The sequence below is a fragment of the Akebia trifoliata genome, chromosome 3 (genome assembly GCF_017979445.1).
Source record: "Akebia trifoliata isolate Shusen 1 chromosome 3, ASM1797944v1, whole genome shotgun sequence".
NCBI lineage: Eukaryota > Viridiplantae > Streptophyta > Magnoliopsida > Ranunculales > Lardizabalaceae > Akebia > Akebia trifoliata.
Window position 1 is genome coordinate 28,723,855 of NC_141377.1, and position 72,089 is coordinate 28,795,943.

Genomic DNA, 72,089 nt, shown 5'->3' on the forward strand with positions numbered 1-72,089 from the left:
GTATTTCGAACTGACAAAATCTTAGAAACCATGCTACGCTAGGAAAATATGACACCAGAAACATAGAAATCATCATTTTGCAAACAAAAAGAAGCTTCACGATAAAAATCACTAAAAATGACCAAATTACCAAAATAACCCTAGAGCCTACGTTACGCTTAGGAAAACTCATTCAAACACATAAAATAACAAATCAAAATCAAATAAATCATTTCGCCAATTTTCACAGAATTCGACAGAATTACAAAGTTCATGATCATTTTATACAAAAAAACTTCATAAATGACAAAAACCAACATTCTCATTGAATTCCTTATGAAAAACTAATTCCAAAACATCCTGAAACATTGAAAAATGACTTAAAACGTAAAAAATCCTTTCCGAGGGTAAAACGATAATTTTACAATTTTAATAATTAAAAATTTTAAAATTAATAAATAAACCATTAAATAATGTAAAGTGAAACATTAATAAAATTAATTTAAAATTTTGAATCAAAAAATCGATCAAATCAGGCTTTCAGGCAAAATTGTTGATGGTTGCCAAGATATTTATTCAAGGACCCCTCCCTCTAAGGGCCCAAAGAATTAAAGATATAATAAAAGGGGGTTTTCCAAAAATTAAAGTCAACCAAGTAAGACTAAAGTCAATCTTAAAGTCAATCAAGTAAGGCTAAAGTCAAGATATTAAAAGTCAACCAAAAAAGACTAAAGTCAAAGTATTAAAGTCAATTTCATAAGACTAAAGTCAAAACCCAAATCTAAACTAATCAAGTCAATCTCATAAGACTAAAGTCAAAACCCTAAATCAAAATCCTAATCTAAACTAATCAAGTCAATCTCATAAGACTAAAGTCAAAACCCTAAATTAAAACCCTAAAGACTAAGTCAATCTCATAAGACTAAAATCAAAACCCTAATTAAAATCCTAAAAAAAATCCTAATCAAACCCTAATTCTTTTAAAAAAAATTATACAAATTGGAGCCTCCACACCCTATTTTCGTATCCAAGAAAAAATCCTAAAAGAAGTAGGTCAAAAAGATTTCTTAGCCTCCCATAAACCCTAATTTTGAAGTCCCAACTCCTTACCTAACATACATACTTCGATTTTAGCTTAAAAAATACCTAGAAATCCATAAAAAATTCAAAGAACCCAGATCTAAGAAAGAGATACCTTGCCTTGGAGATCAGAAATCAGATCTGAAGACAGAACGAAACAAGGAATATCGTACAAGGAACTATTTTATCAGATCTGAGGGAATAGAACCGTTGCGTTCGAAGGTAAAATTCTTTTTTTTATCTAGGTCTTTTTGTTAGCAATGTAGTTTTATTTGGGATAAGTAGAGACCGGCATTGATCGGGCGGGGTTGGTGCCTAACACCTTCCAACCCCGTAACATGATCCTCAGACCCATATATATTTTAGTAGATTAGTTGATTTATCCGTTCTGAGTCATTGATCGGTTCCTAGACCGTAATAACTAGGTGGCGACTCTCAAACCTCAAGGGTCAAAAGTGGATCCGCGCTGTAACACCCCGGATTTTCAACTCATATCTCGAGAAAATTAAATAGTGAGATTTGGAAGATAATATCGAAGGAGAGACTTAGAGTAAAATACTCGGATCTTGTTATGATTAATTTCGAGGAAAATCAACTTCGCCATTAGATTCAAAAGGATTGAAATATATACATTAGCCTGTAAGCAAGTCCGAATTCGAATTCGGGTAGAGAAGTTATAGAATCCTCGAATTTCGTGTTAAGTGGGACCCAAAATGGTGGAATTTTGTTAGAGCGAGAATCGAAAAGATTTGATGACACCATTAGATCCGAATCAAAAAATTATTCAAAATGGTATATTCGTTTGTCGTTTTCCGAGTCCGAATAGTTAAGTTACGATCGAAACTAGAAATGATGGGAAAATTACAAGTATACCCTCAGCTTTATTATAAAAGAAATCTTATTTCTTTTATTTCATTTCATTTCTCTTCTTCTCCAAGGAAACCAAACGACAGCCACTTCTCCACCCTAGGGTTTCGACCCATTTCCGTCAAGTTTGTGCGCGAACGAAGCCGAGTCGAACCTCGACGAAGAAGGCAAAGTTGTCGGCCACGACGAGGGCTACAACTTCACCACCTTTGGTTGTTCACCAGCCGGGTAGTTCGAGTAAACCTCAACACATTCCATCCGAGGGCTTCATCGAGTTAGGAGCTAGGTCTATACTTCATTGTAGAAGCGAAGGAGAACGTCATTGTCGGATACCTTGCAAACCCTCGCTCGTTTCGCATCCAAGTCAGCCCAACCTCGACTCTTGAGCCATCCAACCTTGAGTTGTAGTGCTAGCTTGTATCCTTGGCGTCCACAACCAAGTAAGGGACTTCCAATTCTTATTGGTAGCTTTAGATTTCCGAAATGTGCATTTAGGGTTTTGAAACAAAACTTATTGTTTGCATTTAAATCGTAAAATTGGTGTTTGATTTCAAATTCATGGTAGAAGTAGGTGTTTTGTTTATGCTTTATCGAATTTTGATAACAAAATCGTGGGTGTGGTCGAATGGTTCGAAGAATGGAAGAAGAAATCGAAAAAGGGATCGAAAAACCCAAAAATCGCGAGTGAGGTTCAGGCTGTAGGTGGGAAGGGTCGGTGCCATCGGCACCTACCGAAGGCATTCTGTCGGTCCCACCGACGGAATGGAGCTTCTGCCACCGACGAAGCTAAACAGCGCGAGAAATTTTACACTGTCGGCAGGACCGTCGGTCCCACCGACATCTGCCGATGTGTATTCTGTCGGTTCCACCGACAGCATCCTGATTCTGCCGCCGACAAAACCGACAGACACAGTTCTCTTCAGAACAGTGTTCTGACTCTTGGTTTGACTTCCTCACACCTTATACACTATTCTCACCCTTTATTTCATTAAAAACATTTAAGTAAATGGACATTTACTTTAAGTTCTTTAATGAAATTAAGGTTTTACCCCCCATTTCGGAACAATGGGAATGGTTTTAAGATCCAAATCTAAAAGGATCAAAATCCGAATTTTGGTTTAAAGAACAAAACGTAATTTTCGACGTTTTCGGCAAGTTTTCAAAATGAAATAACTTTCGCGTTTCTTTGAATTAGATTACAAAAATAATATGGTGTCGAATCTCATGATCGAGACTTTCATTTCGAAAAACCCGTTTTTAATTTCGAGAACTTTGAAAATTTGAGTTTCTGACACTTAGCCAAATTTTCACCAGCTTTCATTATTTTTAACAGCTTTTGCCCCGTGCATCATCGGGACCTTGTTTTTTAATAAACTTCGGTGGTTTTCAATGGAAAGACCAAAAGAATGACTTTGAAAGATTGAAAATGAATGGTTGATTTGAAAGGATGAAAAATGAGAATGTTGAGAGAATGGGAAAAGGGAATGAACGGTAAAATGTCAGAATCACACCCGAGGGGTGATGTCTGCATTTTACATTGTATGTTGTGTGTAGGTTGGTGAAAGGATATCCAGGTTATTAATGAAAGGGTTGCATGTTTATTTTCGATTATGTTAGCGCTTGCGCTGAGTACTGTTATTTATTTTAGGCCGATTGGCCACGGTTGCATGGTAGGAACTGGATATCCGTTCTCAACCCTGTTCTGTTAATTTCTCTTTTGTTTTAAATGAAAAATCATATATGTACGTAGCTATTTTGTGAGCTGTTAAAGGGTTTGTGAATGCCTGAAGGGATAGTGTGTCACATCATCCGGAGGGGTGCACTATCCTGGGATGTACGGTAGGGACACCACCAAACTCATAGGTGGTATGGGACGCGTATGAGAGTGGAGTCACAACTGGAATCCGGGTCCATTCCTTTCTTATCTTTACCAGTGAACGTGTATTGTAAAGGTGGTCGTATACGAGTGGAGTGTCATTTGGGAATCACATGCACGCCTGATAGGCATAGACGAAGATGATTAGTCAGTGATCACTAACAATCTAGTAGTAGTCAAACGTTCTGACACATCGAAAAGAGACCCATTGCTTACGGTCACGTCAAACGGCCAGCCTGAGCCGGATAAATGGTTCCGCAAGCGTGGTAGACACGACCAGCCACAAAATCAGGAACTACGATGTTATTGGGGAATATCATGTCCTGACTGGGAGCGATCCAGTCGTGAATCCCAACTCTTTAATTCCAATACTCCACCATTTGTATTATGTATCTGTTGTTATATTTCGAATTACAAACTGAGAAGCATGTCTATTATTTTAATGTTGTCAACATTATTTGCATAAAATGGAAAATGTATAATGAGTATGGATAATTGATGTTATGTGTAATTTTTAAACTGTTTAGTTGCTCATCCCTGGCTATATGTACCAGTTGATCGTATTTTATCTTGTAAAACCTTGCATGTATTAGAAATATTCAGTATGCTTTATTCGATCATGCTTAGGAAGGGTTATTGGTAGGAATTGGCTGTGGACTTGCTGGGTAACTTTCGTTACTCACCCTTTCCTTCCTATTTTTTTTAGTTTCAGCACTTGCAGTTATCGAGACAGGCGCAGAGTCAGAAATTGAGGAGCATTTGGTCGGTCAGATCGACGACCAGAGTCTTTTGCCTGGTGAGCACTAGGGCCACATCCCTTAGCGTTGTAAGTTTCACCCAGGATGTATTTAGTTTTTGGATTGAGAGTTTAGGCCTATGTTAGAGTGAGAGTATTTTGTAAGCCTGTATATGATTAAATCTTCCGCACTCTGATCTACTTACATGTTAGATGTAATTAGTCTTCCGCTGTTCATTCCCTGTATTTACAGCTTTTTATATAGGTTTTGTTATAAATTGGTTTATCAGGTTTGAGTTCCGTGAAACGTTAACATAAACAGAGGAGACCATGCCGAAATTTCGAGGTGCCACCTAGTACCTTGAGGTTTGGCATTGGGATTTGTGTTAGCGTTTGGCGGGGCGTCACAGATGGTATCAGAGCACAATATTAGATCCGTATGGGATACAGATCCATTATGTTTTGGAGAATAGACTGATACCACAGGCATTAAAGATAATCGTAGAGTGTTACTAGGAGTCCGATATCCGAGCTTATCAGTGGTTCCGTATTGGGAATTACAAGCTCTTTCGTGTCTAGAAGTCAGTAGAGCTTAGTAAGTCTAAGATAAGATTCTAGGTTCATTCTACAGTAATGAAAAAGGTGTTCATTACTAGATTTCGTATTATAATAATGGTTAATGCTTTCGTAAGAATGATGTTGACATGGATCTAAGGAGTACCTTGCTTCTGATAAATAGTAGACTACTGAACTCGCAGGTTAGGAAAGATGCAAGGAAGTAGAGTTACAACTGGACCCATGACGCGGAGTCAAAGCGGTGGGGAAGACCTACCTGGGTCGAGTAAACTCACCAAGATAGAACAGTTAATAGAAGCAGTCTCGGAATTATCCCAAAGTCAAGCACGCATGGAAAAGAGACAATCAGAGATGTTTGAGGCTCAAATGATTATAGTGGGGCAACTGACAAAGAGGTTAGAGAAGATAGAAGAAAAACTCGACCACTATTTTAAGGATGAATCCCAAAAGAACCATAGAGTAGATATCCCAGCACAGGGAGGATTACGAGAAGAAATAATGATAATACAATCATCGCCTCCAAGCCTATTTGAAGAAGGGCAGCTAGGATCCAACAAGAGGCAAACAATCACGAAACTAGTAGGGTCACGGGGAAAACGACCATACATAAGTAGCGAGACTATAGAAATACCCGTGCAAGAGATGGAAGAGTTCTGTAAGAAACAACATCATATGATGTTAAATCGATCGAAAGAAAAAGTGGTAGCGTGTTATGAATGTGGTAAGTTGGGACACACAGGGGTGAAATGTTCAGGTCCACGTCGACCGATCAGAGATGCGTGGCTCAGAAAGATGTTAGATGGGCCAATTCAAGGAACAATAAGGTCACTGGATTCTAACAAGGTCGATGGCATGCTTATAGCATCACAAGCGAATCGAACTAGCGGTCGAAAACGAGGGGGGATGGAATTACAAATATCCCAGGGACAGACCAGTCAACCCCCGACATCTCTTCCTTCCAGACCAGACCTGGCCAAGAGACCGATGTATTCAAAGCCAACTGCCTCTGGATCAGTTTACCCACAGTATAGAGCTACTCAACCACCGAGTTCTGGGGTACCCTCATCACCGAGTCATAGAATGGTTGGAACTCCAACGAGACTAGTAGGGCCAAGAGAACCAACGAAGCAAGTCCAGAGAATACAGACTCCAGTTTACCGATTGCCCACTCCACAGAAATCTATAAAGACAAAGTCATTAACATGTTATGGGTGTGGTCAAGTGGGACATATTAGGAGAGAGTGCCATCTATCACAGTCGCAGGCAGGGATTGTGACCCAAGAGGAACCAACTGTCTCCGACAATGTCTTAGAAGGTACGATTTTTAATTATGATGTTAGAAATTGGAGTTCTATTCAATATTGATTCCTTTAGATTATATATTGTTGCTAAAGTTTTGCACACTTATTGGAGCCAGTAATTTATTGAGACGGATCGAGTAATAAAACTAGTTACAACACTATCAGAAAAGTTGTGAAAAACTATGGGACAAAGAATGTTGAGGAGATAGGCACAGTTAGGTAAGGTAGGAAGGGTATTATGAGTAGAGATGTGTTGTGGCATAAGTGTATTCAAAACGCGATAATAATATGGTGTTGAGTATGGGTGAGTTAAGGCTAAAAGTAATTGTTAAAAGGTGAGGTTAGAGTGATACCTCGGGGAGGAAAAATTAGGTTCTTTGAAGATTAAGTAGGAACCTACAAAAGAAAAATTATTAGGTATGGAATCGAAAATTGAAAATTTTGTGGATGACAAAAATGAACGAGTATTTTGAAGTAAAACTTGATGGGTGAAATATGCGCTTCATTAGGAGAAGTAAGAAATAAATTTCTGAATGGGGAAGCATGTTGAATTTGAAGATTGTATAAGTGAATAGTATTGTTAAAACGATTTGGAATGACGATAGGAAAGAGTTAAGTAGAAAATGTAGTCCTGACATCAAGGTGGATCAATATAAGGTGCGAGAAAGAATAATGTTGTGATAAGGTTGCATTAATGGTGACTTAATGGAATTGTGAGAAAATAGATGAAGAAGGTAAGACAACGATACCGCCTATGAATTGAAATTCACGAGAGATAGTTGTGAGATTTGTAAAGGCTAATCATGGTACTATCAGTATTAGGGGATAAGTGGAAATATGTATGATTTAGAAAAAAATATAAAGTTACACGAATAAGAATTAATTGATATTTAAACAGTAACTGGGCAATACTGTGATTTTGGGAGTAGGGAAATAAAGCATGTGACTTGCGGCTTATGGTACCGTTTGAAGTAGTCGAATAGATCTTAAGTAGGTTCACTGCGTGTTCTACGTGCTATGCCGAAGAAGTGTTTTTCATACCCTTCACGCGTGACTTAATTGTGAAACAATTTGTTTGATGTAAGAATTACCCTCATGATTAAGGTTTTTAAATCACGAAGATTATGACAAAGGCCTTGAGGAAATATCACGATAAGCAAAACTTGGAATATGGATTCGAATGTAGAAATATTGGTGTATTGGGAATAAAGATTTGATGTGATTTGCGAAGTAGTGTTAGTATAGTGGTGTTTGTAGTAAGACAACATATTAAAGAGTGATTTTCATTGTAGGTGCAAGTGCGCATCCTAGGCGATATAGTTGGTAAGGAAAACAATGATAAAAGATAGAGGAGGTATGAAGAAATTATCGATAGAAATTGGTGGGGAATTGATATGACGTGAGTTGATTGTATTTGAGGATTATACAAATAATAAATTAGTTGGGGCATGAGAATGATTTGGAGTGATTAATGGATGCATGTATTGCGTTGATGAAAACTATGTGACATGCAGTTAGGAGTTATGAAAGAAATGGGCTTGAAAACTTGAATGAATGATAATCGCATACAGGTGTTGTTGGTTATACATATTGTGTTAGTAGGGTGGCGAAAAAGTCCGATAAGATATGATTCAAATTTCGAGGACGAAATTTTTATTAAGGGGGGGAGAATGTAACACCCTGGATTTTCAACTCATATCTCGAGGAAATTAAATAGTGAGATTTGGAAGATAATATCGAAGGAGAGACTTAGAGTAAAATACTCGGATCTTGTTATGATTAATTTCGAGGAAAATCAACTTCGCCATTAGATTCAAAAGGATTGAAATATATACATTAGCCTGTAAGCAAGTCCGAATTCGAATTCGGGTAGAGAAGTTATAGAATCCTCGAATTTCGTGTTAAGTGGGACCCAAAATGGTGGAATTTCGTTAGAGCGAGAATCGAAAAGATTTGATGACACCATTAGATCCGAATCAAAAAATTATTCGAAATGGTATATTCGTTTGTCGTTTTCCGAGTCCGAATAGTTAAGTTACGATCGAAACTAGAAATGATGGGGAAATTACAAGTATACCCTCAGCTTTATTATAAAAGAAATCTTATTTCTTTTATTTCATTTCATTTCTCTTCTTCTCCAAGGAAACCAACGAAGCCGAGTCGAACCTCGACGAAGAAGGCAAAGTTGTCGGCCACGACGAGGGCTACAACTTCACCACCTTTGGTTGTTCATTCTTGTTCGTTTTCTCCATCCTCCATCAAAACCAGCCGGGTAGCTCGAGTAAACCTCAACACATTCCATCCGAGGGCTTCATCGAGTTAGGAGCTAGGTCTATACTTCATTGTAGAAGCGAAGGAGAACGTCATTGTCGGATACCTTGCAAACCCTCGCTCGTTTCTCATCCAAGTCAGTCCAACCTCGACTCTTGAGCCATCCAACCTTGAGTTGTAGTGCTAGCTTGTATCTTTGGCGTCCACAACCAAGTAAGGGACTTCCAATTCTTATTGGTAGCTTTAGATTTTCGAAATGTGCCTTTAGGGTTTTGAAACAAAACTTATTGTTTGCATTTAAATCGTAGAAATTGGTGTTTGATTTCAAATTCATGGTAGAAGTAGGTGTTTTTTTATGCTTTATCGAATTTTGATAACAAAATCGTGGGGGGGTCGAATGGTTCGAAGAATGGAAGAAGAAATCGAAAAAGGGATCGAAAAACCCAAAAATCGCGAGTGAGGTTCAGGCTGTAGGTGGGAAGGGTCGGTGCCACCGGCACCTACCGAAGGCATTCTGTCGGTCCCACCGACGGAATGGAGCTTCTGCCACCGACGAAGCTAAACAGCGCGAGAAATTTTACACTGTTGGCAGGACCGTCGGTCCCACCGACATCTGTCGATGTGTATTCTGTCGGTTCCACCGACAGCATCCTGATTCTGCCGCCGACAGCTACCGACAGACACAGTTCTCTTCAGAACAGTGTTCTGACTCTTGGTTTGACTTCCTCACACCTTATACACTATTTCTCACCCTTTATTTCATTAAAAACATTTAAGTAAATGGACATTTACTTTAAGTTCTTTAATGAAATTAAGGTTTTACCCCCCATTTCGGAACAATGGGAATGGTTTTAAGATCCAAATCTAAAAGGATCAAAATCCGAATTTTGGTTTAAAGAACAAAACGTAATTTTCGACGTTTTCGGCAAGTTTTCAAAATGAAATAACTTTCGCGTTTCTTTGAATTAGATTACAAAAAAAATATGGTGTCGAATCTCATGATCGAGACTTTCATTTCGAAAAACCCGTTTTTAATTTCGAGAACTTTGAAAATTTGAGTTTCTGACACTTAGCCAAATTTTCACCAGCTTTCATTATTTTTAACAGCTTTTGCCCCGTGCATCATCGGGACCTTGTTTTTTTAATAAACTTCGGTGGTTTTCAATGGAAAGACCAAAAGAATGACTTTGAAAGATTGAAAATGAATGGTTGATTTGAAAGGATGAAAAATGAGAATGTTGAGAGAAAGGGAAAAGGGAATGAACGGTAAAATGTCAGAATCACACCCGCGGGGTGATGTCTGCATTTTACATTGTATGTTGTGTGTAGGTTGGTGAAAGGATATCCAGGTTATTAATGAAAGGGTTGCATGTTTATTTTCGATTATGTTAGCGCTTGCGCTGAGTACTGTTATTTATTTTAGGCCGATTGGCCACGGTTGCATGGTAGGAACTGGATATCCGTTCTCAACCCTGTTCTGTTAATTTCTCTTTTGTTTTAAATGAAAAATCATATATGTACGTAGCTATTTTGTGAGCTGTTAAAGGGTTTGTGAATGCCTGAAGGGATAGTGTGTCACATCATCCGGAGGGGTGCACTATCCTGGGATGTACGGTAGGGACCACCAAACTCATACGTGGTATGGGACGCGTATGAGAGTGGAGTCACAACTGGAATCCGGGTCCATTCCTTTCTTATCTTTACCAGTGAACGTGTATTGTAAAGGTGGTCGTATACGAGTGGAGTGTCATTTGGGAATCACATGCACGCCTGATAGGCATAGACGAAGATGATTAGTCAGTGATCACTAACAATCTAGTAGTAGTCAAACGTTCTGACACATCGAAAAGAGACCCATTGCTTACGGTCACGTCAAACGGCCAGCCTGAGCCGGATAAATGGTTCCGCAAGCGTGGTAGACACGACCAGCCACAAAATCAGGAACTACGATGTTATTGGGGAATATCATGTCCTGACTGGGAGCGATCCAGTCGTGAATCCCAACTCTTTAATTCCAATACTCCACCATTTGTATTATGTATCTGTTGTTATATTTCGAATTACAAACTGAGAAGCATGTCTATTATTTTAATGTTGTCAACATTATTTGCATAAAATGGAAAATGTATAATGAGTATGGATAATTGATGTTATGTGTAATTTTTAAACTGTTTAGTTGCTCATCCCTGGCTATATGTACCAGTTGATCGTATTTTATCTTGTAAAACCTTGCATGTATTAGAAATATTCAGTATGCTTTATTCGATCATGCTTAGGAAGGGTTATTGGTAGGAATTGGCTGTGGACTTGCTGGGTAACTTTCGTTACTCACCCTTTCCTTCCTATTTTTTTTAGTTTCAGCACTTGCAGTTATCGAGACAGGCGCAGAGTCAGAAATTGAGGAGCATTGGTCGGTCAGATCGACGACCAGAGTCTTTTTCCTGGTGAGCACTAGGGCCACATCCCTTAGCGTTGTCAGTTTCACCCAGGATGTATTAGTTTTTGGATTGAGAGTTTAGGCCTATGTTAGAGTGAGAGTATTTTGTAAGCCTGTATATGATTAAATCTTCCGCACTCTGATCTACTTACATGTTAGATGTAATTAGTCTTCCGCTGTTCATTCCCTGTATTTACAGCTTTTTATATAGGTTTTGTTATAAATTGGTTTATCAGGTTTGAGTTCCGTGAAACGTTAACATAAACAGAGGAGACCATGCCGAAATTTTGAGGTGCCACCTAGTACCTTGAGGTTTGGCATTGGGATTTGTGTTAGCGTTTGGCGGGGCGTCACACGCGCACCCCGCGAATCGAGGGCGCTTTCAGTCAGGTTTGGGTTGGATAAATTTTTAGAAAACCCTTACCTCAACACAACACAACTTGACCCTTTTGTCACCTCTACTTTGCAATTAGTTTTTTCATTGAACATCCTTCTTACTTAACTTGTTCATAATCACGTGAGAGATATCTTGAACCACCACCTCAAACTTGATGGTCTCCTTGCCAAAAATGAGAGTAGTCAAAAAGTGTTTGAAGAAATTTGAAAGTGATCACAATACAAACAATGTTTTGTATTCTTTTTCAAACTTAACCTTTACCTTCAGTAAATCACTAAACCATCAATTGAATGTGTTCAAGTGCTCCATGATGTCTTGCCCATCTTCCATCCTTAAACCATAGAGTTAGTCCTTAAGGAATAGTTTGTTAGACAAGGTCTTACTTATGTAAAGCTTCTCCAATTTATCACATGTTCCCTTTATAGTTTTTCCTTCCATGACGTTGAACTTGACTTTATCAAATACATACAACTCAATGAAGCTAATAGGTTTCAAATCCAACTCCTCACGTGTATCATTAGACATGCTCTCTGACGTTGTTTCAATGCCTCGAATGTAATTATGAAACCTTTTTTGGATAAGGATATTCTTCATCTTCCTTTGTCACAATGTGAATTTTAACTTTTTATCTAAAGGCTCACCTCAAACTTCACCACACCTGAACTTCCAATCACCATTATACTCTTCTTCATCAGTGCAAACCCCTAAATAACCTAGGTCTCGACATTACTTGTTGTGTATGCTTATGAAAACCTTAGCAAAATTTACTTAGTAATTTTATAAATACCTTTTGGATATTTTACCAAATACCTCTTATATCACACCTTTAAAGTCATGTTTGACAATCATAATAAAATAGGAAAATACGATACCCATAAGACAATCAATTTATGTGATTCATCTGAAGGTTACGTCCACAGAGGTATGAGCATTGAAACTCAATTTCAGTATGAAGATATCAAGGCAAATTAATATAAGGAATCACCTATATCACTTCACTTCACCTTTTTCTTCTAGATCTCAATTTTCCCAAAACCTCTCAACCTCTCCTCTAGAGTTTTCTCTCTTTCTCTACTCTCCTTTTTTTCTTTTAGAAAACTTTTTAATAAATAAAAAATGAAACCCTTTTAGAAGCATCATAAAGTTGGCCACGTACCCAAATTACAAGACCAACCCAAACTACCTTAGACTATTCCAAAAACAAACACATTTGGACCAGGCCTAAAAAGTTTTTTGGCCATACTTCAACATTGTTTTCCTTGAATCTCTTGTTTATGGCCAATTTGAATCACCACTTTTCTTTAAAAATGAGTTCTTAAGAAAAATTGACTTTATGTGATAATTCACACCTTAAATGTCATGAATGGTGATGAATCTAAATTTTTAATATGGGTTATTCTTAACGAAAAAACCACATAACTACAAAGAAAATGTAAAGATGTGAAAGAAGTAAGATATGTTTTTAAAGAAGATAAATAATCACCGAATGCTCACATTGTGGGGTCCTCCATAATGTTTCCTCTCTAATGTGAAAAAGTTTGAGGAGATTATCATATTATTTTAGGAAAAACATGAGTCATCTTAATTTTCATTTTATTTGTATAATATGCTAGAGCAATGCCCCTAAATCTTATAATCAATAGAGTTGAATTTTCTTGATTGAATTTGAGGTCACTCAATCTCAAAACTTGATAGAACCAATTACTCTTCAAATCATTAAAAACTTAGTCGATTATGTGATTATATTAAATATTTTGTAGAGAAAAATATAAATATTATTTTCTCTTTGGAATAATATAAACTATTTTTAAAATACTTATAAATTCAATCTACTTTTATTTAACTTGTCTAAGTTGACTTGTAAGTCAAGTTGAGTTTTGAGTTTTAAAATCATGATTTTAATACAATCCAATTACTTTTTCTTTTTTTTTGTTTTTCAAACTAACTTTGATCATTTTATAATAATTAAGTCTTGGGATTAGAAAACATAAATCAAATCTGTGGACATGAGATTTTCATTTTTCGAATATCTCTCCTACTTGGGTTTGGATTTGCCACCATTCATTTTTTGTAAAAGGGGTGTGAATGGTCACCCAAAAAGTTTTTTTTTTTTTAAATCATTTCTTGTTAGTGACTCTCATAAAGATAAAGTTCATTGGTTCACCCTAGATCTAGGTAAGGAGGTCTATATTAGGGAGTAAGAAAGGTGTTAGGTACCCCACTCCTTCCACCATTGGTGGTAACCTCAAATTCAGTTTATTTGAAAATAAAATAAAAAGTCAGAAAGGTCTAATTTGTGCCCTCGAATGTGACGGACTTTGATTTTGATTTGAATAATTGAGAGCCTCCTTATTGAGAAATGGACCCTTCTATGGTTTCAACCTTTGTGTTATTTTAAAAGTGTAGACTTTTAGTCAAGGGCCCAAGGCCTTAGTCTCAAACCCCTTGTGGTGTATGCATAAGTGTAAGGAAAATGGGAGAAGTAGAAGAGAGGAAATTGAAGGAAATAGAAAGGGAAGGGAAATTATTTCTCTTCTATTAGTATATATCCTACCTTGATCTTCTTCATCTTGACCTTTGAATAATGTGTTTCCTTGACTTAATCTTGGTGTGAGGAAGTGTTGGACTTTTGATGATTGAGAGTTGTGGGTGTAGATGTTATGAGAGGGAGTTGTAAGTTGAAAGTGATTTTAAAGAGAATTGTGGGTTGAGAGAGTGTTGAGAGAATGAGAGTAAAGAGAGTTAAAAGTGACTTTTTAATAGAAATTTTCAAAACTTGAGGGTTTTAGCATATGTGTGGAATTGCATTGAGAATAGGGGGTTTTATAAGATTTTGAGAGTTATTTTTAAGGCTAAGATGGGGTGAAATGATGGAAACAAGTAGAATGGTTTGCAGTTTGTGAGAAGGGATGCGTGTAAACGAGGTAGTGGAAGGAAGTGTAAGTGAGTCATTTGTGACATAAATGGGTTGGATCCTTCAACTCATTTTGGTTGAGTATTAAGTGGGGTGAAGGAAAATGGTATTTGGTTAAGAGAATGGGGGTGTAAGAGAGTGGTTTATTAATTGAGTGTTAGGTGAGTTTAATGGAGTGCGTGTTATTTTAGAAAAATGGGTTGTGTAAGGGATTAGGTGGTTAGATTTTAGAAGGGTAAAAGATATGGTGACATATGTCTAAAAGGTATAGAACTGGAGTATTTAGATGAGTTGATTGGATAGAGGAGGTACAGGCATGGGTTGTGAGGATAGGTTTGTAGAGAATGATAAGGGTGGATTAGAGAAAAATGTAGGTTGAGATGTGGGTAGGTGATTTTGTTAGAGAAAGGTGATAGGGGTAAGTAGTTGAATGAAGGTGGTGGGTTGAGGTGGTGACATGTGTCATACTTTAATGATCTTGGGTGATTGATTGTAATCTTTGAGCTTGGGTTAAGAATTGGGTTTGGGTAGAATGGTTTGGCTTGGGATAATGGTTGGATAATGGGCTGAATAGGTATGGTAATGGATTTTAAATCCAACGGGCTTAGGTGGTGGGTTGAGTAGGCATAGTGATGGGTTAAGTTGAATTGGACTAAGGTTGAGTTGGATTGAGAAGTGATGATGGTGTAGAAGAAGGGGGAGGTAGGTCTTTACCCCATGGGCTATGTAGGAAGGGCCTTAGACCATTCATTGAAAAAAAAAAAAAAGGAGATAAGATTCTTGAAAGTTTGGGCTTTGGGATCCATTCCAATTTTTATGAATTTTGGAACACTTTGCATGGAGGGCATGTCCAAACTTAGGTGTTTACAAGATTGATTTAAGTCAAGCATATATGTTGTTGGACTCATTTGTTCGCATAATACTGAACCAAAAACTAGGGACGTACATTCGAGTAAAAGTGAACCAAATTTTTTGGGTAAGAACAAAACCAAATTGAAAATTTCGAGTTCGGTTCAGATTTTTTCCAAAGGCCCAAAACTGAACCGAAAATTTTGGGTTCCGGGTTTAGGTAAATTGAATTTGTTTGAATTTTGAAAAAAAAATATTTTAATAAAATATTATATACATGATTTACTATAACTCAGATCGAAACATTTTAGTTTGATTTGATTTGGTCCATACGGATTTCGGTCTAGGTTTGATTCAATATGGATTCGATTTTTGGGTAATAGGCAATTTGTGCATCCCTACTAAGAGCTGGTACATACAAAACAATTTCAGTTCTTACTAGATTCATGAAATATTGCAAATGGATAACTTTACTAAGATGATTCTATGTTTTCAAGTTTATATTTTAATAGAAAATAACATTTGGCTTGGTGGTCCAGGCAGTCCTAGCGCAAAAGGTGTGCATTTAACTCTCGGCAACTATTAAAGTCTTTGTTTTTTTAATTTATTTCAAAAAATTTACATTAGGTATAATATTTTTAAGGAAAATGTTGAAGTAACATTAAAATTTATATCAATTCTCACATTGTTCCTTATAGACTCACAAATTACAAACTCGAAATCAATCTAAGCGATCCAAAATATCAAATAACATAAGGGTAAATCACCATTTCCTGCGTTGAAAATGGGGAAATTGCCATTCCAATACACTATTCATTTTATTTTTAAACCATACTCGACATGTTTTGGACATTATTTTGAGGTATTTACAAAAACGTGATCAACTTTTGACAATTTTACTATTTTGGCTCACTGTTCATTTAATTACTAATGGTAACAAATTTGGAGGTTTTAAAGTGACTATTCTGCTGATTTAAAGTGACTATCTCACGGGTTTTGCTATTTTTAGTGAGATAGGCACTTTAAACATGTGAAATTGTCACTTTCCAACCTCTGAGTTTGTTATTGTTCACGTTTTTATAATTAAAGTAAACTGTGAGCCAGAATCGTAAATTCTTCAAATTTAGTTCATGAAATGGTAATTCACCCAATTATTTTTCAAAGAAATCGTCACTTTTAAAAGTTATGATATAAATATTAGCGAGATTGCCATTTTTATGTTCAGCAAGATTTTCAATTTAGAAAATCTGTTAAGGGCTGCATTTATCTGAAGATCTAGAAATGAATCTCTTAAAGGCTGCTACCCTTCCTACTAACTTCTGGACTTGTTTCTGCATTTTTGGGGAATGCATTTCTAGTTGTGCTCTAATCTGGTCTGGGTTGGCTTCTATACCTCCTTTCATAACCAGGTAGCCCAAGAACGTCCCCGAAGTTAATGCAAAAATGTATTTCGCTAGGTTGAACTTCATCCCAACCTTCAAAACACCTCTTCTAGATCAGCAACATGACTTTCCTTCTTCTTAATTTTCACCAACAGACTTCTACACTATTTTCCAATAGATTTCTAAAGAGTTATATTACCAGTAAGTTGTTCCTGCGTTTTTCAACCCAAAGGGCATAACGTTGTAACAGTAAAGCCCTTGGTCAGTGATGAAGGTTGTCTTCTCTTGATCTGTCGGGTTAAGTTGTATCTGATTGTAACCTGAATAGCCATCAATGAAGGACAGCTTTTCGTGGCCTGAAATCGCATCTACCAATTGGTTTATCCTCGGCATAGGAAATATATCCTTAAGACAAGCTTTATTTAGATTTGTAAAGTCAATACAAACTCTAACTATCTCATTCTTCTTCGACATTGCTACAATATTCGCTATCCAATCAGGAAACTACACTTCCTTGATAAACCCTGTTTTGATCAGCTTGCTGAACTCTTCGTTTACCGCTTCCTTGAACTGTGGTGTTAATCTTCTTGGTTTCGATTTTACTAGCTTGATAGCTGACTCCATGTTCAAGTGGTGGTAAATCACTTCTGGGCTGATCTCTAACATCTCTTCTATGTAAAATCTATTAGCTCTTTCAACTCTTTCGATGTCAAATTTGCTCCTATCTTGATCTGCCTACCTCCATTTATATCCACTATCTGGACATTCTCTAGGAATGAGGGTTTTCCAAGCTCAATTTTCCCCCATTGTAACTACTATTGCTGGACATTATCTTCGAAGAGCTCCTCATTGTCCAGCGTACACACCTAGGCTGCCACCTGGTCCCCTTGTATATCCCACATCTTTTGCGGTTTTGGGAACCTTAAGATCTGGTAGTATGTTGAAGGAATGGCCCTCATCTCATGTGTCCACCACCTACCCAGGATGGCATTGTATGCGAACTTGCTTCAATGACATGAACCTGGTCATCAAGGTTGTTGGTCCTACCTATACAGGCAAGACTATCACTCCCTATGGTTGGTTTGTTCTCCCATCAAACCCAATTAAAGGGGTTCCTATTTAGGTAAACACATTTCTACTAAAACTCATCTTAGAAAGGTCGAAGCATACAAAATGTCGACAGAATTATCGTTGTCGATCAACACCCTCTTGAAAATGAAGGTACCCACTTAGAGGATTACCACCAGTGCATCTACCCCCTCCAGATCTTTGTCCATGAAAGCCACAGTCTGCTCTCCATAGGACTTTGTCAGCCCTATGGGCCCACTTCTATAGACGTGAGCAAGGTGTTCTAATCGCCCCCTATTAGTTCTTTCGTCAACCATATTCAGGCTTGACTTTCTACTATCCTACTTAAGGACAACATGTATAACTACTGCCCTTCGACAAATGCTTAATTAGGCCTTTGATTCTTGTCTCGAAGTAGATTATCCCTCTGTCTTCTAGGCAACCCTTAGTCTGCCCTGTTCTGCCAACCTCCATAGAAACCTCCTCAAGGCTTGGCACCTATTGGTGGTATGTGCCCGTACCTTGTGATACTTACAATATCGTTCATCTCGATTTATCTAATCTCGAGGAAGTGGTGCTAGTCACTCAAAATAAGGCTCATTCACGATAAACAATAAAATCTCACTAGAAGGCATAGAGCAATATGTCCCCTCTCTCCTTCGTACATTCTCCTGCTCGAGCAGTCTCTTCCTGCTCTGTTGTTGTGGCTGATGCTGCTTGTTGGGCTTCACCACAGTATGTATTACTTTACTTTTCCCGATCGAATTCTAGGGATCATCTTCCAATCTAATATACTTTTTCTGTTCTTTCGAACAGGTTGCTTAATGTTTCTGGTCTCTTTTTCACAAGAGACCTATATAACCTTGAGACTGATGACAAAGAGTTTCTGAACTCCACTACTGTCGTTCTCTCATCACAACTCTCCAAGGACATCATTTCTTTCTTGAACCTCTTTGTAAATTCTTTGAGGTTTTCCCCAGACTGCATCCTCATGTTGGGTAGAGCGTCTATGTCTCCTCCACTTTTTATGTTTTCAATGTACCGTGTTACAAAAGCAATACAAAGCTCCTCGAAAGAAGCTACTAATCTACATGGCAACTTGTAGAACAAGTTAATGCGTTTTCCTACAGGTTAAAATGGAACAACCTGCACATTAATTCTTCATTTTCTTCTCACAAAGCAAGCATCTATCGAAAGTAGAATAAATGTTCCATTAGTTCTTTGTCCTTGGATAAGGGGTGAAACGTGGCAGCATAAACTTCTTCGAAATTTCTCCCACCAATATCTCCACTCTAAAGGGAGACCTCCAAAGTCCCCTTATAGCTTGCGTTGCCAGTGTGCCAATAGCTACACTCTTCATTATCTCCTTCTCTTTCTAGATCATCTCTCTCACCTCCTTTCGAGTCAGGCCCATTGTGGGTTCTACTCAAGTAGTTTCAGTAGCAACTTCTGTCTCAACTTCTCCCGTTGGGATCAACGGTTGAGAAATTCCTTTTGCATTTGAAGCGCGATCATTTCCAACATGAGGCTGAGGATCTCTTGGTGGGAGATCTTGTCTTACTGGCTGCTGGTTCTCAAGACACTAAATCAAGTTTCAATTCTGTTCAACTAAGTCATCCATCTTCTTTTGCATTTCCTCTTACTGCTTCTTCATGACTTTTAACATTGCCAAGAATTGAGCATCAAGGACTGGTTCCACAAGTGAGAGTGCATTGACTTCAGTGACTCTCATGAATCTTACCATATTTTGATTGAAATCAATATGCTATCAGTTTGCCACAACGGCATCAGATTTATGTAGTCAGAATCCAATGAACAGTACTGATAGACTCTGCCTCACATGTCTGAAATCAATCTTGTCCCCTCCCACCTTGTGCCGGTGTGGTACCTGTCAAAAACTCTTCGATACTCAAGTTAGAGAAGTAGAGGAAAAATCTAATAAACTGGTTAGACCTCCAATCCACCAAAAAATCATTTCCTTTGTGTTAATCGTGTTATTTATAGATCTTTCCTACAAATCAGGGTTTCTCCTTCTCACGGGGGGTGATCCCAGGGAATCCCCTGATTCCTTGGATCCCAAAATGGAATAGGGATCTTCTAGATTGGATATACTATACTAAGGGGATCTCTTCTGAGATCTTTGGACTTGACGTGCGCATATCAAGATTATGAGTATTCTTTGACCAAGTATTCCGGTTTGGCAAACTAGATCTTATTCAATGTTGTGCTACCCTTCTAACAAGTCTAGGTGCTCTCTACTTTGACCTGCCCTGTTGTTGGGTAGCACCTGTATTTTGATCTACCCATAGTACCATTCAACCGGCCTGGACACGTATATGGTCTAAATAATTTATCGGTTATTTCTTTCTACATTATCATATTATTTTAGGGAAATCATGAGTCATCTTAATTTTCATTTTATGTGTATAATATGTTAGAGTAATGCCCCTAAATCTTATAATTGGTAGAGTTGAATCGTCTTGATTGAATTTGAGGTCACTAAGTCTCAAAACTTGACAGAACCAATTACTCTTCAAGTCATTAAAAACTCAGCCGATTATGTGGTTATATTAAATATTTTGTAGGGAAAAAATATAAATATTTTTTTCTCTTTGGAATAGTATAAACTATTTTTAAAACACTTATAAATTCAATCTATTTTTATTTAACTTGTTTGAGTCGACTTGTAAGTCAAGTTGAGTTTCGAGTTTTAAAACCATGATTTTAATACAATCCAGTTACTTTTTTTTTTTGTTTTTTTTTCTAAATAAGTTTGATCAGTTTTTAGTAATCAAGTCTTGGATTAGAAATCATAAATCAAATCGATTTAGGTCAAGCATATATGTTATTGGATTCATTTGTTCATATAATACCAAACCAAGAACTAAGGATGTACATTCGGGTAAAACTAAGCCAAATTTTCGGGTATGAACAAAACCAATTCAAAAATTTCGGGTTTCGGGTAAACAGAATTTGTTTTAATTTTGATTTTTTTAAATAAAATGTTATATACATGATTTACAATAAGTCATACCGAAACATTTTGGTGTGATTTGATTCAGTCCATTCAGGTTTCAGTTTGGGTTTGATTCAAAATGGATTCGATTTTTGAGTAATAGGTAATTTGTACATCCCTACCAGATTCAAAAAAATTTCAATTCTTACTAGATTCATGAAATATTGCAAATGGATAACTTTAGTAAAGATGATTCTATGTTTTCAAGTTTATTATAATAGAAAATAACATTTGGCTTGGTCAATTCTAGCGCAAAGGGTGTGCATTTAACTCTCCGCAACTATAAAAGTCTTTGGTTTTTTTAATTTATTTCAAAAATTTTACATTATGTATAATATTTTTAAGAAAAATGCTAAAGTGACATTGAAATTGACATCAATTCTTACATCGTTCGTTATAGAGTCACAAATTACAAACTCGAATTCAATCTAAGCGATCCAAAATATCAAATAACATAAGGGTAAATCACTATTTCCTGTGTTGAATATGGGGAAATTCCCAATTCCAATATTCATTTTATTTTGAAACCATACTCCACATGTTTTGGATATTATTTTGAGATATTTACAAAAATGTGATCAACTTTTGACAAATTTATGATTTCGGCTCATTATTCATTTAATTACCAAAATGTGAACGGTAGCAAATTCGAAGGTTTTAAAATGACTATTCTGCTAATTCAAAGTGACCATCTCATAGGTTTCGCTAATTTTAGTGAGATAGGCACGTTAAACTGGCGAAATTGTCACTTTCTAATCACTGAATTTGTTATCATTCACGTTTTGATAATTAAAATGAACAATGAGCAGGAATCGTAAATTCTTCAAATTCAATTCACGAAATAGTAATTCACCCAATTATTTTTCAGCAGAATCGTCACTTTTAAAAGTTACGATATAAATATTAGCGAGATTGTCATTTTTATGATCAGCAAGATTTTCATTTTAGAATGAATGCATGTGTTCAAATTACCTAAGATCTCACTGTTCATGTTTTGAGAATTAAAATAAATAGTATATTGAAATGAGAATATTAACAAAAGTTGCACATGTTTTAGGAATTTTCACAATAACATAAGGTGAAATGGTAGTGGACCAATTGGCTCCCAAGGTGACCGTAAAGTTTGAGCTCGTTTAAATAAACTATCCAATCAAACTCTTTAATGCAGCCAAATCAACAAATCCAACAAGTTATGCAGTTATGTGTAATTTTCTAATAAAAAAGAAAAATAAATAAATAATTATCATTGCAAACATTCAAATTCTTATACAGACATCTTTGCGACCATTTGCTCAGTCTTCAAAAACCTTGGGTTTTCAAAGTGTGGAAAAATTACATGCACGCAATTCAAAATTCTCATGTAAATCGAAACCCAAACAAGTTGTAAAATATTATCTTTAATACAATGCTTCAAAATGTATCAAATCATATAAATATGATATATATTTCCCTGAGCATATATTGCTTCACTTTTAGCATTATTTTAGTTTTTCTATAGAATAATGATTTCATGTGTTCTTTTATGAGGAATAAATTGATATTCTTCACGCGTGCAATTTTCCATCGATTGTTGGACAGGACTCCTCCTCTCTTCACATCAGAATCAAGAGAGTACGATTTTGATGCGATATGGGAGCTATACCATTGACACATCATTAGAGTCACAGATTTGCTATATACCTAACACCAAAAGAACTTGATGTCTAGTTGAATACTTTTTCTCACAATTATCCTTTATTATTCCCAAAACTTTAAAAACAAAAAAAACTAACTATATTTATTTTCACAAGAAAACTCAAATTTACATTCCCTTGGAAATGAATTTCCAAAATTCATATAGATCATTCGATGATGGTTTTTGTAGTTATAGTCAAATTTGATTTTGTGACTCTTAATCCTTAAATTTCATCTTTATATATGAATTTGATTGTTGGACCATCGGGAAGTGTTAGAGATGAGGATATTGAGATGGTTTGACATGTTCAAATAAAGGTTAATTACAATATTAGATAAAAGAAATATTCAAATTGAAGATCTTATAAAAATAAGATAAAGACCTAAAAGAACAAACAAGTTGCCAGCTAGTTTAGTTGGTAAAGTTTATGAGTGATCATATCAAGGGCAAATCCTTTGTGGCGTTTGTTTCATATGATCTTCTATAATGTTAACCAACAGTTAAGAGTGTGCCACATCATCCGGAGAATGATATTGATTCGTTTAAATTTAGGAAGTCAGCGGCCGTCCATTCTAAACTCTTTAATTAGACATAAAAATTTGTTTTTTTTATTATTATTATTATTATTTTAATATGATATAAACAGTGAATCCAATAGGATTGAACGGTTATTTTCTTTTCAATATGTTGTTTTATGCACTTTTCAAAAGGTGCTACAGAGAGTTATAGGAAAATCGAGCTACAGAGGATCTGTCCCTGTCATCATAAACAAGGGTTCAATTCTCATCATCCTCAAGTTATTGATCTAATAAAAAATAGGTTTACCAATCTAATATGAACACTTCCTCACCCACACGCACGCATACATACACAAAGAGACTTGAAAGAGCGTGAATGTAAACAAAAAACAAAAAAACCAACAACATTTTTGACATTTTCTTAGGTGCAATCAAATGGCTGTGGAATTTATAGGCACATGAAAACTAGAATTCACAATTCCCTGGAAAACAAATTTCCTATAGTTATATAGACATTTTGTAGACTCATACAAATTTGATTTGGATCTAGTCATTAACTTCGGTCTTTATGGAATTGAATGTTGGGCATCAAGAAGATTCGTATCAGAAAGAAGATATTTAGAGGGTTTGGAGTGTTCATCAAAGGTCAATTATAATCTCAGGTAGAAGAAAAATCGAAGTTGGAGATCTTAGAAATTGTAAGAACAAGAGAAAATGTTTATGGGTGAGGGTATTGTAGGCCTAAAATTCCCCTCATCATTGAATTGCTGATTTGATTAAAAATAGATTAATCAATCCAATGCGTGCACACATGCACAGTCACAAAAAGACTAAAAAGAATGAGGTGGAGACAATGAAAGCGTATATGAAAGAGGAATTTGATGACGCTCCACAAGTTTTTTATGCAAGGAACTCACATCAACCAAAGACTAAAGTCTTCTCTAATTTTATACGCGTGTTGTGCTTTTGTAATTCGGGATTGGCCCCTACTCTTACAATTGTGACCTTATTTGGATAACCAATTAAATCATCCTAGACATCCCATCATAACCCAAGTCTCTCTACACTCTTTTCTAACCAATCAACAAAATGAGATAAATGAAAATATTAGGATCAAATGGTGGGGCCAATGGTTCATAAATGGTAAAACCACCTTTAAAGAAAACTTATATTTCAACACACACTTTTTGATGCCAAACTAAATGATAGAATTAACTATGGTGTTTGGGATGCAAAAGATGATTATTGTTTTCAATCACCACACCTCCTGTCCATTTCTTATTTTTCTTCAAAGAAAATATTCGATTTGGATTTGAAAAAGAACTCAAAAGACACTTGTTATGAGTTACTCACAAAATTAAAAATTTGCCAAAAAGTTAGGCATAAAAAATTTGTGATCAATCAGCTATCAAAAATTAACAACTGATTATTATACATATAAAAAATAAAATAAGCATTTTTTCATTTAATCATTGATTATTTAAAATAAAGATTGAGATCCATTGACTCCTAAAAATAATTCATGAAAAAAACACATGATCCTAACCCTATAAACACAAAATCCAATGATTGAGATTTATGACTAATCTTTATAATACAAATCTCAGAGATACTTATCCCAATGATAAATCTCAATCATTGGATTTTACATTTAAAAGATTGGGATCATGTGTTTTTTTAGAAGTCGAGAGATCCCATCCTTAAAAAAATGTCAATCATCTTTAAGTATCCTTTCATCAAAAAAAATAAAAAATTTTGACTTAACCTCTAATCGAATTATTTTTAAAAGATTTTCTAAATTTACCATAATGAAACCCTCCTTATATAATTGCCGAATCGAAATTTGGTTACTATAGTTAAGAGAGAGTGAGAGAGACAAAGAATTAAATCTAGGCTGGTTCTAGATTGCATTGGAACTGCTCCCTTCTTTATTCCTTTTTTTTTTTTTTTTCTTTTTCCTCATTTATCCTATGCTAATTCTTTTAAGTATATCTTCATTATCTGATGTGATATATACATAATTTTATGATTGGTGTGATAAAAAAAAAGGTTTGTGTGATAATTATAACCTCCCTGTTTGAATGTTGAACCCATTTGTTTGACTGGAACATTTATGAGAAGTAGAAGCAAATGACATTAAATAGGGAATAATAAAAGAGTAAAAAAAAAATCCTGAAGAGGACTGACGTGGTGATGGGTCGTTGTTAGATAGCTTTTTTTTGCTGTTCGTAGAGACATTTAAGTATTCCCTCCGTTTAAGTGGATACCAACAACACCACGTTTAATTGCACGCACAGCAATATTGGTCCACCGTTCTATGAGTATAAAGTTTCTTCAATTTCAAAAACAATATTTTAAGTCTAAACTTTGAGTTTCTCAACATGAAAATTCTGATATCCAACGAACGGCTGTGATGAGAAGAAACTCTTCGGGAAATGTATTCTTCTCTTCCAATCTCAGCCGTATACTGAAAACAGTATCCAACGTCATTGCATATTAGAAAAGTCCTTCAAAATATCACCCCTTTAATATAATAATAATAGAGAAGGACAGAAATATAGGCCCAACAAGCAATAAATTTGGGCCTTTATTAATTTAATTGGCAACACGGGTGGGCTAGATGCAATCCAAAAGCATACATAACAGGTCGGTTCAAGTCTTGGTTGGGACCACACTTAGAGCGTGTTTGATTCAGATTGTAGATCTTGATTCTTGATTTTGATTATGAATTGTCTAAATCAAATTATAGAAATTGATTTCCAAAATCCAAAATCCTATTTGGCTAGCACTGCTTCTCAAAAATGATCTTGTGGAAAAAATTGCCCAACTACACTTATTTTTAAAATAATAATAATAATTTTATTATTATTATTTTGATAATGTTTATTATTATTATTATTGTTGTTGTTGTTGTTGTTGTTGTTGTTGATGATGATGTTGCAAGGTATATTGTCATAAGTAGATAGTTTGTGAGAATCAGGAGAAATAGTCTGACAACTATTTTTGTTTCTCCATGATTTTGATTCTTGATTAAGAAAAAATCAGGTTGATAATTTAAATCAAACGATGCATCAGATTTTAGAATCTGATTATGAACCAAAATCAAATTCTAGAATCCGAAACAAACGCCCCTTTAATGTTTGATCTCTAGATTGATTTATATGTCATGAATTTAGCATAAATACATCCAAAAATATCTCGGTGTCACTTGATTAATGCCTAGGAATTTAAATACAATGCATGCTCACGGCATTAAAGATTTAATAACCAGAGAGTGGAAGGGGAATAAGTACGACAGGACGGGAGTGTAAGAATGTCAAGTTCAAACATCTTAGGTGGTAGAGGACCTTTTAGGGAGTTATCTTAGCTCAATATGTCTATTATATGAATCATGATAATCTGATTACCCCACGTGGAAAACTCAATTGACTACCCTAACATGACAAGTTTGGGAGCCATAGATCTATGCTCCTCGGGATACAAGACTGCACTTCCCCATAAAAAGTGTATCTCAAGGGAATCGTGTATCCCAAGGAGCACGGATCCATGTTTCCCAAACTTGTCACGTCAGATAGTTGATTGAGTTTGCCACGTGGGGTAGTCAGATTATCATGACTCCTATTATATATATCTGATTTTCATGAGCTCTCAAATTTCAACTAATGGTTGAACTAAAACTACAAAACCTTCTCTTTTATAACTTAAAATTGACAATATTTTTAAGAAAAAAAGTCAGTTTTACCAACCAATTATATATGCCTCAAATATATATATATATATATCGATCCACTCTAGTAAATATCTTAATTATTGTCATGTCAATATATATATATATCGATCCACTCTAGTAAATATCTTAATTATTGTCATGTCAATAACTTGATTGTATTTTCTCTCACCCACCCTTGCTATGGATTGAATGGTATCATTAGTATCGCTACTCTACCATTATCACAACCTCCATTACAACTAATTAAAACCAAATGGTTCTTGATTGATATTTGTTCATTAATGATTAAATTGTATTTTTAAGAATTATAATCTTAATGTACTCAGAAGTTCTTGACCAACTTCTTGATTTAATTTCACCAACATTTTAGTTTTTTCACTATTACATACCTAATTTATCTTTTAGAAAAGAAAATTTAGATAATAGTGGTTACAAGAGTCGAAGAACAATCAGCCCCCAAAAAGTCGAAGCAAGGTTTGGGAGCATAGGTGACACCTTAACAAAAGGATTCGGTTTTTAAGGAGTGGATACACTAAAATCCAACTTATATGATTCTTGCAATTCAGATTTGTCACTTAAATTTTTGTTCAAGAATTTTAGCAAATAAAAATATTGAAGTCTTGGATAATTATATTAAACACCAGTACACCACATTTTGAATAAATTATGATTCTTATTTGAAAAGTATTGCTATCTAACAATTTTTGAAAAAATTAAAAAATATAATAATAATAAAAATCATATATGATTCAGTTCCATGTTTAGGTGCAGATGGGCCAAATAAAATAATGGAAACAAAAGCCATCTTTAGATTGGGCTCGAGATGTGCATAGTTGAGGCTAAATATTGAAATGAGCAAAGCCTGCAAAGGTGGTCGCATCTCATTAAACGTACCTACTCTCAAGTAACACAATCCCATACTCTTTTCATGCCAAACATTCATGAATGGCGTGCCACGATTGAGGCCTTCCCCTTTGCGTTAGATTTTTCTTTTTTTTTTTGGTGATACCACGGCCAAAGTTTTTCCCATACACTTTTGGGACAAGACTAGTCCCTACCATCACACGTCTCAACCCCACAAAAAATTCCCAAGATACAATAAGATAGGTCAAGATGTCACTAAATTTTAAATACACGATTAGAAGAAAAAAATCTTTGACATTAGTTTTACTATCCTTAACATTATATCTTACTTATAGACCATAGGGAGATCTACTCTTGTTGTAGTATATGATTCATATTATAACACATATATAAAAAAAAAAGCAAATTAATGGTGAAAGTGAAGCAGAGCGAAATGATGGCATCTACCTTTTAAGGATGTAATTTATTGTCAAGGATAACTAATAGGTTGGGGGTGCGGGGGCGTTGCCCCCACAGTATTGTATAGGGGTATTATTGAAATTTTTTAATACCTATTGTATAGTTAGGGTTTATAATAAATTCATATGATGTAATCCTATTTTGACATATAGTAAAAATTCAATCTCTCGCTCCTGTGAATGTAGGCACACCGTTGAACCACGTTAAATTTGTATGATTTATTTATTTTTCTTATTTTTTCTTTTCTATACTATTCATCAATTGCCGCACATGACACAAAACTCTTATGGGTGAAAAATTAAATTTAAACTACAAAATTCAATATAGAGAAGATTATATAGGCTTGAGGTGATGTGATACCTCGTATACAGAGCGTAAATATATTTTGCTCTTAGGTTGGAAAATCTCCTCCTAGCAGAACTTTTAAGATTTTTCCAGAATTTTTGGGTGGTAGGGAGAAGCTAGAGGTTTTTGCAAGTTGTTGGTAGTCTGGTATTTCTATGTATAGTTTCATACTGGTTAGAAAATTGGCTCTCTTAGTATTTTTCCAGACTTTTCATGTACTATTGTGTGGCAGTGTGCCTATACCCACCCAATCTAGTCATGTCCTATATTCTAGGGAGATCTAGACCGTTGGTATTTCTTTATAAACTATTAGAGGTGTTCGATTTACCCGGCATACCTATCTGTTGTAATTTTATTACAAAAACTCCCTTATTTTATGAAGTTTGTTACTTAAACAAACCTTACTTTATGAATCATGCTAGCACGACTTAATAAGATTTCAAATCTTACTATTAGTCATTGGGTTACATGGATAATCAAAGTAGCAATCCAACAACACAGCCTTCCAAGTTTCATGGAAAAGCTTAGATTCAAAAAAAAAAAAGGAAAAAAAAAAGTCTTCTTTTTTTCTTGATAGTAGGTATTGAAAATGGATAGTTACCGAACTCCCAAATTTAAAACGAAAATTTAATTGCAAAAATTAACAAAAAAATTTCAAAGTTCATAGAATTCTTTTACTGTATAACCCTGTGACATTAGATCACGTTTTTCGATGTCACAAATTGATGTTGTTAGAATCCACTCCGAGGTATGTTAAGTAACAAATTAACAGTATAAATTTGAATTTTATGACCTTTGATCCCCACTCCAAGATTTGTTCAGTAACAAACTTGACAATGTGAGGTTTGAGACAAAGTGAGGTTTGATGGGTAACGAACTTCATAAAGAAAAGTTCCCTTGGAGTTGTCAGAAAAATGCAACAGCCAGGTCTGCTTGGTAAAATCTCTTGCTAAAGAATTTTGAGTAGGTTTGAAAGAGAGTTACCATTGTCACACCAACTTTTACTAATGCCACACCAACTGTCGTGATTTACATAGGAATGTGGCATTAGTAAAAGTTGGTGTGGCAATGGCAGTTCTCGTTTGAAAAGTCTGATGCTGGATTTTGGGTAACTTAGATTGTAAGGTTTTTAGGGATGACTTGGTATTAGTCTAGGCCATTGGATGCGTTCTGAATTATGATGAAGTTTGATAATGTATTTGTGGTAATTTAGGCTCTAGGTTGGATTTTGGATATATAATAGGAGTTTAAGCAGGAAATTTGTACCAACCTATCTATTCAGTGGGCCAATACCGATGGATTGGGCCAACTTATTTTCTTACTTTTAAGAGTTTTTGGGCTGGACGAGTTTCATTTCAAGTTGCCTAAAATGGTCCAAAACTTGATCAAAATTCAAAACTATGGATCGTGGTCAAGATGATGGTTTTTCAGACTGATTATACCCACAAAAATTTTCACTCTTAGAAGGGTTTATGATTCTTCAGGGGCATTTTAACTAATATTTAGGATTTTTGAAAAATAAATATTTGGCTTAATCTATCTTATAATTTCTAATGGGGAATCCTCATAAAACCTTATCCCGAGGAATTGGAGTTAGCAAAAAGAACCTTGTTCCTCTATTCCACTATGTCCAGAGAGCCATGGGAACGCTTAAAACAATTTTAAATTTTGAAGAAGGAAAAAAATTGATGAAAGATGGAAATAAATCAAGATCATGGCCACAAAAATGATGCGATCTAACCATATATATGGTTCACATGGTTAGACCAAATCAACTGTCCAAAATCTAAATCTAGAATACTCCTAAGCCATCCTTTTGGAGAGACCAAAATACCTCAAAAGGCCTTTTTTTTTAAATATTGGATTAAAAAGGCTCTGTAATGGAGGTATGGATCTTTTGATTTTTGAGATATGCTTTTAAGAATATTGTCTTTGCATTATTTCATTAAATGATTAAAACATCATTTGAATATTTACCTTTAAAAAACAAAAAAGGAAAAAAATTATTATTTAATTTTGCAAAATACTTGAAATAACCCCTATATTTTAAAATTGATGACATGCCACTTACCTTGAAGAAGATTCAACACTAAAAAGTGGTGAGCTAGACAATAAAAAGTGATGACCTCAACGCTCCAAATGTGACCTAGATTTTTTTTTCTGACTTCAAAATCCCATTATGCATATAATTTAGTTGTGAAATGAACACTTGAATCAAAAGTTATAACATAATCTTCAAAAAAAAAAATTGAATCCCAATTTCATTCATCATTTTCTATTATAAATCGTAAAAATTAAAAAAAAATTAAAAAAAAAAAAAAAAATTATATCTAAATGTTAAAACTCAGTAATAAACCATTCTCCATTTGTCAAAGATCATCGAAAATGATTGCTATCGTCATTGGAAAACCTAAGTATGTGAAGAAGACCGAGAAAAAAATGGCATTTTTGGTATTCCAAATATATTACAAAGAGAGGAAGATGAGGTGGAGGGACCATAAAGAAAGAAAATGTCTACTAAATGGACTATCAGCTCAAAAGATAGGGATTATTTAGAAAGAAACCCCTCCTACAAGGGCTATTAAGTAATTTTCACTAAAATCAAATGATGGTCATAAAATAGCAGCAGCCAAAATCCTGTCAAGCATGTTCTTGCATGGATGCCAGAAGATTATAAAAATAATAAAATAAGGCAAAGAAGAAACCCCGAGAGCCAAGAAACACAGATAGTTTTATTGCTCGTAAACGTATAAAGGTAACATTGTTAAAATGGTAAACAAGGTCTTTAAAGTCTACTTATATTTTCATTTTTATTTTTTATTTTTTTTTTGGGCTAAGTCAAGTATAGAACACTGTGAGCATTCCTAGAAGTTGAGAAAATTCCATTTGAATGTGTGAAGGAGATCAACAACTTACTGGAGTGAAAAGACAAGTAACAACTAGTCGGTTCACCCTTTTTCGTCTCTGTGATTCAATCAGGAAATGTAAAGAGGTTCGGGATCCACTTTCCTTCTGAGCCTGAAAGAAGGTTCAACACAAACAATAATCAAACATTCGAAGAATGTGACCGAAAGGTGAAGTTCTAGGTTTATTGTTCTATTATAGACTATAGAGTTTAGATATATAATACAGATAAACACTGATATAAAGACAGGCTTCTTCATTCATTCATTCATTCAAATGCTGTACGATTTGAATTACACAACAATCTCAAAACAGTCAATAGGTGATCTACGAAAAAACCACCTATTACACATTTCTAAAGGTTGAAATAAAAAAACACAAGCTGAAAATCCAGAAATGCTTGGAAATTAAATATTACATGGCAAGGAAGTGTTAATTCACAGATAAAAAATAGACAAATTATATTGGCACCCCAACAGTTACTTATTACACCCCAATTTCTAAAACTATTTATTAACACCATAATAAAGATTGAAACACACCATTCAAACATTACAAAAGTTTGGTTCAAGTTATTATTTCAACATTACAAAGAATTATAACACATTCAAACAACTTCAGCAGTTGTTTACAATTAGGATTAGGCTCATATACAATTCTAAATCTAACAAATAGAAATCTTAATAAAGAGAGACAAATAGTGGAGTGTAATAAGTAAAAGTTTGGATGCCAACAGCAGCTCTCTAAACATAATATTAGATCGTTATCTTGGACATAATTGGCAGAAGACAGAAAACAGCAGGGAGAAATTCTGTTCTCCAGCTTATTTCAGTATTTCTTTTTCACTTTTTTCTAATTTTAATCATGGTTAGATCTATTTCAAATCAGTCTGGCAAATCAATTATGATTGGATATGTTTAGTCCATCAAACATCAATAATAAAAAAATTAATAAAAAATATAGCTCACACTTACCAGTTGTCAGGTGCCCATTGGTAGCCATCAGTATCCACCACATGTAAGCTTAAGGCATGTCTTGATTTTGAAGATTGATTCTCAAAGCTGTTACCCAATATCAGTTAGGAGAGAAAGAAAAAAGAGACAAATTTTGATTATCAAAATGGTCAGGTATCAGAGTTAATTTCCTAAATTAACCGACCTTTGATGTATAAGGTCACCATGAATGACGACCAACGTGCCAGCTTTCACTTCAACGGACACAAAATCTTTAAGATCATAAGATGGGGAAGGACGATCAAAATGGACTCCCTCATCATCTCTAATGAACCTTCTCACAAGGCCATCTGGAAAAAATACAAACCAAAAGAGGATTAGATAAAGCTTGATACTCCGACAAATTATGCCCGCACAGAAGAGATAATAAAAGAGGAAAGATACCCTTGTGGGATCCTGGGATAGCCCAAAGGCAACCATTAATGATGGTTGCATCCTCCAGAGCTAACCACAATCCTGTACAAGATGGTGGTTCTGTATAAAGAAATGAGTTGTCCTGATGTGGCACTACTTCTCCCCCAATGCCTGGTTGCTGCAAATTAAATGCTCACAAATTATATGGCAAGGATGGACAAGTAATATATGATACATGAGTTTTTCATGTTTAATTTAGAGATATCCTATGGCCACACCAACTTTGTTACCACCACCCCAATTCATAAATCACCAAAGAACCAGCACCATCTTGGGTGGTGTTAGCAAAAGTTGGTGTGGCAATCGAAGCTCTCTTAATTTAACAATGAAGAAGTAAACTTAAGCATATACAAATCCGGATTGCATCCATCACATTTTCCCACCCCAGCCCTCTCTTCCCCCTTCTGTCAAAGCTAACTCTGTTCTGGGCTCTAGGGAGGAATATAAAGAATTTGAGAAAGCTTCCCTCTTATATTTCTTACATTTCTGCTACTTTTGTTCTGCTTTTGGAATATTCATTCTAAAGATCTAACTTCAAGAACTGCCCTAAAATTACAAACTTACCTTAAATATATACATTGACTGAATGATCACGGGTTTCTTGTAGCCCAATGAAACAAACAAACTCGAAATTTTATCTGAGCGACAGAATCTTTTAAATACTGGGTCAATTTCATGTAAAGCTGTGTGAAGGCAACAAGCAATTGAAATCAGCTTCAACCAAAAAACAAAAGAAAAATGCTTGTCAAGCAAACTTCTAGTACAAGAATGGAAATAAATATCTATGGAAAGGAACTCAAGCCTATTACAAAGAGTTTGTAAGTGATTCTAAAATAAACAGGATTGATATAGTGGCAAACCATGGCCAACTTTGTTAATAGAGAGCTGCTTTGACTGCTTCAAGTTTCTATCATCATCAAATGCCTTCTCTGCCAAAATCACAAGTATTAAAAATTATGAGAGCAAACTAAAATTATACAATCCAAAAGCATGAATACTAATCTATTGTACGCAAGTAAGGCAATTAAAACACATCTGACAAAAGAACACACATGATTAGATTGTGCAACAACCACACAACACAAAAAGGGGTTAATTTTAAAATGAAATGTGAAAATGTGGAGAAAATATTAAAGGTGGTTACCAAGGAAAAAACATATATATATTAAAGATTACCAAAGTTGAAAAGTTTTGAGCCTACTTGAATTTAGTCAAACAAAGTCCAAGAGTAAATCTTGGACTTTTCAACCTAAGTTGTGACTGTCTTAAGATAAGTCATTGAACCAATTATGACATGACTTTCTTGGATAGCTTAGAAGTAAATATATGAGAAACATAAAAACAGAAGGGTATACAGAGAAACTTAGAAAGAATTGGGATAAATAAAAGTACACATTAACATAGAGTATTTATATATAAAAAAATCCCCATATGACATCAATAAAGCAAATCACTTGTACAACAATTCCAATCAATTTATCTCTACATCCAGCACCCAAAGTTGGAAAAACAAAGAATATCAATAATGGAACCTAGGACTTATCTTTCTGTATGCTTGGGAGACTATGACAGGAATACCAGCAACAATTGATTACTAATATTGTTATCATTATAATCGTCCAACTTTAGCAAGGACGATCCTAGTGATGAAACACTAGTAAAATTGATGGTCTAGATCCAGTAAAGAGACCACTGCCACTACCATTATTTATCTCCAATTATCCATAGAGATTGAAAGATGGTTAAGGATGTGACCACGGAATTATATGATCAAGTACACGAGCACTTCAAGAGTACTATGTGATCAACTCACATGACCAAACTAAAGGGGACATAATTAGTAGGAAGAATCATGCTTTATGGAGCTAAATGCTCTACAATCAAGAAATGATGTAGCAAAGACAAAGATGTTTGGGATGGATGAGTGGTAAAGCTAGGAAAGACAAATCAGAAATTAACATATTTGAGATCAGTTACTAAAAAATTGTCAATCATATATAATAAAGCTAGGAAAGGCAAATAAAAAAAATATTTTCTCGTAAGTGTTGAGAGTTGACCACAACAATCTATGGAAGAAAGTAATTCAAGATGCTTTGCCTAAAAACACTTTCCTCCTCAAGCCATTTCGGTCAATGTCCACAACCACTTACCAAGCAGAGCACAATTCATATACTTGAGATTATGAAAGCCCAGCCCACCTCCCTTTTTCAAGAAACAAATTGACTTCCAATTTGGTGAAATTGGGAGATCCTATTGTTTCACAAAAATCACATACCAACATATCAATTTGCTTCCCAAAAGACTTGAGGATGGAAAAGTAAGAAATAAAATACATAAGCATGCTAGATAGTTATTTTGTCCATGGTCAATAAAATATGGATACTATAAATAAAGAAAAAAACACAAAAGACAACTAACCAGGTTAAGGAAACCATCCTAACTGGAAGAAAAATGAACCCACCCACAACAATAGAACTAGATTCCCTCCCTCCTACAATGGATTCCATCTGAAAAACAAAATCCTCAAAGAAAAAGCTCACCTCCCTTTTCAATGGAACAAATTGACTTCCAAAACCATTAGAGGAAATTGGGAGATCCTATCATTTCAGAAAAAAAATCACATACTAACGTATCAATTTGTTTATCAACGGACTTGAGGATGGAAATGTAAGAAATAAATACATAAGGAATCTAGATAGTTTTTGTCCAAGTAAAACATGGATACTATAAATAAAGAAAAAACACAAAACACAACAAAGGACGTCAGGGAGACCATCCTAACGGAAAGAAAAAAACTAAGCAAAATGAAAAGACAATAGAACTATGATTCCCTCCCTCCAACAATGGATTCCCATCTTAAAAACAAATCCTCAAAGAAAAAGTTCACCTCCCTTTTCAAGCAAACAAACTGACTTCCAAATCACTAGGTCAAATTGGATAGTTTCAATGAAAATAAATATTACGTACTGATGTATCAATTTGCTTCCCAACAAACTTGAAGATGGAAATGTAAGAAATAAATACATAAGGATTCTAGAAAGTTTTCTATCGACACTCGATAAAATATGGATACTATAAATAGAGAAGAAGCATAGAAGACAACAAAGGAGGTCAAGGAGACAATCCTAACAGAACGAAAAAACTAAAAAACATAAATCCACTCACAACAATAGAACTATGATTCCCTTCCTCCAACAATGGATTCCTATCTAAAAACAAAATCCTCAAAGGAAAACTTCCACTCCTTATACGATATTGACCATAATAAGTTCAATGATTTAATCCCCAGAATGATATGATGCACGTCCTCATAGTTACCTTCAACATCCAGCCCCTAGTAAAAAATCCTCAAAGAAAAACTTCCACTCCTAAAAGTTGACTCCTTCCAAAGAACCCAACATAAAAAAAGCAAAACATAAAAAAAATAATAATAATAAAATAAATGAGGTGTCAAATAATCCAGCCCCTAGTCAAAAATGCAAAAATAGACCAACAATGAAATAAGAATACGATGGACCAAGGAAATATCCAACAAACTCCAAAAGTGGCAAGGAAGAAATTCTAAATTTTTCGATCCGTAAGGCAATGAAGGAAAAGATGACTAATGGATTCAGTTTTGGCCTTACACAGAGAATAAAAACCAATAACAGTAATCTTTAGTCTAATGACATGATAAGAATTTTATCACGGGAGATGCACAATGAAAAGAATTTGCAACTTTTGAGGGAATTTTTAGCACCACCAACAGGTTTTCATTAACAAATGGGGCATTCTTATCCTCTTACATGGCATACATCCTACCATGCTTAAAAGTGAATTTTTATCATCCAACACCATGAAATAATAAAAGCACAGTCATAAAAGGGCTATTTATAAAATAAAAAAAACGCATTAAAAAAAGTTTTGTACCTCTGATGATTAAAACAATAAAAAAAAAAAAGACCCGTTATTTGAAAAGGTTGCATTTTTTTTATAATTAAAAAAAAAGTCGCATTTTTTATACGTTTTAAATACACTTCTTTTCAAACGTTAAAAAAAAAATGGATATTTTTTTTGACCTTATGGTTTATTTGTAATTTGATTCATGATTGTTATTTAATGTGGGATTTGAATCATAACATAGGATTGGATGATTCATAAATGAAGAAATATGGGATTTGAAGATAAAATCTTGATGTCATGGTTTCTAATTATTTCCATTCTTTACCTGTCCAATTTCTAACGAATCAAGACATCCATTTTCCAGTATAAATAGTCAAAATCTGTTTTTCCACCAGTGGGGCTTATTAGGATTGTTAGAGCAACTCACTTAATCGTTGAACTCTTGTTAATTGATTTTGAGTAGCTTTATTGAGCTTAGAAGCGAATTGTGCAAAGGCTTCTAACATCGCTAATTGTATTATTTTGAACAAAAGATATGATTTGATGATTAAACATATTTTAGCATCATAACATATTACATAGATAATTATGTGAGAAAACAGGTTATCATGCATAGATATTCAATAATGTGTTTTCTTCCTCAAAAATATTGGAAACTTAGAATAATATATACACTTTTTCCAATTTTAATATATTTCTCATTTTTTATGTTTACTCTTTTTTTTCAGTTTGTTTCTCTTTTTCACAATTTTTTTTTTTTTTGCGTTTTCCGAAGTTTTTCCTAGCCCTTTTAAACCCCTACTCCAACTTTGTGACTATGGATGAAAGGGAGTGAAAGAATAAGCTAGACACTACATCCCAAGATTTATCCCTCTATCACCTAACCTAATTTTCATCACTCCCGTTACCGTTCTCCTTCATTCATCTCTCCAATAGGTCTCCTATCCATTTCCCTCTGAAACAACATTCGAAAAACCATCAACTTAGTTTAATAGGAGGTAGGAGTCACCTTTTTCAAGCTGTAGATAATTCTAGTTACTTATTATTAGCATTTTCGGCATTGTGTTCTTTCAATGCAAGTTGTTTGAGAAATTTAGTGGGATTTTTTTGAAAATGTATTACTTAGATGGAATTCTAGCTGGCTTGGCCATTATCTTTGCTTAATTATTATATGAATGCAACTTATACCTTCCAAAACAAATCAAAAATCAAAAAACAACTCTCAAATAGGCAGAAAATTTCATCAATTAAAAAGATTAGTTTTTTGCTAGAAACTGAGCACACACACACACAACCATCGACCTACCCTCAAAGAAAAAGGAGACCTTCTCTGCACTCTCGTAGAAGTGGTCGTCCGTCAATTGTTTCTGAACCAAAACAAGAGAATCAATCACACCAAGAAATCAAAGATGGTTCAATCCAAGTATTTTAAAAACAGATTCTGATTGTTTGTCTGATTTTATATTTTAAAATTTTAAAAAATAAATAAATAAATAGTCAAACCTGATTCTTGGAAGAGAAGATGGAGGCAGTGGAGCTATCAAACTCGTCCAGCAATTGATCCATCCTCTCCTTCATTCCATTGATTTCTTCAGAGCTTGAAAACGATTCAATAACAAGAAACCCTGTGCCATCCCAACTATATATATATTATTACAGAATCATACAAGTTAAAAGTTCCTCTCTTTGTTCTTGTTCATTAGTTGGATTGGTTTTGAGGGTTTTACCTTGAGAGTTGAAGGATTGGAGCTGCTCCGTACTCAAATTTCCCATAATTCCCATTCTCTCTCTCTGATCAGAATGACAGAGCCTTGTGACGAAGAGAGATAGAGAGCTTTGGACTTTTTGACCTTTGCTTCTTTAGGTCGGTTTTTTCTCTAATAGCGGTGCAAATGTCAACGGTTCGGTTCATGCTTAGAACCGAACCATCATATTTTTTTCAGATTCGATTCTGGCCCATTCTAAAATATCCAAGCGATCCGAAATCCGAATTTAGTGGGTCTGGACCCTTTATGTCCTTAGATCCGAGTCAGATTGTAATCCATCCATAGCACCCACCTAGATCTTTGAAAATTGTATATTTAGGTAATATCTTTTTATATTACTTTAATGCAAAATAAAAGAATTATAATTATGATTAAAAATTAGATACGTGTTGATGATGCGGATGATTGATTCGGATGAGAAACGATTTTATCCCTCCACATAACCCCCTCTCGAAGGTGGAGATCGATATATTGAGATCCGCCTTCGAAAAATACTTTTGACTTAAGTGAGGATCATCTTTGATTTCTGAATTAGTATGATTCTTGATCCCCCGAGCTTATTTTTTATAAATTTGATATTTAACTTTATTGAGTTCTCATAATAAGTAGATGTTTCAATAATAGAATTGATTACAAGCTGGGCTTAGTTTCTTTAATGAGTCAAAATTTTATAAATAATAGAAGAACTGGCCGAAGTCCCAAATCAAGCTTGGATCTCAAAATGATTTAAGATTTTAATAAATAATAGAAGAATTGATCGAAGTCCTAGATCGGGCTTGGATCACAAAATGATTCAAGGCTTTTATAAATAATAGAAGAACTAATCGAAGTCCCATATCGAATTTAGATCCCAAAACAATCCAAGACTAAGGTAAATAATAGAATAACCAACTGAAGTCCCAAATCAGGCTTAGATCCCAAAACGATTTAAGACTTAAATAATATAATAACTATAGCCATCATTGCCTTATAAAACTTTGCTTCACTTCCCTCAGAGTGAAGCTCAGTTCACATAAAATCGACTTTCTTGCCTTGTTTGGATTTTTGCATCACTCACCTCTGTAGACACCCCATTTTTGCACTCGCCTGATTAATCAACTCGTCAATCCGATTGCAATGATTCCCAATGATGGATGTGTATTCCATTGCTTTATTTTGTTACCAGATATATTTCAGAAATCCGGATGAGGTATCTCGAATTGACAAAACCTTAGAAACCACGCTACGCTAGGAAAATACGACCCCAGAAACATAGAAATCATCATCTTGCAGACCAAAAAGAAACTTCACGATAAAAATCACTAAAAAATTACAAATTATCAAAATACCCCTAACCTCAAAACAACCCTAGAGCCTACGTTACGCTTAGGAAACTCTCTCGAATACATAAAATAACAAATCGGAACCAAATAAATCATTCATCACCAATTTTAACAGAATTTGACAAAATTACGAAAATGCCCCTCATAAAGTTCACAATCATTTCACACAAAAAATTTCATAAATGACACAAACCAACATTCTCATTGAATTCCTTACGAAAAACTGATTCTAAAACATCCTAGAACATTAAAAACCGACTTAAAACGTGAAAAGTCCTCTCCGGGGGCAAAACGGTAATTTCACAATTTTCATAATTAAAAAATTCGAAATTAATAAATAAAATATTAAATAATTAAAGTGAAACATTAATGAAATTAAATTAAAAATTTGAACCTAAAAAAATCGATTAATCGACTCTCAGGCAAAATTGTTGAGGGTTCGTGGGATATTTATTTGAGGACCCCTCCATTTGGGGGTCCAAAGAATTAAAGAAATAATGGAGGGGCCTTCTCCAAAAATTTAAAGTAAATCAAGCAAGACTGAAGTCAAGGTATTAAAGTCAATCAAGTGAGACTGAAGTCAAAATTAAAGTCAATTAAGCAAGACTAAAGTCAAGATATTAAAAGTCAATTAATTAAGACTAAAGTCAAAACATTAAAAGTCAATCAAATAAGACCAAAAGTCATAATAGAATTATAATTGATTAATAACTCTATCTAATAGAGTTCGAACTTAAAAAAATTCTGCCTAAAACAATTTGAATTAAAACACAATTCTACCTAAAACAATTCTAATTAAAACACAATTCTACCTAAAACAAGTCAAATTAAAACACAACTCTAATTAAAAGATCTCTAATTAAACACTAACTCTATCCAAATCAACTCCTTAAAACATCTATAAATAGAGGTGCTCACACCCTATTTTCGTATCAAATCATAAACCCTAAGAGAAGTAGGTCTAGAAGCTCCCCTAGCCCCCCATAAACCCTAGTTTTGGAGCCCCAACTCCTTACCTAACATCCCTCCTTCGATTTTAGCATAAGAACGCCTAAACCTTCCAAAAACACCCCCAAATCCGTAACAAACCTTGAAGAGTTCAGATCCAAAAGCAAGGAGATACCTCGGTCTAGGAGATCCGAAGTCAAATCCGGAGACAGAACGAAGCAAGGGAGCACGGTACAAGAGCTCTTTTTGTCAGATCTGAGGGAACAAAATCCTTGCTATCGGAAAGGTATGTAATTTTTTTTTTTTATCTAGGTTTTTAGCAATGTGATATATTTGGGAAGTTAGTAGAGACCGACTTTGGCCGGGCGGGTTGGTGCCTAACACCTTCCACCCCGTAACATGATCCCCGAATTCAGATTTTTTTGTGGTAGATTAGTTCTTTTTATCCATGTTAGAGTCAGTTTGGTTCCTAGACCACAATAACTAGGTGGCGACTCCCAAACCTCAAGGGTCAAAAGCGGATCCGCGCACCCCGCGGATCGAGGGCGCTTTCAACCTCATAAAGTGATACTCGGATCCAAGAGGAATCGACTTTCTCGTCTTATTAGATTTTTACATCACTCACCTCATAGAGTGATGCTCGAGTCCAAGAGGAATCGACATTCTCGTCTTATTATAATTTGTTAAATTGACCTGAAAAACTTATTGAAAAATTCAAGAAAAATAATTTATAATACCATCCTTTAAAATATATCTTTTATGTAATCCCAAGTCCAAGTCCTTCATTCTATTTGGACCGAGTCTTTCAAGTACAAATTAACCATTTTACTTTATCAATTAGACTTACACCAAGCCCCCATGTATACCTTTTATCTCGGTGGGTTATAATTATGGGTTGAACCTCTCACCTTAATAAAGTCCTTAAATTCAATCAAGTTGAATACGAGATTAGCCTCCATACTACTTTTAAATTGAGCCAACTCAAGTAGCAAATTGGGCACATGGGACTTTTATTATGAACTCGAACTAAGCTCCCAAACATATAATAATGAATTATAAATTGAACCACTTAACTCAGCAAAGTCTGTAGACTCGACCGAGTTAGACATAGAATTAACCCCCAAATTTTCTTTGTTAGGACAACCAAACAAAACAAATTGAATCACATGGTATCCATTTTATGGGCGCGAATAGAGCCCCCAACCATTAGCCCCCATTTTATTTTTAAAGCCAACCCCACTAACAAATTAGATCGATGTGATTAAGCCCCCAAGTAATTTATTAGTTCGGTGAAATTAGAGGTCCCCAATGAATATCCTTTCATGAACCGAATTAGGCCCATTTCATTGTTACCTTTTGTTTCCTTTTACAACATCTTGGGTTTCAATATACATCATATATTGATGTGTATGCCATGCACCTAACCTTTCTTGTTTTTTATTTAGTTATACCGCTTGAATTAATAATTTTTCCTAAAATCTCAATACACATCAATTTTGATGTGCAAATAAGATACCCAACCATCTTTCTATCATTAGTACTTTTAAAGAAAACCTTAATTTCATAAATACCTAATCCCTATATGACATTTTTGTCCCTTAGCTTGCTGTCAAGATGATCTTTGCCATCCCTTACATTAGACTACAGCTACCAATCCTCAGCACATGCCTTGCACATAGTGTATCTGTGTAACCCTTTTATTGCTGGATCATTCCTCTATTCATTCTTCTATAAGCCACGGTGTACGTAAACGAATCCCTCCCCAACTCAACACCTTACATAAACTTCTATATATTTATCTGATGTGGCCATGTCATCTTCCAACCTTCTCTCAACCGTCCTCTACATGCAATTGCACTTGATTCTCATAGTTTTCCTCTATTATTTGTGTGGCGCCCCACCAAACGCTAATACTGTAACACCCCGGATTTTCAACTCATATCTCGAGGAAATTAAATGGTGAGATTTGGAAGAAAATATCGAAAGAGAGACTTAGAGTAAAATACTCGGATCTTGTTATGATTAATTTCGAGAAAAATCAACTTCGCCATTAGATTCAAAAGATCAAAATATATACATTAGCCTGTAAGCAAGTTCGAATTCGAATTCGGATAGAGAAGTTATAGAATCCTCGAATTTCGTGTTAAGTGGGACCCAAAACAGTGGAATTTCGTTAGAGCGAGAATCGAAAAGATTTGATGACACCATTAGATCCGAATCGAAAAATTATTCGAAATGGTATATTCGTTTGTCGTTTTCCGAGTCCGAATAGTTAAGTTACGATCAAAACTAGAAATAAGGGGGAAATTACAAGTATGCCCCTCAGCTTTATTATAAAAAGGAATCTGATTTCTTTTATTTCATTCTTTCCTCTTCTTCTCTAAGAAAACCCCAAACGACAGCCACTTCTCCACCCTAGGGTTTCGACTTATTTCCGTCAAGTTTGTGAGCGAACGAGTCCGAGTTGAACCTCGACGAAAAATGCAAAGTTGTCGGCCACGACGAGGGCTACAACTTCACCACCTTTGGTTGTTCATTCTTGTTCGTTTTCTCCATCCTCCATCAAAAATCAGCCGGGTAGCTCGAGTAAACCTCCACATCTTCCGTCCGAGGGTTTCATCGAGTTAGGAGCTAGGTCTATACTTCATTTTAGAGGAGAAGGAAAACGTCATTGTCGGATACCTTGCAAACCCTCGCTCGTTTCGCATCCAAGTCAGCCCAACCTCGACTCTTGAGCTATCCAACCTTGAGTTATAGTGCTAGCTTGTACCCTTGGCGTTCACAACCAAGTAAGGGACTTCCGATTCTTATTGGTAACTTTAGATTTCTCAAATGTGCATTTAGGGTTTTGAAACAAAACTTATTGTTTGCATTTAAATCGTAGAAATTGGTGTTTGATTTCAAATTCATGGTAGAAGTAGGTGTTTTGTTTATGCTTTATTGAATTTTGATAACAAAATCGTGGGTGGGTCGAATGGTTGGAAGAATGAAAGAAGAAATCGAAAAACCCAAAAATCGCGAGCGAGGTTCAGGCTGTAGGTGGGAAGGGTCGGTGCCACCGGCACCTACCGAAGGCATTCTGTCGGTTCCACCGACAGAATGAAGCTTCTACCACCGAAAATTTTCTTATGTCGGTAGGAACCATCAGTTCCACCGACAGAACAAGGTTCTGCTGCCGACAGCACTGTTCTGAGTCAAAAATAGACTCTGACTCTTGGCTTAACCTCCTCACACCTTATACACTATTTCTCACCCTTTATTTCATTAAAAACATTTAAGTAACTTTAAGTTCTTTAATGAAATTAAGGTTTTACCCCCCATTTCGGAACAATGGGAATGGTTTTAAGATCCAAATCTCAAAGGATCAAAATCCGAATTTTGGTTTAAAGAACAAAACGTAATTTTCGACGTTTTCGGCAAGTTTTCAAAATGAAATAACTTTCGCGTTCCTTTGAATTAGATTACAAAAACTATATGGTGTCGAATCTCATAATCAAGACTTTCATTTCGAAAAACCCGTTTTTAATTTCGAGAACTTTGAAAATTTGAGTTTTTGACACTTAGCCAAATTTTCACCAGCTTTCTCTATTTTTAATAGCTTTGGTCCCGAGCATCGCTGGGACCTTGTTTTTTAATAAACTTCGGTGGTTTTTAATGGAAAGACCAAAAGAATGACTTTGAAAGATTGAAAATGAATGGTTGATTCGAAAGGATGAAAAATGAGAATGTTGAGAGAATGGGAAAAGGGAATGAACGGTAAAATGTAAGAATCACACCCGAGGGGTGATGTCTGCATTTTACTTTGTATGTTGTGTGTAGGTTGGTGAAAGGATATCCAGGTTATTAATGAAAGGGTTGCATGTTTATTTCCGATTATGTTAGCGCTTGCGCTGAGTACTGTTATTTATTTTAGGCCGATTGGCCACGGTTGCATGGTAGGAACTGGATATCCGTTCTCAACCCTGTTCTGTTAATTTCTCTTTTGTTTTAAATGAAAAATCATATATATATACGTAGCTATTTTGTGAGCTGTTAAAGGGTTTGCGAATGCCTGAAGGGATAGTGCGTCACATCATCCGGAGGGGTGCACTATCCTGGGATGTACGGTAGGGACCACCAAACTCATACGTGGTATGGGACGCGTATGAGAGTGGAGTCACAACTGGAATTCGGGTCCATTCCTTTCTTATCTTTACCAGTGAAGGTGTATTGTAAAGGTGGTCGTATACGAGTGGAGTGTCATTTGGGAATTACATGCACGCCTGATAGGCATAGACGAAGATGATTAGTCAGTGATCACTAACAATCTAGTAGTAGTCGAACGTTCTGACACATCGAAAAGAGACCCATTGCTTACGGTCACGTCAAACGGCCAGCCTGAGCCGGATAAATGGTCCCACAAGCATGGTAGACATGACCAGCCACAAAATCAGGAACTACGATGTTATTGGGGAATATCATGTCCTGACTGGGAGCGATCCAGTCGTGAATCCCAACTCTTTAATTCCAATACTCCACCACTTGTGTTATGTATCTGTTGTTATATTTCGAATTACAAACTGAGAAGCATGTCTATTATTTTAATGTTGTCAACATTATTTGCATAAAATGAAAAATGTATAATGAGTATGGATAATTGATGTTATGTGTAATTTTTAAACTGTTTAGTTGCTCATCCCTGGCTATATGTACAGTTGATCGTATTTTATCTTGTAAAACCTTGCATGTATTAAAATGTTCAGTATGCTTTATTCGATCATACTTAGGAAGGGTTATTAGTAGGAATTGGCTGTGGACTTACTGAGTAGCCATTGTTACTCACCCTTTCCTTCCTATTTTTTTTAGTTTCAGCACTTGCAGCCACTGGGACAGGCGTAGAGTCAGTAATTGAAGAGTATCCGGTCGATCAGATCGACGATCAGATTTTATTGCCTGGTGAGCACTAGGGCCACATCCCTTAGTGTTGTCAGTTTCATCCAGGATGTATGTAGTTTTTGGATTTGAAAGTTTAGGCCTATGTTAGAGTGAGAGTGTTTTGGTAAGCTTGTATATTGATAAATCTTCTGCACTCTGATCTACTTACGTGTTAGATGTAATTAGTCTTCCGCTGTTATTTTCCTGTATCTACATTTTTATATATAGGTTTTGTTATAAATTGGTTTATCAGGTTTGAGTTCCGTGAAACGCTAACATAAACGGAGGAGTCCATGCCGAAATTTTGAGGTGCCACCTAGTACCTTGGGATTTGTGTTAGCGTTTGGCGGGGCGTCACAAATACAAAGTCCCATGTCAGATCTCGAGGCACTAAGTAGCACCTCAAAATTTTAGCATGGTCTCCTCTATTTATATTAGCATTCCAAGACGTTCAACCTGCACCTGATAAATGACATACATTATCTTACATATATACATGCAAAATATAATACTACCGGAAGCCTATATATATCTAATAATGTACGATAGATCAGAGTGCGGAAGGATAAACAAAATACAAGATTATACAAACATTCATCACTCTAACAAAAGTCATAATGCTCAGTACAGAGTCTATATTACTCTTGGAAAAATCGACACCACTAGGGGATATAGCCCCAATACTCCCCAGGTGACGAACTCTAGTTGTTTATCTGACCCACCAGATGATCCTCACTCGTATTCTACACTTGTCTCGCCAAGCTCTAAATCTGAAACTAAAAAAACGGAAAAGGAAAATGTGAGTAACAATGGTTACCCAGTAAAGAAGAAAACAATTTCTGCCAATAACCTCTCCTAACATGAATGAATAAACATATTGAATCATTTTAAAATATGTAAAATTTTACAGAAAAAACTACGATTAACTAGTACATATAAATAGAGATGAGCAACTAAATATTTTAAAACTCACATTACATCAATCAGTAGTACCCACTATAGCATTTTCTTTTTATACAAATCTAATTGACCAAATGAAAATATTAAACATGCATTTCATTTTATATATCAAAATAAAGTAATAGATACATAATACACAATGGTGGAATAGTGGAATTAGAGAGTTGGGATTCATGACTGGATCGCTCCTAGTCGGGACATGATATTTCATAATAAAGTATTAGTTCATGATTTTGTGGCTGGTTGCTGTTTACCATGCTTGCAGGACCATTTATCCGGCTCAAGCTGGCCATTTGACGTAATCGTAAGCAATGGATCTCTTTTCGATGTGTTAAAACGTTCGATTACTATAGATTCTTAATGATCACTGACTAATCATCTTCGTCTATACCTATCAGACGTGCATGTGATTCTCAAATATACAATCCATTCATATACAACTACCTTTACATTACAAGTTCACTAGTAAAGATAGACAAGAATAAACCCAGATTCCAGTTGTGATTCCACTCTCATACGCGTCTCATATCACGTATAAATTTGGTTGTCCCTACCGTACATCCTAGGATAGTACACTACTCCGGATGATATGACTCATTATCCCTTCAAGCATTCACAGACTCTTTAACAACTCACAAAATATCTATATATGTATATATATATATATGAAAACAAAAGAGAAATTAACAATACAATGTTGAAAATAGATATCTAATTTCTTACAATGCAACTGTGGTCACCCGTCCTAAAATAAATAACAGAACTTGGAGCCTCTACGCCAACAGAATTTAAATAAACATGCAACCAATCATTATCCTTAGATATCCTTTCACCAACCTATATACAACATTACAATGTAAAATGCAGATATTACCCCTCGAGTGTGACTCTTACATTTTATCGTTTCATCCCCTTTTTCCATTTTTTTTCAATTTTCGTAGTTTTCAATCTGTCAAACGAGATATTCACTTTCTTATATTCATCAACTCAATATGAGTTCATTGAATATTAAATTATTTTTTTAACTATGAAATTTTATTTATTTTTGAATAACATTGAAAAAATACAAAACTTAGATCAAAATGGGATTCGAACGGTACACAAGACCCAACTAACGGAAATAACCCGATGAAATATCCTATTCACGTATAATTTATTATAAAATACAATTAAACATATCAAATATACAAGTTCTGGCGTGAATTTGAAATAACCAATTGAATTCTATATTATTGGAAACACATCACAAATTTTTAATAAAATCCTTAATGCAATTTTCACAATCTATAATTACTAATAAAAATTGAAAGCTCCTTAAAATCTTTGCGGAAGATGATCGAAGCGCATGCGCGAAAATCGAGATAGATTAAACTTTAAGTTGTAACACCCCGAATTTTTAATTCGTATCTCGAGGAAAAAATAAATAGTGGAATTTTAAGAAAATCTTGAAAGTGGGACTTAGGGTAAAACTGTGGGACCTTGTTTTGATTATTTTTAATAGAATCTGACTTCACCATTAGATTCAAAATGATTGAAAAACATAGTTTAGCCTGTAAGCACGCTCAAATGCGAGTCCGAATATAAAAGTTGCAAAATCCTCGATTACCGGGTCGGACCAGACTAAAACAGTGACTTTTTATTAGAGCAATAATTTGTAAAATTTGATCATACCATTGGGTTCATAACGAAAAATTATTCAACATGGACTATTTATTTGTCATTTTTAGAGATCAGGAAGTCGAATTATCGTCAAAAACGAAAACGACATCAAGTTTATGGGTCACGTCAGGCCAAAAATGTAAATTTTTTATGGAGACATAATTTGTAGAAATTGACTATACCATTAGATCCGAAATGAAAAATTAGGCGAAATAGAGTATTCGTTTGTCAGTTTTGGAGACCGAATGACCAAGTTACCGTCGATCAAAACAATTGACAAAATACCGAATTCGTCCCACATTTTATTTAAATAATATTTTTAAAATTTTTTTTTCTCTCATCTTCCCCACTCGTCCAAACAGTGCGAAAAAAAAAATGAAAAAAAAAAGAAATTTGTTTTTCCTCTGATTTTTCCACTTCAGATCTCTCGCAAATGGTCCATTTTCGACGATCGCCGCAGAAGAGAAAAAGATCCGCAGTTACGTTCTCTACAAAACCCACCCAACCTTTCTTCGTTTCACTTTCTATTTCATCCAATATCGTCAAAAATCAGCCGTATTTGGATACGGAAATTTCGAAACTTTGACCTCGGATTTCGTCCGTTTCGGGGTCAAACCGTCTTTCGACGCAGAAGGGAGAAACGTCCGCAGCCTCATTCTCTACATAACCCAACCAAATTCCTTCCGTTTTCTCGTATTTTTCACCCCGTATAGTCAAAAATCAGCCGTATTTTTATACGGAGATTTTCGTAACTTCGACCTCGATTTTCATCTGTTTCGGGGTCAAACCGCCTTTCGCCGTAGAAGGGAGAAGAGACGAGCACATCGAGATCTTCAAAACTACCAGGTCGATTTCAAAAATCAACCGCTTCGAAGTTCGGTCCGTCTCGATTTCCGTGCCGATCGCCTCGATTTTCGCGCACACGCTTTGATCCTTTCGCCTAGAAATTGTAAGGAACTCTCAATTTCTATTAGTAATCGTAGATTGTGAAAATTGCATTTAGGATTTTATTGGAAAAATTTAGATGTATTTCCGAAATGTAGAATTCTTTTGTTATTTAAAAAAATTCACGCTAGAAATTGCATGATTGATATGTTTAATTGTATTTTTAACAAATTATACGTGGGTAAGGTATTTTATTGGGTTATTTCTGTAAGTTGGGTCCTGTGCACTGCTCGGAACCCGTTTTAATATAAGTTTTGTATTTTTTAAGGTTTTTTTTTATAAAAATAAATTCTTTAGTTGGAAAATGTGATTTAATATTCAATGAACTCGTATTGAGTTGATGAATATCAGAAAATGGATGTTTTATTGAAGAGATTGAAAAGTGTAAAAATCGGAAAGAGGGAAAAAGGGTATGAAACGGTAAAATGTCAGAGTCACACCCGAGGGGTGATGTCTGCATTTTACGTTGTTGTGTTGTGTGTAGGTTGGTGAACAGATATTCAGGGATAATATTATTGGTTGCATGTTTATTTCCTTTCTGTTAGCGCGAGGCGCTGTTTACGTTTCCGTTATGTTATTTATTTTAGGCCGGGTGGCCACACTTGCATGGTAGGAAACTGGATATCTATTATCAACCTTGTATTGTTAATTTCTCTTTTGTTTTCAAATGAAAATAATATATATATGTAACTATTTTGTGAGCTGTTAAAGAGTTTGTGAATGCCTGAAGGGATAGTGCATCATATCATCCGGAGTGGTGTACTATCCTGGGATGTACGGTAGGGACCACCAAGCTCATACGTGGTATGGGACGCGTATGAGAGTGGAGTCACAACTGGAATCCGGGTTTATTCCTCTCTATCTTTATCAGTGAACTTGTAATGTAAAGGTGGTCGTATACGAATGGTTTGTATAGTTGGGAATCGCATGTACGCCTGATAGGCATAGACGAAGATGATTGGTCAGTGATTACTAACAATCTATAGTAGTCGAACGTTCTGACACATCGAAAAGAGACCCATTGCTTACGGTCACGTCAAACGGCCAGCCTGAGCCGGATAAATGGTCAACCAAGCGTGGTAAACAGCGACCAGCCACAAAATCAGGAACTAAAAGCCCGAGAAGAATTGTAACATCATGTCCCGACTGGGAGCGATCCAGTCGTGAATCCCAACTCTCTAATTCCAATACTCCACCATTGTGTATTATGTATCTGTTGCTTATTTTGATATATAAAATGAAATGCATGTTTAATATGTCCATTTGATCAATTAGATTTGTATAAAAAGAGAATGTTATAGTGAGTAATGATGATCGATGTAATGTGAGTTTTAAAATATTTAGTTGTTCATCCCTAGGTATATGTACCAGTTAATCGTAGTTTATTATGTAAAACTTTGATTGTTTTAAAATGATTCAGTATGCTTATTCGTTCATGCTAGGAGGGGTTATTGGCAGAAATTGTTTGTTTCCCTACTGGGTAACCATTGTTACTCACCCTTTCCTTCTCCATTTTTAGTTTCAGATCTGAAGCTTGGCGAAACAAGTGTAGAAAACGAACGAGGATCATCTGGTTGGTCAGATAGACAACCAGAGTCCGTCACCTGGTAAGTACTAGGGCTATACCCCCTAGTGGGTCAATTTGTCTAAGAGTATTATAGATTTGTCTTGAGTGTTAGGAATTCTGTTAGAGTGAGGAATTTTGTATAATCCTGTATATAATTTTTCTTCTTCCGCGCTCTGATCTATCGAACATTATTAGACGTATATAGGCTTCCGCTAGTATTATATTTTGTTGGTTATATGCAGGATTGCATGTCGTTTATCAGGTGCAGGTTGAACGCCTTAGAATGCTAACATAAACAGAGGAGACCATGCCGAAATTTCGGGGTGCCACCTACTACCTTGAGATCTGACATGGGGAATTGTGTTAGCGTTCGGCGGGGCGCCACATAAGTTGATTGATTTTTAAATCTAACCTTGTGATATTGAAGATCTCGATGTCGTCGTCCTTTCTCCCTTCTGTGATGGAGAACGGTTTGACCTCGAAACAAATGAAATATAGGGTCGAAGTTTCGAAACTCCCGTATATATATATATATATATATTATATATATATATATATGGCTGATTTTTTATGATACGGGACAAAAGAGAAGATGAAACGAAAGGAAATTGGGTAAGTTTTGTAGAGAATGAGGCTATGGATGATTTTCCTTTTGCTTTGAAGGTTGAAGACAGATCATTCACGACGAATCGGAGTTCGAAATTTGAGAGAAAATAAAAAAAAATTCGTCAAAATCCGTTGGCTGGTTTTGGACATTTAAAAATGACAATGAATAGTAAATTCATTTAAATATTATTTTTGGGACGAAATCAGTATTTTACCTATTGTTTCGTTTGATAATAACTTGACCGTCCGGACTCCAAAAGTGACGAATGAATACTCTATTTTGCCTAATTTTTCATTTTGGATCTAATGATGTGATCAAATTCTACAAATTATATCTGTAACAAAAATTTACTTTTTCGACCCGATGGGACCCTAAAATTGATGTCGTTTTTATTTTTAATGATAATTCGACTTTTTGGGCTTCAAAAATGACAAGTAAATAGTCCATGTTCTATAATTTTTCGTTACGAATGATATGATTGAATTTTAAAATTTTTTACTCTAGTAAAAAGTCATTATTTTTACCTCGTCCGACTCGAAGCCTCTTGCTTATTTCAAATTAGCATAGATTACACACCACGTATAAAATAATCCATTCAGTTTCGAATTAAACCCTCTTTCCTTTCCTTTTACGTAGAGTAGGTAGTTCATGAAACCGCCATTAAAGGCTTATTATTGTACCATGCCGCAACTTCTCTCCCTTTCTTTGTTTTTCCAATATCCCTTAATCTGATCTGATTTGTTTCTTGACGGAATCATATAAAAATCTTAATCTCCCAAGGGCTTGTATTGATGATAACCCTTAGTTATGGTTGAGACCTCGACTGCACCATGTGCTTTCTTGTGGTTCATTGTTCTAATCTCACAAACAACACCAATTGTAGAGGTTGATTTTATGATAAATAGATCTCGATCATGATTTCATCATTCAATCTACAAAATAATAAAAAGAACATAAAAAATGGGGAAGACAAAGATTTTTTACGCGGTTCGGCAAATATGCCTACGTCCACGGGCTCAGGGAGTCGTTTCACTATAAATCTCATATTTACATGGCCTCCTCACCTCCCCTCCATCTTTCTCTACCTTCCTTCCCTTTTTTCATGGTCTCAAGGCCTTTAAATAGAAAAATCCTAAAAACAGTTCTAACCTTAATTAAGTTACAATCGACCATATTATCCCTCATCTAAATTAATAATTACATAAAAGGAAAAGAACCCTCTTAATTTAGGATTTCTTCTTAATAAGATAGAGTGATCTTCAAATGATGTAACGTATTTACCTCGAGATGCATATCGATGGTGCGGATGAACAATCTGTATGAGAGACGATTTTATCCCTTCACAAAACATTTTGAAATTTTAGTTTTTTGAGACAAAACAATAATCAAATCAATTTTTTTTTTTATTTCTCTTAATCTACAAGACAAACTTAGGGAGTAAAACACTGAAAAAGAGAGACCTGAGAAGAAAAATAGAGAAAGAGAGAGGGATGCAAGGAGAAAAATACAAAGAGATAAATTTGGGGAGAAAAAGGGACAGAGAGGTACATGATTTTGCCGATGTTGGAGTTTCCCTTTTCTTCTTGTTTTGATTTATCTCAATTTTTTTTCTTAAAATGAAAGCTTCCTCTAGTTTTAATCAAATGTCTAGCCCTTGACTTTAGTCTTATTTGGAAGACTAGGTTATTTATAACATCGTCAAGTTTTGATAATATTTGAAATACCCTTTTTTTCAAAGTGATGATATACCCCTTGACCACAATCTCATTTGAAAGATTTTGTTTAAAACATCAATTTAATGTATCGTATGTCTTGAATGTTTTGAGAATGTTTTGTGATGTTTCAGGATTTTTTTAGTATCATTTTGATTTTTGAAAAACCAAAACATTAAATTGGAACGATATTTTAAACAATAATTATAATGATAATATTTTAAACAATATTATAACAATTAACAAATAATAGGGATAGCAATTTTTCCCTACCCTTATAGAGTTGGTTTCTCCCTATTTTAAACGGTTTTGGGGTGATTTTGGTATTGAAAATAAAAAATCAATTTGATTTTAAGGCGGGGATGGTTCATGGGACAATAATTGTGACAACATCAATGACAAAGATTTTTTTTGTAAATGATTTTTGATGGGGTTAGAAGTTTCGAAAGAGGCTGATTTTTTATGAGTATGATAACTTCTAAAGAGGCTGATTTTTTATGAGTATGATGATCATACTCATAAAAAATCAGCCTCTTTCGAAACTTCTAACCCCAGTTACAAGTTGAAGAATCGTGAATCATTTATTTTTTTGTAAACCACTTTTGATGGGATTAGAAATTTTAGAATGAATTGCTTTTTGGTGAGGATGATCTCTATTGTGAGGAGGTCATCCTTACCAACAATCAGTCCATTTTGAAACTTCGAATCCATATAAGTCAAAAATCGTAGTCACACAATTGTATCCCATGAACCTCTCTCTCTCTCCCTCTCTTTCAAAATATGAGTTAGAAGTTTCAGATTGAACTGATGTTTTGTAAGGATAATATCTATGATGAGAAGATCATCCTCACAAAAAATCAGCCTAATCTAAAACTTCCAAATCCATCAAAAGTGGTTTACAAATTACTGGTCAAATTGACGATTCACATTCTAAATCCCTTTTGATGGGGTTAAAAGGATCAGATTGGATTGATATCTTGTGAGGATCATCTTTTCATCGTAGAGATCATACTCACAAAAAATCAGCTCAATCCAAAACTTCTAACTCATATTTTGAAAAATGAATATATATAAGGAGCGGTTCAGCGGCCCTAAACGAAACCAAGCTTCATTCCAAGTTTTTTAATCCGTTAGATCTGGTCGCATCTGACGGTGTGAAAGACGTCTTCCACTTTAAAGTAAAAACATAACCTTATTGCATAACGCGCCCTGTAAAAGTTTTGTATTATTTTACAAATCCCTCACAAAACTAAATCAAGTTACAGAAGTTCTCTTCTTCTCTAAACCTATCCGATCGAAACTCTCTCATCTCTCTTTCTCTCTCTAAACCAAGTTATAGAAATTATCTCTCGAACGACCCGATGCCATCGTTGTCTTCACACACTTTCACCGTCGCCGTCACACTCTCGCCATCGTCGTTTCTTTCTCTCTCAAGTTACAGGCCCTTAGTTCAAATGAATTGAAGCCATCGTCGTCTCTCTCTCTCAACCCTCGTCTTCTTCACGCACTCTCAGGTTTATTTTTTCCTCCTTTTTAAATTTACTTCAATTCCTATAAAGCCATAAAATTTTGAAAATAAAATCCAAAATTTTTTGGGAACTATACAAAAGATATTTTTGGGTTTCTTCCTAACAACCCATTAACTTCAACCTCCCTAAAACCCTCTTTTTTTTCTAGAGTTTTGAAGGTTGGAGAATATAGAATCTTCAAGCTGAGAGTGGTGGTGGTGTTAATTGGTTCCTCATTCTGATAAATTTTTCAAAATTAAAATAATAAAAAAAATCAATCTTTTTGTGACAGTGGTTCAAACTGACCTTTACAATCTTCGAGGGTTCAATTTGATGAAAGAAAATGTGAGCTACTTGACGGCTTGAAATAAACATTTCATGATTAACTTCAATTTTCTCTTGGAGTTCAAAGATTGGGGTACTAACCACGTTCGCATCTTCGGATATGATTTCATTTTGATCATCATTGATGAATCCGAGTGAAAAATCATTGGCTTCAGTATCACTTAAAATGGATTCGTTTTTTCCCTCCTTTTTCAATTTGAGAAAAATAACTGATGGAGGAAAACGATTGGGTTCTTTTTTTATATTTTTTATTGTAGTTGTTAATTGAACTTTTTCAATGTTGATGGCGACTTTTGAAAATTGACTGAAAGAGGAAAATATATTGGTTTTGAGCTTTAAATTGGAGAAATAGTAAGAATTAATTATGGATTTTTAAGGTTCAAAAAAAGTTTGACCCTTCGTGTTAAGTTGATAGCCTCACCACTCTATTTTCTCTTTGTTGTTTTGTTGATGATGGTTTACTGTTAATTTTCTTTTATTAGGGATTTTTCATGGATTTATTTATGTGAATTCATATTTAAACTCTCTTTAGGACTTTTTCAAAGATTGTAATTGAAATCATTGAAGAATGAACATTTTCGTATAATATTAAAAATCTAGTGGTATATTGATTGTTGTTACCTTTTTTAGTGGTTCATAGATTTTTGTCATTAAAAACGTATGTCCCAACAACTTATATCACTTGTACATCTAAATACCATCATCTCTGATTTGCTAACTCTATGGACATGTTAATGTTATATATTGACAACATAACATTTGCTCTGTAAAACATGGGTGGTCGTATTGTTGTCTTGTAATTTCTTTTCCTTTTGTTTTATTAGAACATGTCACAACACTCTAGGAAAGCTAGAGTTTATTTATTAAACACTAATCATCAACATAGTATCCCTACTATGGATGCTAATTGTTCTGAAGTGGTTGAGGGGTATCTTTGTCTCATTTAGTGCTTTGAAAATTTGCTTGAGTAGATGAATATAAATAATGGAGTGTAGTCTTTGATGTTTTGTATATCCCACCTTCATATCTCTGTATTCTTTTGTTTAAGTCCTTATAGGCCATAGATCACTGGTGCAATTAATTTTCAAACAATTGATCCCACTTTACTTTATTTTCGTCTTGAATAACTAGGAATTGGTTTTCTCAAATCAAGCCACACAAAATAATTTCCACCTTTCTCTTGGAAGGTTTGAATTTGGGACAAGCCACACCAAATTTGCATCTCATATCTCCATTTACATTGTCATTCATTAAATAAAAAAATGATGCGATTGAAGTCATTTGGATGATCAAATATACCAATACATTATTTCATCTGCAGTAGGTATAACTGTTGTTTCAATTATAACTAGTGTGAAATTGTTGTATCAAATTGTATACAACAACTGAAATTGTTTGAACTAGTGTTATAATGTTGAGATAATAATTTGAACCAAACTTTTGTAATATTTTACAAGTGTGTTTTAATATTTAATTGAGGTGTGATAAAGAATTTAAGAAATTGGAGTGTAATAAGTTAAAGTTGGGGTGCCAATAACAACATTGCGGTACAGGTTGCATTCGTGAAGTGGGGGAGAAATCCACCAACCTATGTGTTCTGCCTAAGATACCTTTCAGTCTTCTACCAAAAATGCAACCTGAATGCAAAATCATAAAAATCCAATCTAATTCATCATTTGGAGTTGGAAATACTGTGATAGGGTTGATATTCAGCTTAAGAGGTTTTCTGTTGAAATCTTCTAATATTAGCTTCTCAAGGCAGTCACCTCTTCTCTAATGTGTTCTTACATCCTTGTATATGTGTCAACAAATATTGACCTCAATTTGTTGCAGGTCAAACTCAATTGCTTTTGTTAGTCAGGCAAATCCATTTTTTTTTTTTTATCTTTATTCAATTTTATATAATTGCAAACCCGCTCCCATATTTATCGGTTATTGTTGTTTGTTTCTCACATACAGATTGCAAAAGAATCAGGAATAAGAACATAATATGGACTCAAAAAGAGGGTAGAAGCTATGAGCATGTTAGATCTAGAAGCCTATGCCTGAGAGCACTCATAGCTGACATGAAGCTCAATGATGCACTCTGGATATTCAAGTTGCAACTTCACGCTTGGAATCCTATGTTCATCAATCTTATCAGTTGGAAAAACGAGTGCTCTTAATTATTTCTTGCATTCTTGCCTTCCACGAGCTATTGCGATGCTTTGCAATAATTGACTAGAACAAGTGTTGCAACTAATTACAATTTATATACCTTTCTAACATCTCTTGCTGGTACAAGGGTTGGTATATTTTTTTTTCTCAAAATGTTTCCCATTGTTGATTCTTAATTTCCATTAGCCAACCAATTTGTTATGTAGATTTTGGAGTCTCCTACTTAAGAACTTGTATTTATATTCCTTCAAAATATGCTACCCAAAGATATGAAATCAAAACGAGATCAATAATGTGATACAATACTTATCATTAAAGTTATAGCTTGATAGAAGTGAATTGAAGTGTATATAAGAATTGATTCATAGTTCATTCATCGCTGTATACAAATAAGATTTCATAGAAATGGATACCAGCCTCATTTTACAAGTGAAATGGAGAAGTAAAACCACAATCCCTTTTAGTGCAGCATTTTGAGGAATCCATAAACTACGTTACATCAACCGAAAAACTTCCATTTACTCAGCTTCATTTGATAAATTATGATTGGCATGCCAGTATTAAACTTAAAGGTGAACAACAAACAATTAGAAACTTTGTATCATCAAAAGAGGGAAAAGTTTTCCTTTGAGAGAAAAGTTTGAATCTACAAGGAGTAAAGTTTTCTTGAAGACTAATTTACATTCCTATTGGCTCATAGAGCAAAATTCGTATTCTAGCAAATGAATTTTTCTGCAATGTCAACATATAATAATATAGTGCCTTAGACAATCAAGCTCCTATTCTGCTATAGGTTTGGAAGAGAATTATTGCTCAGTAAAACCCAGTAATTCAATCTGAATTCTCATTTTACAACCTTTGCTCCCAGCTTTTAAAAACACTTCTTAATGGAATGTTATGTGATGTCTCTTTGCAGAAGCAAAATCCAGCTATCATGGTTGGTATCAATGTCTCTGAATTCTATATTCAATCCCTTTCGGAGTGGGGAAAGTATTTCTTTGCGTCAAATGGCTGAGTCTTGGAAACTGGATCGCGGTTGTCAAAACTGGTTCCCCTGTTCATAGGGGCAAGTGCTGCAATAAGATAATAAAATGTGTCAAGGGCACAAACAGTAGAATACACAAAAAAACTCATGTAGATTTTAAAAAAACTAAAGCTAAGTATGTCATTTATTCAGTATTGAAATAATCTAAAATAATGATGAAAACTTATGATCGAAGTCAAGCTTAAGGAGACAATTTAAAAGCCAATTTGCTGTCACAAAACTCTAAAAGCCCATATAGCCTGTTAAGTGAACTCACTCAATAAAAGCTAATTAGAAATAATAAAAGGAGAAAAAAATGAGAGCATGAGAATTGGATTAACGTTCAAATTGTTAGCAAAGAAAAAGATATCCAAACAAGCATAACCAACATCTCTTTCTCATTGATTTCTCCCTATCATATTCAAACTTATCCTGAATTTGGCCAACCTTTTCCCATGTATCACCTTGTCTGTTTGGCTCAAAACCATGGTCCTACATTTTAAAATCGTTAATTTATATAAGAAGAGAAATTATTTAAAACATCCCAAAACATATTCTGTAATGACTTGAAAATCTTAAAATATATCTCGAGGAAAGAATTTTAGATTCGTGCATTGATTTAAAAGTATGGATTCTTAATTTTTAATATTTGAGGAAAATTAACTTCACTAAGAGATTTAGAAGGATCGAGAAACATACTTTAGCCTATTAGTACGCCTAAATCTGAAGTCGATTGAAAAAGTTATCAAATCCTCGAGTTTCGCATTAGATGTTTTTCCAATAGGTAAACGACACTTTAGAGACGTAATTTGATAAAACCGATCATACAATTAGATTTGTGTCAAAAATCACCCGAAATAGAGTATAAGTTTGTCTAATTTGACATTTAAGAAAAATAATTCCCAAAATGACAAGTATATCCCAACTTAAGTTATATAAATATCTGAATTCTATTAGAAAAATTAGATTTTTCTTATTCTCCTTTCCAAAAAAATCTCAACAATTTTTTCTCGATATTTGAAATTCAGATCTACGCTGAACGAGAATGATCCGAGCTTAACTGCAAGAAGTAAAATTGTTCCTTTCGTCGAGGGTTACGCGTGGACGAAAAGAAATTTTATTTTCGTCGGAAGAAAATTTTGAAGATTGGTCGGAGGCAATTTTAAACTCCGTTCAACCGTTGAATATAGCTTGAAGTAGGTTGCTTTCCCTTCTACCTTCTATTTATGCGATAATTTCATAAAAAATCCATACGATTGTCGATAAATAGATCGTTTCATTAAGTTTATACATATTTGAACGATTTGAATCATGTTTGCATACTTATTTATGATTGATTTTGGTTCATTTGATGTAATATAAGCATTTTATAGTTGGTATAATATTTGGATCGATTTTGATCAAGTTTCGATGAAAATCAGCAATTTAAAAAAAAAATATAACAATAAATAAATAAATAAAATCCAAATGTTGAGTTTAGTTCCAATTTTTTTTTTGTTACTTCCATATAGTATCTATACCTATTTCCTACCTTTATTTCATTAAAAATATTTAAGTAATTTCCAATTACTATAAGTTCTTTAATGAAATTAAGATTTTACCCCCCATTTCGAAACGTTAGGAATGGTTTTAAGATCCCAATCTCATCATATCAAAATGTGAATTTGATTTAAAAAATAAAATGTAAAATTCGACGTTTTTTGTCGATTTTCAAAATGCGATATCTTTAGCGTTATTTTGAAAAATCACAGTTTTCCAATTTTTATGCCTTATGGTTTTAAAGTGTTTTTCGAAACTTTTTACTCAATCAAAACCATGGAATGGAATTGGTTGATGTTTAATGGATCTCGAATCAATTTAAAAGTGAAAATACTTTGATAGATATGTAGAAAATTAGATAATAGATTGATCGATTTGATTGATGGATGGATAGAGAGAACGTATGTTCTCGATTGATTGATAGGACAATATCTCTTTTTCTACGTAATGGTCATGCCACGTAAAACGTGATAGATAGATAGACGGATGAGATGGTTGATGGATGAAAATGACAAATGATTATCACTAGAGGGCACTACCAGACTTTATTTGTATTTTCGATTAAAAGAAAAGATATAATATATACAAAATAAACTATTTTGTTTACTAGAAAAGATTTGTAGAAAACCCATGAAGAATGACGTGTTGCTATGTATCCGGAAGCGGCAAGTCAATCTAAGATAGCGCTAGATGTCATATGCTCTTCGGTAGTATGAGATACCTTAGAGCATATTACAGTTTATGAGATCTGAGAATTTCTCCTACTTATTTCCTGGTGAACGTTGTGTGTAAAGGTGATCTTTGTATAGTGTAGAGATAGGCAGGGTTCACATGCATTGCCTCTTGATAGGCTTTGACATGAGGGGTCTCCTGGACTAGTTAGTGATCACTTTTAGTCTGTAGTCGTCAAACGGTCGATCTCACCGTTAGTTGAACTCAGTATTGGATTCTTGGTCAATGGCCAGTCTAAACTGGATAAATGGTCATCTAACCGTGGTATGCTAGACCGACCATAAAATCAAATTATAACGATAGGATTCCATATCGGAGATTAAGTTTGAAATATCGTATTGCCATAGCCGAGGCAGTTATATCAATGTGTTCCTCTACTCTCTTATCGATTACACTGCTGTATTCTTATTATGTATATTTTCCTTATTTTGTAATGATTGATATATATTTTCATATAAAAGATGCATATGTTACTTTAAATGATTGAAAATGATAGATTAAGTTTTATAACTGTTTACTGAGTATGCTTAAACATTTATCATATGTTATATTATGAAAACTTGCATCATTTAATTGTTCTAATGATTACTCGTGCATGTATGACTCGCTGTTAGAATGGCGATCATCCTACTAAGTAACATTTCCTTGTTACTGACCCTATCCTTCACATTTCAGATTATTCACTTCTTGAGGAGTCGTTATTTGAGGTGTCTTTTGAGGAGGTCACCGAGGAGGATCAGATTGATGTTTTGCCACCGCCATGTCTTTGAGAACTAGTGGAGGATCCTAGCAATTTTTGGTTGTAGATAAGAAACATGTTAGTCTTTCAAATTTTTGTAACTTGATGTCTTATGAGATTGAAAATCTTGACTTATATCAGTGTTTGTCGATTTCTTCTGCTTACTCTAGATTCTCGTATAGATGTTAGTCAAATGTTTATTCCACTGCGTATATTTTCTTTTCCATAAGTATTATTATTTATGAATGTTCTATCAGGTTGTGTAATTAATTACTTTACACCTCGAGATTCTAGCTGATGAATCATAAGGATTCGTGTTGGGATTTTGGGGTGTGACAGTGTGGTATCAGAGCTCAATATTAGTTCCGAATGGGACGAGAGCTCTTCTGTATCTAGAGGTCTGTTAAAGTCTAGATTTGGAGATAGGATAAGAAATAATAAGAAATTCCTTAAGGGTATTAAGTATGAGAAAATAATTATTTGAGGAATTACTGAGTAGTATTAATGAAATATGTTTGAATGCATATATGCTTGATGGGTAATTAGTATTCTGCCTGAAATTTGATGAAATGTCTTTTGGATTTGGAAAAATTATAAAGATTATTTAATTGCAGATTTAATTAGATGGCAGGCAGAGGTAGGCCAGGCAAGAGGCCCCAACCCACAGATGTAGGGACATCTGAAGTTAGACAGTCAACAGAGATGGAATTGATGATGCAAGCCATAATGACGATGTCCCAGAACCAGGAAAAAATTTAAGAAAGATAGATGAATATGATAGAAGATTAGGCAGTCTTGATGAGACAGTTGACCGGGATGATAAGGGGCCAGAACCAGTCAGGTGCACATATACCTGAGGCTGCTTTGGAGCATAACCCTGACTCCACACCTGATCAGGGTATGCCTCCACCTTTACCAGCACATATACCGAGACATGTGCAGTTGGTGCAACCACTATATCAAGGTCATGCAGGTGCTCTTCTGAGAGAATACCGGGGTATGGGGCAATCCAGCTTTGATGGAGCTGCGGACCCTGCTATGGCGGAAGAATGGTTGGAGAAGTCTGATAAATACTTATGTACTATGGAATGTTCAGATACCCAGAAGATCTTGTGTGCCTCTTTCATGCTTCAAAGGAGTGCATCACATTGGTGGACTTCGGTGAAAGACAACCAACCAGAGATTCAGAACAATTGGATGATCTTTCAAAGAACGTTCCTAGAGAAGTATGTTCCCGCTAGCTCCAAGGACAGAAAGAGGATGGAATTTAATCGGTTGGCACATGGTAACATGATTGTGGACCAGTACGAGTCCCATTTTACCCAATTGGCTCGTTATGCTCCCGAATTGATTTCTACCAACCAGAGGTAAGCCGAAAAGTTCGTTAAAGGGTGAAAATCACTTTCAGAAGTAGAATGGTAGCCTTCGAGGTTACTAATTACTCCGAGGTGGTTACGAGAGCCTAAAGGCTAGAAAGGGCAGATGAACTCATTAATGAGTAGAGTGCTGGGATGAGGATGGTACCCCCACTGTGGCGTCCCGTCGAAAACTAACACAAATCCCCATGTTAGATCTCGAGGTACTACACGGTACTTCGAAATTTTGGCATGGTCTCCTCTGTTTATGTTAGCATTCCAAGGTGTTCAACATGCACCTGATAAACGACATACAATCTTGCATATAAAAAAATAATATATATAGTACTAGCGGAAGCCTATATACATCTAATAACGGACAAAAAATCAGAGTGCAAAAGAAGGAGTTTATATACACGATTATACAGGAATTCCTTACTCTAACAAAATTCCTAACGCTCAAAATAGAATCCACAAGACTACCTGGAGGAACTGACACCACTAGGGGTAATAACCCCAATACTTACCGAGTAATGGACTCTGGTCGTCTATCTGACCCACCAGATGGTCCTCACTCACTGGTTCTATGCCAGCTTCGCCAACTGCAGGCTCTGAAGCTGAGACTAAAAAATGGAAAAGAAACGGGTGAGTAACAATGGTTACCCAGTAGGAAATCAAACAATTTCTGTCAATAACCTCTCCTAATATGAACGAATAAACATACTGAATCATTTTAAAATATACAAAGTTTTACAGAAGAAACTACGATTAACTGGTACATATAACCAGGGATGAACAACTAAACATTTTAAAACTCACATTACATCGATCATCATTACTCACTATAACATTATCTTTTTATACAAATCTAGTTGATCAAATGGAAATATTAAACATGGATTTCATTTTATATATCAAAATAAGTAATAGATACATAATACACAATGGTGGAGTATTGGAATTAGAGAGTTGGGATTCACGACTAGATCGCTTCCAGTCAGGACATAATGTTACAATTCTTCTCTAGCTTTTAGTTCTTGATTTTGTGGTCGGTCGCTACACTTACCACATTTGATTGACCATTTATTCGGCTCAAGCTGGCCGTTCGACGTGACCGTAAGCAATGGGTCTCTTTTCGATGTATCAGAACGTTCGACTACTATAGATTGTTAGTGATAACTGACTAATCATCTTCGTCTATGCCTATCAGGCGTGCATGTGATTCCCAAATATACAAACTATTCGTATACGACCACCTTTACATTACAAGTTCACTGGTAAAGATAGAGAGGAATATCCCGGATTCCAGTTGTGACTTCACTCTCATACGCGTCCCATACCACATATGAGCTTGGTGGTCCCTACCGTACATCACAGGATAGTACACCACTCCGGATGATATGACGCACTATCCCTTCAGGCATTCACAAACTCTTTAACAACTCACAAAATAGTTACATATATATATTATTTTCATTTGAAAATAAAAGAGAAATTAACAATAGAAGGTTAGGAATAGATGTCCAGTTTCCTACCATGCACGTGTGGCCACCCGGCCTAAAATAAATAACAAAACGGAAACGTAAACAGCGCCTCGCTCTAACAGAAATTTAAATAAACATGCAACCAATAATATTATCCCTGGATATCTGTTCACCAACCTACACACAACACAACAACGTAAAATGCAGACATCACCACTCGGGTGTGACTCAACTACCTACCCAACTACCTCACCCCATCTCACCTCCCTCACCCAACTACCTACCTCATTAATTTTATTTAAACCTCATCTACCCATCACCTTTTCTCTCAAATCAAACACATCTACCCACACCCCTAACCTATACCTCCCCTAATCTACCCTCATCATTCCCTACAAAATCTACATCTACAACCTAAACCTACACCATCCTCTCAAGTCAAACACTCAACCTCTTCCATCAACCTATCTCAACCCTTCATTTCCACCCACTTTGACACATGGCATCATCTTCTTTACCCTCCCAAAATATCATCAACCACCTCTTTAAATCCTTCATTCTCTTAAATCAAATACCATTTAATCACAACCACCATCTTAAACTCACCTCACCAAACACTCCACCCAAATGGGTTGGGTAGGATCCAAACCATTTGGGTCAAAACTCACCCATTTAACCCCGCTTCCCTAAATACCCTCCAATCTCCTCTAAATTACACCCACTTCTCTATCAAACTCATAACCATTCTATCATTTTTCTTCACTTCACCCATTATATCCCTAAAATAACTCCTCAATATCTATAAATACCCTCATCCTCTTTCTAAAAATGACCCCAACTTTTCACTACAAAAATTCTCCCTCCAACTCTCACTACTAACAACCATCACCAATTCTCACCAAGTTTACCAACTCTCTCTCACTAATCCTCCACAAGTCTCACTAAAAAAAAAAACAAAAGAAATCCCTACTCTCTCTAATCACCTCTTCCTATTCTCATACTCTCATATTATACTAAGGACTCAAGAAGACTCAAAGAAGGAGAAGGAAGGAAAGAAAAGAAAAGAAAATTTTGAAGATTTAAGGTGGGTTCAAGGCAATCCCCCCTCTCTCTCTACCTTCTCCTCCTCCCTCTTCTATTATCCCCTCCCCTCTTCTCAAGGCAAAGGTTTATAAGGATCACCCCCTTCAATGGGATGATCATATAATCAAGCCAAAAATAAATCCCTACTTAGGGTACACATTATCAACACATGGCACTTTATTTTTACTATTGTATTTTCGATTAAAATGACCGAGTTGAGTTGAGGTTACCACTATTTAGTGGGGAGAAAAGGGTGCCTACCACCTTCCCTTTTCCCCAACCGAGCCACTTACCCTGAATCTCAATGTTCGATTAGTTCCTATCCATCGAGAGTCACTAAAACGTCAAAAATGTCACTTTTTCAAAAAATGCACATCGGGTGACCATTCACACCCACTTATAATATGAATGGTGATGATTCCAAACCATTGTAGATGTGGTCTTCGTAATGACGAAATCACGTGTCTACAGCTTGGCGACTCCACCGGAGAGTAAAGGTTCTACCCTCGTATCAACTCGGTTATTTTGAAAAAAAAAAGGTTTCAAAATTTTCTTATTTATTTGCAAGCTAAAAATACTTGTTGTATTTATTTTTTAGGTAGGTTTCTTTTATTTATTTACTCGAAAAAAAAACAAAAAAAAATCCGATTTTTACTTTATTTATCCGATTATGTCCTTTTAAGTATGCATATCATCAAACAAATGAAATTTTTTTTTTTTTTTTTGGCCCAAGCCAAAAACCAGAGGCAATGTGCCTCAAAATGGGTATAAAAAAATTAAAAAATTAAAAAAATTAAAAAAAAAGTCGTTTTTCTTCTTTTTTGGCCGAATGGACAATCGAACTTAAACTGATCGTAACTTTCTCGTCCGATCTCCGATTAGCTATTAGTGCATATTGATTTGGGGTAGAACAAAATTTTCTACCAAATATAACAAAGTCTACAGCATTTTGACAAGTTAGAATCAATTTTTGAGCTCATTTACTATCATTTACGCTATCATTTTCGTTTGACGTCTCGTCGTGATACAAAATGAGTAGGAAACAAGAGCATAAAAAAAAGGAAAAAAATTTGGCCCAAACCAAAAACTAGAGGCAATGTGCCTCAAAATGAGCACAAAAAAAAAAAACTAACAAAAAAAAAATTAATTAAATTTAAAAAAAAATGTTTTTTGCTCAACTTGTTCCTTACATCAGTCTTGAAAACTTTCCTCTTGGAATTTATTTTTATTTTAAGTTTTAAAGCTTAAAAAGATCAAACGGATCATCTTTTTAAACTTAGGGCGTATCGCTCGCCACTTTTTGATTGATCATAATGAAAATTCAAAGTGATCATCGGTTGGACTATAAAAAATAAAAAATAAAAAGAGAAGTCCTTTTATGATTAGTTCATTCGTAAAATTAAAAAAAAATACTGAAAAAAAATCGATTGGTTGATGCTTAACTATGAATGTGCAACCCTTATGGACTAATTATCTAAAAAGCTATGGTCTCTTTGATCTGGCCAACGGGCCCACTCATCTGGAAAATGCCCCGGGCACACCCTATCCTATTTGCACACACCACTAGCATGTTTACTTTACTGTATTGCATGCTTGCATATCCTTAATAGCCAACGTGGCACTAGAGCGTGGCCCAGTCTCCTCGGAGATACGACGTCATTCATGAAAACCACAACTCCAATCACGTACCGTAAGGTATATAAAATTAGGGCATCAATACTGTTTGATCAGGTAATTCTGAAAGGTATATTGATACACCCATATTGGAGCGACCTGAGCCTTTGTCCTATTGTAAGCCGCACGGTCACATGTCTCGATTGCCAACGTAGTACTAGTACGTGGTCTGTCCCCTCGCGGGATGCGAAAACCATTTATAAAAGCTACAACTCCTGACTCGTACCTGTAGGTATATAAAAGATAATCCAAGTACATCAATTGCACTTCTTGGTCAAAACCAGTACCTAAGTAAGATCCTGCCCCACTGTACCCTACTGTACGAGGGGGATAGACTACGTCTATTCTAGACGAGAAGTACTTAAGTGGGTCCTTGCTCAGCATCGTGCACCACCTTTCAACTGGGGATCAAACTGGCTGTTTTTGACTTCAGAGAAATGAATTGAAGTTTTAGATTATTATCTATACGGTATATCAAACCAAGTCACTACGTACCATCTGATTCAGTACGCTTGAGAGGTATATAGGTGTGCTTGGGCAAGGGTGGCCAGATAAGAATGTATTGCATACGTAAGCTTAGAGTCTAGAAACCTTCCCTGTAAGTGACGACTCGAACTTATCGCGGGTGTTCCCAGGTTGTTGAATGGAACCTGATGATTGATGTATGTGAATGATGTGAATGATAAGATCAGAGTTTATGATTGTCCTCAAGGATCAAAATTTTGTTTTAAGAAATTAAAATGGGTGCACCGACCCAATAAAGAATCCATTTCTTGCAAAAATTCAATAATGACCCAGTCCATCTCGATCCAATGATCATGATAGGCCGGGCCATTTAAATCAAAATGAAAATCAAATTTTCAAAAAAGAAAAATGGTTTACAAAAGAAAAATATTTTCTAGAAAGTAGATTTTCCAAAAGGAGTGTTCTCTAGGAAAAAAATGTTTTCAAAAAAGAAAAGTATTTTCAAGAAAGTGTTTTCCATAAGAACAAAGATTTTCAAAAGAAAAGTAATTTTACATGGACCTTGGATATGTACTGAACTATTCTCTTGTGTCAATTCAAGATGCTGGCTGCAGGCAATAACCCAATCGACCAATTGGTCAAAACAACCATTACGGGGATGCACACCGTAGAGAAATTCATGTTGAGATGTGCCTTGTACTTTCACGAGTTAGAGATAGATTGGAATCTTTTGAGCGCTATGGCTAAGCGTTGGAACCCTTATCTTCACATCTTCCACATTGGGCATATGCACTTGTGTCCTACTCATGAAGACTATTGTGGCATCATGGGGATATCTACTTTAGGTCCTCTAGTCAGGCCTTCATTGAAGACAGGATATTCGAGTGACCTCGTCACAGGTCTAAACATTTCAAAGGAAGAAGCCAAGGCCTTAGTCCGTAACGGGAGATTGGATTTAGTACCCTTATTAAGTCCATATCACTCTCGTAGTCATCCCATCAATGTAAAATCAGAAGCTTGGAGAGCCACTAGAGACTATCGATTGTGTTTAGGAATCTTAGCCCAATACATACTGACCTCCAAAAGTAAGGGTCAAACTGTTCCTGAGTCTTTCACAGACATAGTTTCCCAGCTCTCTAGAAAAGTCAATCCTGTACCTCTCATTCTAGCTGAAACCTTCTCAGGTTTGGATGCCATAAAAAATGGTGAGGGAAAGGATTTCAAAGGAAGCCCTCACCTACTTTATATGTGACTTTGCGATCGTCTTAAAATTGTGAACATTCCTTCAACCCTCGAGTATAGGCCAGAGCACTTTTCCAAGAGAAACATGTTAGTGCGTCACAACTCAATTAAGGCTTGGAGCAAATGGTTGGATTCTCGCCTTGCCCGTCACATTGATTTGAGATGCCCTTGGTGGATGACGGACTATCCTGTTTTAGGTACTAAAGGATCCTATTATGTTCGTTTGATTGGACTGGAGGAGTCATCTTTTTACCAACCTGCCTTGATCCTAGAGTTGTATGAAGTACCTATAGAGTTTTCGCTACCTCAACACAAACAATTCTTTTCTCCCGAACCATTGACTGAAAAGTTAGTGCATCTCATTGAGAAGGCTTGGAACAAGCGCATCTTATGATATCCAGATGGACCATCAGAGTTCAAAGAGTCAGTCGTTAGAACCAAAAGAAGCAAGCCTAATTGTCTCAACAATCCTGATGACGATCAAAACAAATCCAAGCGTCCATGTAAAAGAATGTAAGATAGAGTTATTGAAAATTGTTATTCAAGGAAAATCTTATCTGTCAAGCAATTTTCAATAGTTCAAAAAAAAAATTTAGTTTCTTTGTGGATAATCAGGGCATAAATGAATTGTTTAATGGGTTGGTGTACAAAATTCAAAATGTGGTCTTCTTTTTCAAAATGTCTTACTGACTCCTTGTCGATGCCAGTTCCGGCTGATGTAATTCTTTTTCAAAATCCTTTTTTACCGACTCCGTGTCAATGCCAGCTCCGTGCTGATGTAATCATTTTTAAATTTTACTGATTCCGTATCGATGCCAGGCCCGTGCTGATGAAATTGTTTTTAAAATTTTACCGACTCCGTGTCGATGCCAACTCCGTGCTGATGAAATCATTTTTTAATTTTTACCGACTCCGTGTCGATGCCAGGTCCGTGCTGATGTAATCACTTTTAATTTTATCGATTCCGTGTCGATGCCAGCTTCGTGCTGATGAAATCATTTTTTTTTAATTTTACCGACTCCGTGTTGATGCCAGCTCCGTGCTGATGTAATCACTTTTAATTTTACCGGCTCCGTGTCGATCCCAGCTCCGTGCTGATGTAATCGTTTTTAAATTTTACCGACTCAATGTCGATGCCAGCTCCGGCTGATATAATTCTTTTTCAAAATATTTTGCCAGTCCCGTGTTGATGCCAACTTTGCGTTAATGTCGACTCCGAACCAAAGAACTCTTTCTTTAAAACTTGTTTGCTTTAAAATAAATAACTTTACCCAACCTAATAAAATGTCAGGCATTTTTCTTTTTGTAAACAAGATAGTAATGCTTGGTCTTCTGTACCCAAAGGTGGCCAAACGAAAGAAGTACAAACACCCTGAGAAGCCTCCGTATTTCCTTCGATCTACATCAACTATGAGCAACTCAGAGGACCCACAACTTGCGACAAGTGAACTTGCCGAAGCTAATGCAATGATAGCGAAGCTAGTAGAAACAACAAAAAAACAAGAACAAATGTTGATGGCTATTTTTAGTAATACTAACTTCCTACAAGCGTAAGCCGCTCAGCACCAAGCATCTGGATTAAATCCGGAACCCCTTGAACAGACATGACGAGATCAACAGACCACCCCACCTCCTACGGTGTCAATGTATCAGGGCCCTCCACTTTACATCCCACATAATCAACCACCTCCGGTGGTAATCCCAGATGATGAGTGCGACTTCAGGGTGCTTGAGGCCAAAAATGCCACTGATAACAAAATGGCCCAGCAGATAGAGTCTTTCCAAGAAGAAATGAGACGAATGAAGGGTACAAATACTTTAGGAAGGACAAGATTCAGGGACCTTTGCTTTTATCCTAATGCACAGTTGCCGGCCAAGTTCAAATGTTCGGAGTTTGAGAAGTACAGTGGGGTGGGGTGTCCTCTATCACATCTAAAACTATACTACGGATCCATGTGCCAATATAGCGAAAATGACAGGCTACTGGTGCAGTTGTTTCAAAGAAGCTTGACAGGGCCAACACTCAAATGGTTTTCCGAATTGGACCATACGTTTATCAAAAGTTGGCAAGACTTGGCTGAAATGTTCTGGCATAATTATCGGTTCAACACAGATGTAGGTCTGGATTGAAATGATATGGCCAAGATGACTAGAAAGCAAAGGAAAACAGTAAAAAGTACGCCCAAAGATGGTGGGAGTCTGCTTCACAAGTGAGGCCTGCAATGACTGAACAGGAGATGAACACCACGTTCATCTCAACACTAGAGCATGCCTTTTATACTCATCTGGTTGGACACACCACATGGACCTTCTCAAATTTAGTTCAAGTGGTAGACCGGGTCGAGGACGGGATCCGGACTGATTTAATATTTGACTTCACAGCCCTAAGTACACGGTAGGGACATCGGCACAGAAGAAATTCGTTCCTTTTGTCAAAAAGAAAGAGGAAACTCAAGTCAACAATGTACAACCCAGCCAACCTCTTTTCATTCAAGTACCAGTTCAGAGGCCGCAGGCACCACAAGTCCCTTGGGCGCTAGTACCTCGAGCTATTGGGTTCCAGCACCGCAGAATCTCTTTCAGACAGTTCCTCCGCAAACACAACCAGCACCACAGTATTGGCAAAATCAACAAGCACTACCCAACAGAGTAAACAAAGTATTCACCAGATTGCCTATGACGCTGACAGAATTACTTTCGCTCTTGCTTAGGGGAGAGTATCTCACGAAACGACCACCAAATCCAGAGGCTGCCAAAGGACCAGGGTATAACCCTAGCTTATTTTGTGAATTTCATATGGGTGCACCAGGGCACTCTACTGATCAGTGCTGGCAACTCAAGCACCAAGTGCAAAATTTGATAGATGAAAAAGCACTCATATTGGAATGACTTGCCAACCCGCCCCAACAACAGAATATCAATTAAAACCCCCTACCTACTCACAATGGAGAGGGGAGTGGGCACAGGGTAAATATTGTCTGTGGAGAACTCGACTTCAATCCCTCAGAGTTAATAGCGCCTATCGGAGCAAAAATCAGGGTCTACTTAACAAAGGAACCAAAAGCACCTACGGTTAACACAGTCAACCACCACACAACAAACTTATCCCAAAAATCACTACCACCTCTCAGATTTTCTGACCTCACCATCCACCCCACTCATCAAAATACTACTACCGACCACCTTTAGTTATACCTTACGAATCACCAAGCCATCAAAATTCAACCCGACCTCCTCTTGTTATACCCTACACATTGTCAACTTCTCCGAGATCAACCTGACCCCCATTTCATATACCATACACTTCACCCTCACGTCCATCGCTCGTCATTCCATACACGCCATCAACTCCTCACGCAACTCCTCCTATCATCACCACATCCAAATCATCACCACCACCCTTCATTCTTAGTGTAAAACCTGACCCACCTCCAATGACCATCCGCTCACCTAAACCATTCCCCTATAGCTCCAACCAAGCAATTCCTTGGAGCTACGAGACCACCATCACCACAACCGCATCGGTTGAGACCATGAAGAAAGCAATGGTAGCTGACATTGGCCATATGACAAAGGCAGGGAGGTGCCAAAAGTTGTCAGAAAAAGGGGTAAGCATCAGGGAAGAATCAAAAGAAACAGTGAATGAGGAAAAAAGAAAGAAAAAGGGCAAGGGCAAGATAAACGAAGAGGGCAAAGAAGAGAAAATAGAGAAGGTGACAGACAAGGAAGCAGCAGACTTCATTAAACTCATTCGCAAGAGTGAGCACAATGTCTTGGATCAACTGAACA

General features: G+C 35.5%; 1 protein-coding gene across 1 annotated transcript; it reads right to left on the bottom strand.

Annotated features, from left to right (window-relative positions):
• Positions 1–31,052: 31,052 nt before the first annotated feature.
• On the bottom strand, positions 31,053–38,413 carry PAHX (phytanoyl-CoA dioxygenase (PhyH) family protein). Its single transcript, XM_086434236.1, has 9 exons — positions 38,281–38,413; positions 38,057–38,178; positions 37,860–37,920; positions 33,532–33,600; positions 33,236–33,354; positions 32,642–32,789; positions 32,403–32,547; positions 32,219–32,305; positions 31,053–31,358 (listed from the first exon to the last, which is right to left on the bottom strand). Exons 1-9 carry the CDS (start codon positions 38,333–38,335, stop codon positions 31,316–31,318), a joined length of 849 nt encoding a protein of 282 aa, XP_086290362.1. The 5' UTR covers positions 38,336–38,413; the 3' UTR covers positions 31,053–31,315.
• Between the last annotated feature and the right edge of the window lie 33,676 nt (positions 38,414–72,089).

Coding starts and splice junctions, on each gene's coding strand:
- PAHX (XM_086434236.1), bottom strand. CDS start 38,335: ATGGGAATTATGGGAAATTTGAGTACGGAGCAGCTCCAATCCTTCAAC. Junction 33,601..37,859: donor GGTCTCCTTTTTCTTTGAGG/GTAGGTCGATGG, acceptor TGATTTTGGCAG/AGAAGGCATTTGATGATGAT. Junction 32,306..32,402: donor GGTGACCTTATACATCAAAG/GTCGGTTAATTT, acceptor ATTGGGTAACAG/CTTTGAGAATCAATCTTCAA.